Genomic DNA, 59,775 nt, shown 5'->3' on the forward strand with positions numbered 1-59,775 from the left:
GTATTAGTATATTGTAATAGTATACAAATCATCGTGAATTGGTTACTATGTATATTTATTTAAATGCAAAATAAATTTTATGTCACTGCATGTCGCATCTCACACAAACCAGTGTATGTTATATTTATGCCTTTTTAAAGACTAAGTAATTATTGTCAATTTATCATATAATATACAAAACAGTTATATAGAAAGTTAAATATACTTTTCATGAAATCGGGGGAAAAATCTTTGTCTCTGAACCCCACAATGACCTATTAGTCCGCTCAGTCGATGTACATTAGAATCAATCATGGGATTGCTTGTCCGAAGCTCAAATCTGATCCCAAGAATCACTAAAATACGAATGAAATACATTTATTTGCCTCCTGGTGATCTTGGTTATTTGGTTAATTAACTGCTGAAACGTAGGGGAGCTATTGTCTTAGTTAATGAGCTTTCATGACCATAAAGTATAGTTTTATGATGAAACCTCGGGAGCAATCATAGAAATTAAACTCAGAGTATCAGCGGGATGGTACTGTTGCCAAATGCCACGGACGGAGGATTGCAATGATGGGGACAAAACAATGAAATAAAGAAACGCGCGGCCTAAGATATTAAGTATCAGTGCAACAGCACAATGTTGTAGTTTTGCGCGGAGGGCGGTTGTATGGTTTTGCACATCAGTAAGCAATACTGATTAACGATGATAGTGAGAAGTTCCCATTGTGGGGTGTCAAATGGCGGACTGTATGGCATGTAAAGGTGGTTGCGATTAGATGTTTTGCCGATGGTAATGTTTGTGAGAAGTTGATGACAACGATGAAAAAAACGTCATCCGAACTGAAATAGTTCTTGAGGTATCTGTTCATCGGAATCTGATGAGAAAGAATCGAGGAGATTTAGTTTTGACAAAATAATTCGAGATAAGGTCAAATGAATATACTGACAGACATATGGTTGAGTATTGTTGTGTCAATGTAATAAAATGCAGTCTGATTTCTAAACAAGCACATATTCACCTAGGAAGAAAGTAAAGAAAAAACCCTTCTCTATTTTCATATATCCAATACTGTCATGTGTCTTTTGGGAAATATCTCAATATGACATTGTTCAATTTTTTATAGATGTCCAAGATACCACTTATACTTGCTGACACACTGTAAGATTTGCAGATGACAAGTACAAAGTCACATCCTATCACACTCAGCAGAGGGGGGCGTGGGGGGTGGGGGTGTGTGGGAGGTGCATAAAAGCAGAGCCAAAGAATTATTGGGAAAGAGCATTTATGGATGTCAACTTCTTTATTATGAGGAACACAACGTTTCGGAGTATATCATTACTCCATCGTCAGCATAAGAAAGAGAATTTATGGATGTCAACTTCTTTATCATGAGGAACACAACGTTTCGGAGTAAATACTTACTCCTTCATCAGCATAAGACAGAGAATGTATGGATGTCAACTTCTTTATTATGAGGAACACAACGTTTCAGAGTCTATCCTTACTCCTTCATTAGGTTCATGTGTATCACTTCTAAATGCCTTTCAAAGACCAAATAATTATTGTCATGAACAATGTAATAAGATACTTCGTTTTTTTATCTACATTTCAACACGAATGTATCACTATGTAAATAAAAACAAATGTATTTCGTGAGAAAATTAATGAAGTATTTTACAAAATGTTTTGTATATGAAAATATATAGGGTTTTTTCACGGTGTATATAAGTTCGTGTTAATAAGGGTTGCTGTATGACGACGATGCTGGATTTGGTAGGGATATATTTAGGATGATATTGAAACATGAACACACAGGAATTCCATCCCTGCACAGCCATTCATCATGGTTGATCATCCTTCCTGATACCAGACACATTACGCAAGTTGTAAACCCGTCACACACAAGTGGAGTCTGTCATACCATGTAGTTTCCTTCTGAATTAAGTATTATACATATCGCACACACTTGCCTAGTCAATCACACGGTCCGGGTCAGGGGCACCATGGTCATCCTTGTGCATAGCGTTGGCAGGAGAAGCATCGCTTGAAGTGACAGAACATATGTTGCCGACGTTCCATGACGGCTTTACGACATCGGAGTGTACGGACTTCTAACTATATGTTGCGATATGAAACCACCATTTAGGTTTCTCTGAAGTTTTTACGCTGTCTGTAAGTTAGGAGGTCAGATGTCTTTGCCGATTTGACCACGATGTATGAGTCATCGCTCATTAAGAAATGTCTACTTACTGGGTAGGAATATAAAAGTTTAGTATTTGAGTGTCCATTCGGCTCTTCAGAAGATGGTACTTCAGACTGCAAAACCCTCAAACGTAGATACCTAATTACCGGATCGCAGCATAAGTTTTCTTAAGGAAAGGTTAATATTTTCACAGTAGGTTGCAGTAATGGTCATTCCCACTTTGATGTTGCTGCAGACTTTCGCAAATGTGTCTGCTACCTAAAGAGGTATAGCCAACTTAGCATCTAAACTAAATCTATGACTAATGTACCAAGAAAGAAACGTGTAGCTTCATCCGATCTCTCTTCCTTACTGTCATCTCACGCCTTCAACTTTTCAGTTTTAAACGTCCTTAAGAGTGAGTGAGTATGGTTATGCGCCGCTTTTAGCAATATTCCAGCACTATCACGGCGAGGGACACCAGAAATTGTACCCATGTCGGGAATCGAACCCGGGTCTTCGGCGTGACGAGCGAAAGCTTTAACCACTAGGCTACCCGACCGCCCCCAAACGTCCTTAAGAAGTTTGAATTAATACAGATGAAGAAGTTGTATATGGGGAATATTTCAAGACGTTGATGGAATCAGCAGACACAAACATATTCGAGCATGATGTCATTGCACATATTGAACGTGAACGTTTCGCAACAGAAACCAACGTCCATATCTGTTACAATAAAATTGATGCAATCTTAAAAGGCGACGAACATAACATTGAATTGATACTATGGTAGCAATTATGAATACACATCGAATACATGAAGAGAATTAAAGAAATTCTTGTAATGGCCAACCTCACAAAAGCACAAAGGTCAGAGTAATTAATTGTTGAGTACTTACAAAATATTAACAATATGGTCATATAAGTAATAAAAAAATATAATGTATAAAACGAACTTATTGAATATAACACTATTTGAAAGAATCTGTGATAATTAGTAACGCATTATAACTATTATAGGTCATGATTTTTGGTATCATCAGGTACACTCAAAAGCTGATTACTTCAACTAAAATTCTACTGAAAGATATTTTAGTATATACTTGAAGCCATACTAAGAGCAAAGATTATTTCCGATAAAAGTCATTTATTGTTTCCATCCTGCGCCGAAACGTACCTAGCTTTACATACTTAGCTGGCCTTGGACAGTTTACAAACTGCACAAACATAAAAGTAAATAAGCAGTTGTTTCAAGTCTGCGGTGCATGTGTATATCAGACGAGGAAATGTGCCTCCTAGGTTTATGACATAAACATGGTCAAAGGGGCTCGGGGGTTTTGTAGCCCACTCGAATAACAGTAAAAGGATGGTTAACAGTACTGTACTTCTGTAAAGTCGACCCGCTCATAGAGCATTAAGTGTATCGAGAAGATACTACGTTCCACGACATGTTAACGGCACCTTTGACTGAGAATGACGTATCAAAGTTCATGGTACTTTGATAATGCGGGAATGTTGCAAAAGGTCTTCAAAAGCAATAAATAAAATATTTGTCATCTTACGTCAACAATGGAATATGATATCACTAGTAAATTCATTAAGGATATTTGAACCAAAGTGCCGGGCAAACGAAAGTACACACGCATGTTTGATGGTGGCTAAAATACAAAAAAACAAGAAATGTTTTTTCGATGGTTGTGTATTTGATACGGATAGTTAGGCGATATCGATGAGTATCTTGCAACAGGTGACGTGCTCATGATGCATCAAGGAAGATGGTAGTCGCAATTTCACAGTACATAGTAATGAGCAGAGTGAAGTGTGAAGTTTCAAGTGTAAACCTTCTTTTGGTCGGCAGTTTTTTATTTTACTAACCACGTTTTAATAATGATGTTCCTGTTGTTCATTTATGCACACCTTGATTACTGGGAAGACATATATAATTGTGCACGTGTGTGTGAGCGTGCGAGTGTGTGTGTGTGAGTGTATGTGTGTGTGCGTTCGTGTGTGTGTGTGCGTTCGCGTGTGTGTGTGTAAATATTATGAAATATATCCGTATCCCTATCAAGTATTTAGAAATATTTAACGGCGAAATTCTGAAATTGCTGATTTCATTTTTACGCCAGTACAATGAGTCATAGCGTTACTCTCCCAAATCATGGATTCCTTTAAAGAATATTTCAAGGTATTCAAGTTCGTCCACCTGTTGAGCAAAGTATGTTAATTCTTTTCTTTGACTTTAACCTTGGATACTTCAAAGACAGGACATTATCCATGTGACTCCCTGGTCACAGAGGTCCCCACTCTTATCTTTGTCTCCGGCCCTTCTTCCAGGGATCCCGTCCCTAAATAGCTTACTTCACAGCTAAGTTGTCGGGCAGTCGACAGGCGTATAACGATAATCGTTCTCGGGCAGTTTCACTCGCAGCGGGTTCAGAAGATGCTACGAAAAGAAGACCATTCGTAGAAACTAGCACATCAAACGCTTCTTATCACTCATAATTATCAAACAAAGGTTGAGACTTGGGCAATAAAGCTTGCAAAGTGTGTGGTGTTCGTTTTATGCTTCTCAACGCATCCTGTGTCAGCGGCGGACCCGTTCATAAAGTCGTCTGCTTCGACTGTCGTCTGCTCCCGCCAATTTAATCTAGCGTGTCGTCTGGCGCTCGCACCGTTTGGTATGGGTCTGTTTTTGTCCAGACCCGGTAATCCCGCTCTTTGCACATACTAAACGTTTCTGGATAGAAATCTCCAAAGGGATGGGATTTCTCTGAATCTGGTATTGCCGTCTTCAACTCGACATTTTATTGAGTAGAAGTTGGATACCGTATTACACCCTACGTCATGAATACCGACATATTCAAGCTATATGACTGTTACAATCGAGTATGGACCAGACACACCATGAGTCGTTAATATTATGAGCAAATTCTCACGCCGTCAGTTTGCGATGCCACGCCAATTTGCAAAGATAGTTGATAATTGCACTTAAATTATATTGCATATGCACATTAATCACGAATAATCCAAACGAAAATTGAACCATATCATTAATTATTGTTTTAGGCCGCTGAAAGCCAAATATTCGTCGAGAACTGAAAACGGACCTTGACGTCACGAGCAACTACATTATCCACTGGCCTATTTCAATGGATCTCAAAACGTGGACACGGCGCCCCTACAAAGGTTTCACTCCTTGTTTATGTGGATATATGTTAATTATTTCGAAGGGACGTTTAACGCAAACGTTCATTACAGATAATGCGGTAATCCTCGTGTCACCCTTTAATTCCAGTATATACAGTACCAAATGCTGAAGGATTATAATTTATTCTTTTCATACGAAATTGATGTGCCACGTTAATGAAATATTGTCTCTGAAGGTTTCCGAATAGACATACTGTAGATATTGTTTTTGCTGAAAATGTCGTCGCCTTCCCGACACAGATATGCCACTTTGTCGGGTTACGTCGGCTCTATCTAGAAGCTTCATCGGCTCCATCTAGTAGACTCAGATTATAAATACGATTCTGGAAAAATACTTGAGATGTCTTAATTAGAGCTAGTGTAACGCATATATGTGCACTGCACTTTACGAACATGACACACCTTTACAAATCGGCGTATGTACGTCCGTGACATGTCTTCCAAACAAAGAGTACGTCTATGTCATGTGTTACAACATACAATACGTTTATGACATGTTTTGCGACATAGAATACGCCTATAACATGTATCGACCATAGAATACGTTTATAAACTGAATAACACCACAGGGTACGTTTATGCAATGTATTACACTATAGAGTCCGTCTCAGACAAAAGGGTACGTGTGTGACACGTATTACACCAGTGTGTGTGTGTGTGTGTGTGTGTGTGTGTGTGTGTGTGCGTGCGTGCGTGCGTGCGTGCGTGCGTGCGTGCGTGCGTGCGTGCGTGCGTGCGTGCGTGCGTGCGTGCGTGCGTGCGTGCGTGCGTGCGTGTGTGTGTGTGTGTGTGTGTGTGTGTGTGTGTGACATTCCTACACACATTATATACCACAGTGTAGGGTACGAATAAGGCACTGCTGGCACTGTGTACATTTGAGATACACCGTACGCGACCATGTACCTCTACGACATGTCTACCGGTAGAGCAGGACATTCTTACCATTGTTGCCAACACGTGGTGTCATCAGTGCTATTCAGTGATTCATTCATATAATGTCCACCAGCATTTTGTCTTTTACGCCCAATGGAATCTGTTTCGGCCGATTGGCACCCTATGGACGGAAGCAAACCTTGAGTTGGACCTCTATGTCACACCTTATGTCTGGCGTCCAAGGAATGGACTATGTCACATTATGTTTCTGACGTATCTTGTAAGGTGGCATCACCTGGCAACCAACCCACGGAACCAAGTGTATGTATCTCATGTACGAGGTCACCTCATGTCACTGGTACCCTATGAACGGTGTCCCATCATCTGTATGGCACCCCAAGTTCAGTGTTACATCCATATACGTTGTCTTATTATGTGACAAAGTAAATTCTGCATCCACAAATACCATTTAGTCTTACCATCTCTTGCAAATAAGGTCTCAGAAAAGCTCCAACACAGCACAGCACAAACAACTGGACAGTGGCCACAAACTATGGCTACGGTCCCATCCATCACCTAGATACATAACCAGTAAATCACTTTCACTCAAACAAAACGTTTCTCCACACCAACAATCATATCAACGCTTGTAATAAACACCCGCCCCGGCTGAGTCCACCGCTTACACACATAACCACCCACAAGCTGTCGACCTTCAAACCAACAACACCAATCAACGCAACAACGCTGGTCAACAAATTCACAATACCCCACCCACCAGCTACCACCCATCTTCAAACCAACAACACCAATCAACACAACAACGCTGGTCAACAAATCCATAATTCCCACCCACCAGCTACCACCCATCTTCAAACCAACAACACCAATCAACACAACAACGCTGGTCAACAAATCCATAATCCCCACCAACCAACTACCCATCACCCTTCTAACCAACAACACCAACCAAAACAACAGCAATCACAAACCACAATCGAACCAACCATCCACTCGCTCAAATAAAAACAACCATATTCCACAACAAAAAACTGCCCGCTCTTAAACCACCTTTCCATCACCTACTACAAAGGAGCAACACGCACAGCACCACCCAGCAATGCGACGGTCAAAGGTCAACTGCATCACGCCAAGTGCGCCGTGAGCCACCCGAACACCAACACCACCCGGCGACTTCACCCACCACCCACCACCCACGCTATAATCTCCTCCTACTTGGACGGCAACAGGCGCCCTCCCCAGTGGTGCAGATAGCCAACTCTTCGCGATCAATCATGGCAATAATATGCCCAATAAAAACGCCCGCCCTAAAATCAGCGTTGCTGTTAAAACATTGGGACAGGTTTGTGAAAGACTGTGATTTCTCCCAGGCCCAGTGCTGCTTGTCAGATATGCAGTAAATCACAACAAATGCTTCACAGGGACTTCAAACACACGCGGTAGATAAGATACCAATATGCCTAAACTCTACTAGTGCACATTTGCCAAAGGATATAAAATGCTATAGCCCTTTCTGTTAATCCGTATTCTTCAGATATATATATGTATCCAAATAAATCATCATACGTCTACTTTGCACATTCACAGTCCACACACTGACAGCGACAATTTACTATCAATCGTTGAAGGTTAAAAACAAACGTCATATGAATTCACCAGTTCATAAACAGTGTTAAATAAACAGTGTTACCTCCATTGTGGAGGTACAAAAGTACCCAATGGAGCATATTACGGTAACAAATACATGTAAAGAGGTAAAATACATTTATGCAAACGAAATATAACTTGTAGTATGTTCGTTGAGGTTTGAAAATAAATGCGACAAAACACTTTCCATTGTCATAAGAAATCTTTGCTAAAAGCAGAGTCCATCGTACGGTTCTGACTTTATAATGAGCACGTGTGTACGAATCACTATCAAATTGTAATCATACCAGGTGTTCGCGAAAGGGTGTGCGTATTCTCTCCAATGTGTTGATACCCGGATGAGGAGTCAGACGTGTTCGGCTTTGAATGTTTACGCACCTGAATATAATGAATACTTCGCCATCACGATTAGCTCGTGTGAATGAACACGAATAACGCATGTATAGACCATCAAATAGTGTGCTTTTGAATAGAACATAAAACAGGGGTATGTTTCTTCTGATCAAATCATTCAATTTTTATTATTTTTATTTGTATTTTACAGTCGGGTAAAACCTTCTACTAATTTGCTCAAGGGCATGTGGCGTTTGAAACTGTACATTCTTTTTCTCTTCTCAAGCACACTTCGATTTGTATTGTTGTTGTGTAATTGTTCTACGTCATTCCTTTCATAAGGAAAGTTTATGTTTGATGTCAAATCTGATTTATGATATTTTCAAATAGACACGTGCTTAAAATTACAATATGATTGTGTAAATAGAAGCCACAAAACCCTGAATTACAATTAAACTACCAATTCATAAGGTATGCGTTCATATAAGTATATTCCTAGAGCATACACAGTAGTATTGTGTTATACGGTATTTGTATTTCACCAATTTACTTGCCTTTGTGTGTGTTTGTGACAGGGTCACTGTTGGTGCAGGGTAAGCTCGCCTTTTCGCGAACACCTGGTATCATCACTTTTTGATAGTGATCCATAAACACATGCTAATTATGCGGTCGGAATTGTACACATAGTCTATTTTAGTTATGATTTAGAGGATGCAGAGAAATCCTATCTCGAGTTGGGTTCATTGATCGTCTCACATCAGTAACAAGATACACTGCAGACATCATTGAAATTTAAACTTACTGTTATCAGCTGCCCCAAAATAAATCGAAAACTTGCGAAAATGAGATGTCTGAATGAGAATGCTGGTGTATGGTGTTCTGACAAAGGTATAGTTTATTTAGCAGGCTGTATCTTCGTATATCTCGGATGTGTGTTGGCTTTCGTCGTTGCATTAAAGGGTAAAGAAGAATCCATCATATATGCCATATTTATATCTATCTAAACATTGGTTTCTAAGCACAGTTCTGAAAGTTTCTTCAGCAATATTCTCATTTACTTTCTTTAAAGTTGTACATGAGTTCATCAGCCCCAACACCTGTTATGTGTGTTTCATGTGCTTTAGACATATCTGCACTTGAAGTATTGCTACAACGAGCTTATATGCACCTGGGCAGTAACATTATCAAAACATAATGGTACAAACTGTACTTCGTGAATTCCGAAGACAAACGTTTCCAACATTGAACGATGTTGATGATGTGCGTATTTATGAAAACATATAATAAAATAAATCACATTATACAAATGGTTCATAACTGCAAAATTATTGCAAGCCGATCAAATCGGCTAACATTTTCACGTTTTGTATGGATCTAATCAACAATAGAAACACTCACGCCATTATTATGAAATATGTAAGTATCCACTGTACTAATTATACAGATGACTGGGCATGGGAGTATTAAAGTTCTCTTCTGTTCTGAGAATCAGTCTCCCTCCATCAACTCAGTTGTAATTTTACCGATTCAAGTCAGACTCACAGTGGACTGACTTTGAAGAATACTCATCTGATAATTCTTGAAGAGGGTTTTCACAGGTTATATGCTAAATCGTATCCACCACGTTCACGTGTTTACAAATCATAAACAACATGTGTTAAATATCATATATGCATATTTTTAACCTGGTGAGTCATAACTACTAGGTTAACACGGGAAACGACTTCGTTAGTACTGATATACACAATTTAAGCTGGAAAATATAGAAACATTTCCACATTACCCATTTGAACCGGGTTTAGTTATTCTTGACCAAATATGAACTCCATTTATGTTCGTAACTCTAATCAGATTTGTCATTAACTGTATATTTGACAAAGCGGACGTACTTCAGCTATTTTCCAATTAATCTTAAAAAGCACTCCAAATTTTAATAGCGATTATTTCTTCCAGATTTATGCCAACTATGTGTCAATGGGGGCGCCTGATATGACACAGGGGATTAATTCTGACGGTGAACTGTCTCCAGGCCTTCTTAAGCTATCGATGTTCGTGGCGACGAAGGGATTATGGTTGCATGTACATAAATTTGTCTCTCTCAAAAACTTTGAACACTCTCTTTTTAGAAATAAAATATGATCATATTTTGCTATAAACTGCTGGGCAAAAGAAAGTATACACCAATGGTGGATGGTCGGTAAAAATGAAACAAAGAAGAAATGGTTTTTCGATGGCAATGCATCATATCAAATGAGTATCTCGCAAAAGGTGACGTGCACATGGCGTTTTAAGTAACATGGGGTCGCAATTTCATAGTACAAAGTAATGACCAGAGTGACGTGTGAATGTATATCATGGGTTTTTATGTTTATTTGATGTAAAAGCGACAAAACCACTTCTATAATTAAAACAAATTGAGAGTTCATTGTAGGATTCCGACTATATCATAAGCAGATGTTTCTAAATTACTTTCAACAAGCTCAACATCCTATACTTGTTTCTCTATTCATATGAATGTTTTTACCTCTTGCATAATGCATTTTTTCACTTATGTCACAAAGGCTGAAAGTATATGTGGATATATCAAAAGCATTTATTCTGTTTTTTACAAAATGAATTAAACATTAGTTTGATAATGTTTTAGTCACCGTTTTGTTCATATAAATGTTTTTTCTCCCTCTTTAATGCATTATGAATGTGTTCTCTTGTCTCACAAATGCTTAAGGCACGTTGTTTAAAGCTGACGAACAAGCATGGCCTTCGGGCATGGACCTAAGCTTAAGTGACCTCAAAGGTTGATCGCTGAAGTTACGATGTTGAAATGCATCATTCAGAAAGCTGTCACGTTATTTGATATCAGATCATGTTGTCTGGTGCTAGCGATTCTGTGCATGCAGCATGCATGTGCATAATGTGTGAAACATGATTAAATTGTTGACTTTTTTCTAATACAAACAGTAAATATGTGAAAAGAACGCTCCTCAATATTTGTGCATAGATATTTATGACATTGTTTTACTCTACAGCAGGAGTACTGAAATTCGGCGCCAGGCAACTGAAAACACTTACCTTCCTATGCAAATTGTGTCACTCTCGAGTGCTACCCCCGGTAGGGCATGAGATGCGTACCCTTTTCACGGACACCTGGTATCATTACTGATTTTCAGTAATCTATTCGACCGCCTCCGTGGTCTTGTGGTAGAGCGTCCGCCCGGAGAGCGGAAGGTCCGGGGTTCGATCCCGGGCCGCGTCATACAAAAAGACGTTAAAAGATTGTACTTGTTGTTACCCTGTCTGGCGCTCGGCATTAAGGGGCTAAAACAAGGACTGGTCGGCTCGGAGTCAGTATACTGTGTCTGAGTGGGGTATTCATGTTAAACTGCGGCATGGTATCTCAGTGAGCTAGCACTATAAATCGGCATCAGTCCGGACTAGTACAAGCAGCCACACACACACATACACGTGCATGCACGTCGCTATATAAGTGCAATAATCTTGGACGCGACGTTAAACCCAATTTCACCTCACCAGTAATCTATTCACATAATGTTCTTCGCTAGTTTGCATTTTGCCTGTCTCGTTGGTTAGTCGAGACTGGTTATTTTGTGGTGCTGACGTTTTATTCTTACAATGGATGTCAAACAATTTCTTATACTTGTATTTAAATAACAATTTTACTGGATAATATAATATTTTATAAGTCCTTATTCTTGTACAGCACTTATACGCTTATATGAGTCAAATAACAACTCAAATATTTTAGGAATTGACAAGTCTTTGAGACGATATTCCTTAAAAATCTAAACAAATCGTTGACTACTGGGACATTGATGAGGATATACATAATCGTGTTTTAGTACATGATGGTACTTAAAACATGATAATTACTGGTAATCCTTTTCATCGTGGCTATAACATTTACTACCGTATAAAAATAAATCGCATCGTGGAAATATGCTAAAAGGAATATTCAAGTGCTTCTTGTAGGTATGATATCTCAACAGTTTTGACCGCGGGGAAAACCCATTGATCAAAACATATTTAAGGAAATCCCCGGGCATCAGATTCGTGAGAAACAATAAACACGCAGAACCCGTGTCAACAAAAAGGTTTATGTCAAAACACATAACCTCAAATTGACTTTGATTGTTTTGTCACGTCGTAAATACACCACTGGCTTATTACTATGAACGCTGTATATTAATGACAACGTCTTCACAGGAGTTCATACTTCTGGATAGAGAGCTAGGCATTGCAGCGCAGAGGGCGTTGGTTGTACTAGTGACATTGAGTGTTTGAGTAAAACGGATTTTAGTCCGGTCAATGTACGTCTACGTCTAGGTAATGGCCTTGACCTTCACACGTGTCGTTCTCGTGCAAGAACACCTGGTGTCACAGCTGCCATTGAGTGATCTATCAGGGATAACCATTGTTGGGTTGTTTTACATTTTGGAAACATTAATTTGATCGTCAGTGCTTTAGGAGCATTGGTGTATGCTCCGTTTATGATAGATATACAATTTTGAATGGATTCTTGGATCGACCTCAGCCATCTGTATATGTCATTAGTGTTTCCCTGACAATGAAAATACTCTATTAAAAGGGGGGATCGGTGTATGCTAACTGACATACATCTCTTACAATTGTTTAAGGAATATAGGCATGTGCTTTACTCATACATTGAGTTTTAGCATTTAAGAATAAAATTCCATGGATGGTCAGTAGTTCTTATTCGTAAACAATGAAACCCCATTAAACCGGACACCGTTAATTTGGAAACCCGCCATATGGGTGATTATTGTCGCGACTTCTACATATTTACCAGGGTACACTACACCGTGCCCATGATTCGTTAATCCAGAAAGGTGACAATCTGGCGATTTCACTGGGAACGGTACCGTCTGGATAAACGGGGTTTCGTTTTGAGCTCTGAATAATGAAGCGGTATTCAATTCAGATTGACACTTCTCAAAATAGAGAATACCCCATAAGCGTTATGTGATTTCATTATTTCATTTGGGTGACGCCATGTGGGATTATGTTAAGAGATCGTACGTCATTATTGAGTATGAAGTATAATGTCATCAATCTCTCGGCGTGTCTGGTCTACAGCAAAGCAGACTATACATATAACACATGCGTGATGTAAATACATTAACCAAACAGACAGTATGTCTGTGAATCTTTACCATCACAAAACACCAGGTCATAACACCTTTGATGAAATCTCTTGGTAAGGGCCGATAGGCCTGGAAATCATGCCTCGACAATGCATTATGAATGAGTACAATTTGTAGGTGATAGTTATGTCCACTTAGTGTGTTTTTTAGGTCTCATGAACATAGGTACATAAAGTCTATTCATAGAGAAAATAAAGCGGTAAATGACTTATGGTTATTCGGTGACAGATCTGACGCGAGGAATAGATCATGGTGGAATTACTTATTTTGGAGTGAGTGATTGAGGGAAGATTTAAAATTAGCATTCAATGTGCATCATTTACACACAGAACATAGGTGGAAAATGTGTTATTTGATATTGCACACCAGCGTGTATGATTTTCCACATGACTGGTGTGTTTTTTTATGTATGTAGACAAATGAGTGTGTATCCGTCCACATGTGGACATTCAAATGGTTCGTTTGTTTAATTTATCCCGCTCTGTTGCATGAATACTTTAACACTTGCACAATCAGATAAGCTGACTTTTAGATCCTTGATGGACGAATACACAGCACCTAACGTGGGATGTGTCTCACGATTTAAAAAGACGTTGTTTTTTGCCTGGTGGCAATGCGATATCAATAAAATCCATTCTATCATTACATCGTTACATCTATGCATTCATACATTTTTAACGTTATTTTGACCGGGATAGGAGTGAGTGAGGACGGTTTTACGCCGCTTTTAGCAATATTCCAGCAATATCACGGCGAACCCGGGTCTTCTGCGTGACGAGCAGACGCTTAAACCACTAGGCTACCCGACCGCCCCGACAGTGGAATAGCATTTGCTTCCACATATACCTTAAGTGAATATGCGCAGAAGTGTGAGTGGTGATTCCTGGTCAAGAAAGAAGCGACTCAAACGGGTCGTATGAGTCAAACTCGGTGAATTTGCATTTATTGTGTGAGAGTTATCTACCAGAGAAAGACAGCACGCATTCTGGGTGTAGTGTTAGTACAACTATGCGAATGTGGTACAGATTTCCAATGCAAATGAACATCTACAAATAGGACCACGTTGTGAACATGCTGATCGTTGTGTGTTTTCTGTTGTACTTGCCATACCAATGCCCTGTGTTTCACAGCTAGGATCGCGGACAATAGGCCGGTATAATGTCTATCAACGCCTTCCCAAATAAAAGCGACAAAACCCTTTCCATAATCATAAGAAATCTTTGCCAAAAGCAGAGTCGATTTTACGGATCTGACTATATCATAAGCATGTGTGTATGAATCACTATCAAATAGTAATGAAACCAGGTGATGAGCGTATGAGGATGAGCGTATTCTGTCCCACAGGTGGCCCCGTCACAAACACATGCAAATGCAAGTCAATTAGTCACCTTAAAAAACACGGGAACATGTGGTTCAAGTCAAAATAGGGAATTGCGTCGGACATAAAGATGACCTTGTTCTTATTGATAGATGCAGTGAAATCATTTATATCATTGAATTTTATTGACAAGATTCAGGAAAACCATTGCAAATAGGTTTCGCGTTCGAAATGTCACGCTTGCATCCCAAGTACCAAGTTGTCATACTCCCCATTGTTCTCGGTGCCTTGGGTTTGGTACCTCCCAATCTTTTGACTGACAATGGGAGAGTACCCGGGTTTGCTGCCAGGAATACAACCTTTCTGACAATCTGTGTAATGCAAAAGGCTGCAGTGTTGGGGAGTCTTCACATTCTCCGAAAAGTTCTCGGTGCTTTCGAATAGGCAGCGCTTCCTGGGAGAAGTCCCATCCACTGTCTGGGCTGCGTGTAGAGGGGGCAAGGGCCCTGGGATGACGATGAGCCTAACCAGCCTTACTGTGCCAGGATCACCCAAATACTCTCTTTGCTGCATTTTTTTTAAATCTGTGAATAATAATAATACTTATAGTTGGTGTATGGTGTATTTTCCACGATTTTCTTGTGTAATGAATGTCCATTTGTCCTTGTTAGTACTATCATTATCGCCCCGTTCTTGGAAGCCCCAAGTGCATTTACCCCTAAGATGTAATTAAAGTACAACATTAAATACTCAAATTAAATATGTCTACTTAATACATACTATACACATACGATATATCAGTTATTTTGTTCATTTTATAGAAACAATATGCAGTTTTGACCTTTTTTTTTACACATTTGTGTTAAGGTCTCGTATTCTTGTTTACTTTTATGTTTCTTTGTATTTCAATATTAGTATTTTGAATCAATATCTACTTCTTAAATATGATGGGGGGTTTCTATCACAGAACGTACAAACTCAACCATACTTGAGCACATCGTTTTTCACATATCAATAGTGTTATTATTATTTTAGCAAATCATGTGATACTCTGATTTTGTTTGAAAGCGTTTGGGTCCTATAAAGTGCATAGCTTGGAGATATAATTCTGAGCAACGGTAAGTGTCCTTCGTTGGTGCTCTAATTAACCTTTCCCTTGATGTGTTTGACGAGGATTTGTAACAAGGGCGTTGAAAAAAAACCATCGTGAACTACAAAAAAAACAATGATTGAACAATAGTTTCAATAAATACTTTCAAAATATGATCCTTTTGAAATGCGGAAGCTGAAAAATCACATTTTCTCTTTACGTTAATAAAGAATTTTATTAAAATGTGAAATAGTTATTTTTGAAGTTTGCAGATTCGCTTCTATCACTTAAGGATTACGACAATCCTAAAACTGAGAGACATGGCTTAAATATCGATCAATATTCTATGAGATTTATCACCCATTAAAAACAAACCTCTGCAAATATGTTTTAAATAATGCCCATGCTATGATGCGACGTCTTCGCTGACAAACAACTCCATACAGACCTAGACGCCGTTGACGCCCTTATATAAATTATTATGAAATGATAGCTCATTCATATCCGTCAGACCGATACTACATAAATAATATGAAATGTAAAGTACGAGTGTAAAAACATATCGGTGGTGTCGTACTTATTCATAATTTTGTTGCTGGAGTTATTTTTTTAATTTACGACGAGTACATGTCTTCAAAGTGATTTTTATGATTTACTGGTATATCTTCGTCGTTAAAGATCACCTGATTAATTACCTGTGGGGTCGTAAGGTTCAAATACACGATTGTCCAAAAGCTCTGAAAATAACCAATACTGGCTTGAATAAATTGAGAAAATGAATCCATACATCAAATTTGATTATGTGACAGAAAAGAATACGGTAGCAATTCATGTGAGCACACCTTTTGCTCGAAATGAATAACGTATTTGTCACTTGTAACAAGATCTGATTTGATTTTTAGTGCTATTGTTAGTGTCGTAGAGTATTTGATTCTATGCTGGCACAATCGTTCTCACTCTAATATTTGCTTCAAGTGGTACTAGCATTTAACATTTCATAGCAATTTCATTTCCCTCATTTAATCCTTAATGTCCTTGGCGCTCTAAAAGACTTCTGTGTTATTCGTCTTCTTGGGCCTGTTATGAGTTAACACATATTCATATTATTTATTGTGGTTATGATGAAATCTTTCTCATCTCACCAAACTCGAGGAAAATGGCATGTACCTTTAAGGGACGGGAGGGCGTGTTTTAGGGCCTTGCATTGCCTCCATGTCCAGTTCATGTGCTATGGAGTTATAACTCTTTTATAACGCAATTGTATACAATAAAATAAGTTACAGTATATCAGTTTCAATGAACATTTATGTTTATATTGTCGATCGTTCGTCGACCATGCCAGCGTGCAATTGTGAAAACAAATCTTCATTGTTAAAAATTGAATTTCTCCCTCCAAGATGAAATGCCTACAGCAAAATACTTTTATTTCCAGTAGTTCAATGGAAATATGTTATTTACATTATCTAGCAAACTAGAAACGTGCGGATCAAAGATGATAACTGGTGCTTTCAAAGCATGTTATCTTGTGACAAAGGCAGGTATCACTAATTGGACCATAAAGATAATTATGACAATTGATGATGCATGGATTTCCTACAGGATACCTCAGATGCTTACGTACTGTATGAATACGAAATGAACACGAATGAGCACGTAGCCGATGTACAAACCATTCATAAATATTACAGTAAATCACACAAAAATGTCTTTTGATACCACATTCTTCCTTGCTAATTTATAAAGAGCATTCTACAATATACACACTATGAGAATATCATTACTCCATCCAACAACATAAATACGATGAGATCATTCATCATTCTACAACAAATACACGGTGAGTATATCATTACTCCATTCTACAACATAAATACGATGAGTATATCATCACCCCATTCTACAACATATACACGATGTGTATATCATTAATCATTCTACAACATATACACGGTGAGTATATCATTACTCCATTCTACAACATAAATACGATGAGTATATCATCACCCCATTCTACAACATATACACGATGAGTATATCATTAATCATTCTACAACATATACATGAAGAGTATATCATTAATCCATTCTACAACATATACACGATGAGTATATCATCACTCCATTCTACAACATATACACCGTGAGTATATCATCACTCCATTCTACAACATATACACGGTGAGTATATCATTACTCCATTCTACAACATATACACGATGAGTATATCATTAATCCATTCTACAACATATATACGATGAGTATATCATTTATCATTCTACAACATATACACGATGAGTATATCATTAATCATTCTGCAACATAATCACGGTGAGTATATCATTAATCAGTCTGCAACATATACACGATGAGTAGACCATTACTTCATTTGTACTCATTTGTTTTCTTACGATGATAGCAACATCTCTGTTTGTTATTTCACTGTTTCCATTCGCGAAATCGCTTCTACATATTTTTCGTACTCATGTAACAGGCACCTGTTCAAAAATGTGCCTTGTTATACATGTGCTTCGACTCTTTCTTGTCTTTGAATGTCCGCCGTGATATTGCTGGAATATTGCTAAAAGCGGCGTAAAACCAAACTCACTCACTCACTCTTTGAATGTCTGTGTATCATACTGTAGAGATTGGAGCGCTTGGAAATACATATGCTTGTTTTCTTTATTTTATTTTTTTAATTCTTCTCTTGTCTATTATGTATGATGTAAATATTCTAAACAAAAACAAATTGTTGTTTTTATGAGCATTTTGATTCAAAGTGTACAATTATGTAGAGTAGATGACGAAACAGAACAATAGATACAAAAAATCAAAAGGTTTTCCATTCTTTATGAATATGATAAGCTGCTATCACCTCTATTACGCGATGATACACCGTCATTTGTATAATGATATGAAAGACGTCATGACTAACTATCCATGCACTACATCTTTGTACTTCCTATATTGATAAACTGCCATCCTCGACCACACAACTAGGTGCAACACAAGCAATGTTTTTGAATGTTAGATGTGCTATAAAACCTCGATCATACGGAATAAATGTCAGGCCCTCTCTTGAGCGCCGTCGTTAGTGTATGATGTATTTTCCACGATTTTCTTGTGTAATAAATGTCCCCTTTGTGCAAATGTGAACGCATCATTTGTCCTTGTTAGTACTTATCATTATCGTCCTATTCTTGGACGCCTCCGAGTGCATTTACCCACACAACGTAATTAAGGTGCAACATAAAATATTCAAGTAAAATATGTCTACTTAAAGCATACTATACATATATGATATATATGGTACGCTGTGAGAAAAACGTTATTTTGTTCGTTTTATAGAAACAATATGCAGTTTTGACTTGTTTGACACATTTGTGTTTAGATATCATATTCTTGTTTGCTTTTGTGTTTCTTTGTATTTCAATATGCGTACTTTGAATAAATATCTGCTTCTTGAAATGTAAAAACTCAGCCATTGGAGAAACACTATATGCATACTTAAGCATATCGTTTTTTACGTATCTGCAGTAGATTGTCCGACCAGCATGCCGTGAACACATACTTTCGAATAGGTCAGGTAGAACGAACATTTTCAATTGGACAATAAGAAACCAACATTTGCAACAAAAACGCCCCGTTTTTTTAAACCTTTGTATTCATACTTTCGAAAAGATCAGTTAGAACGAACAATTTCAATAGGACAATAAGAAACTACCATTTGCAACAAGACGTCCCGTTCTTTTAAACTTTTGTGTTCATCTGTGTAATGCGATAACACATCTCTTTAGTTCATTCAGCGCGAGTACTTAAAGAACATAACTCTATGACACGCTGCATAAAAATATTATAAGCATACGAAAGCACAGTCATGTAAATAATTTTAGTAAATATACAATAGACACATAGTTTAAAGGCTCAATTAGAAAAGAAAGGTCTGTACAGAGAACATTCCTTTATATGTAGATTTATGTGAGATTTTGAAACAATATATTTATTCCAAAAATCACTTCAACTACCGGTATATAAAGATGATATGACATACACCTACCTAGAGGTATCCCAAAGAATGTGTTTCAAATACACTTCATTAATAGATACGTTTTCATCCCGTATTCATAACATTTTTAAGTCCTCAATACTTTTGGGAATAAATGTAGATAAGGACATCTTCGATATAACCATATTAATATTTCATAACTTGTGAATGTAATAGGAACACTTGTAAAAATATGTGTAAAGGTTTTAAAGTGTTTTCATTACTTAACCTAAAGTTCGCCATTAATGGAGGTTATGGTGCCTATCCATGCCTCAACTGTACGTGTTCGTTGTACAGGCTGACAACTATAGAATGACAAGCAACCTGTTGCAGTAATTAATTAATATCATATTGCTAGAATGATAATATAACCCTTTAAATTTTACACAACAATAAACCGCATCGAAGATGTCAGTCAGAAATGCTCGTAAGAGTTCGTTGATAAAACACATTATTCTAATCAATATTTTTTTAGGAAGGTTTGACACAAATTCACAATTTTTAATGAATTTTGTTAATTTGTAAAAAAAAGATGCCATTGTTACTAAATTCAGGTTTATAAAGTTTAATTTCATTATTGTTTTACTACTTAAACAATGTTTCAAAAGACTATATATATTCATCATGCATGTGACATTAAATCAGAATCAAATGCCGATAATTTCATACGCTAAGACTGAAGGCTGTATATCAGTATCCAAGGATTTTAAGATTAATTTACGTGCAACTGTATATGAGTAAAGAAATAAGAGGAGACAATAAGTACAGCTTATACCGTGTCATGTGTTGAAACTTTTAAGGGATTTTTGTGATTAATATTCTGAAAATAACACGGGGATGTTGTAAATGATAACTGAAGATGGGCTTTTAAATGGACATGAAATAAATTATAAGCGACCATCAGCTACGCCAGGTGCATATAGGCACGTTGTAATATACCATGTGAACATTCATGTCACAAAGTACAAAAATAAATGTAACGAGTGAACGCATACCATCTTCCATCTATTTTGAAAGAACACAACTCAACAAATATAAATGATTAACGAGCAAATAAATATAGACTGCATATTATAATTACAATTAAATGGAGAATATTTAAACCAAATATGAGAGAGATGTGCAATACTATTTCAGGAAATATAGAAGGATTCAATCGTGCAAGAATACTCTTATGCCACGAATGGGTTCTTCAACCACGCCAGTGTATATTAATTAAAACTGTAATTTATCACACTCGTTATGTAATAGTATTACTTATATTAAGGTTTACGTACCTTCATGGTGCCAGCGAGTAATGGGGGATTATCATGTTGTTCAGTAATTCAAACTCGCACTAGGAAAGCAATGGTGAAGGTGATAAAAGGTCTATGAACGATAATAGTGGGATTAATATGGCGACAATTGAATACTAGTGAAAACATAAAAATCAAATTTATTAAAGTTACTATATGTCTATTGCGATGATTTTTGTACAACACACCGCGATATTTATATTTATGCATCGCATCTAATTAGTACTGAATGTGATGTGATACAGCAAAGCAGCGTTGTAATGCAACTCAACTGGTAAACTTAAATATATGAATATGAAATAATCCGCGAATAAGTAAAAACAAAACTTTGGATACTGCACATGTGAAACTTTCAAGAGACGATTATAGAAATTGCGATATGTTACAGTATGGAAAAAACAAGAGCAACATGCAAGGACCAAGATCTTCATAAATGAACGAAAAAGCGCACATACTGTTAACAGAAAAGTTTATGTCTGAAAGGATTGTACAACGTTAGCATTAACTTTCTAATCATAATTTATCATAAGAAAAGTGAATGAAATCATTATGATTACAAGGACGTGAATGTATAACAATGTATACCAATACGTACAGCGTGGTTTGGTTTCGTCCTATGTATGTACCAGCTTTACGTGAATTTGAGTGACAACACCGCGTGGACTCGTATCTCCTTACGATATTTTGTGATAAGGAATACGTCACCATATCTACATTTTCCAATATTGTGTATGAATTTATACACAGGGAGCTTCTACATAATCAAGTTAAAACTTATGGTAATGAGCGGAGGAAAATATCCCACCTGCCCACTCGTTGATGAGTGAAGGTGCACCAACCAACCAATCACAGATCGGCCTGGTTCGTATAATTCAGAAGATTTCCACATTTCTCGCTCAAAATGATCTCAGCTACGAGGCACTGAGCTTTAGGGATGTTAGTGCGTGTTGCTCGTGGCTCTCAGTTATATGCGAGTTAAGTATCGGAGTTGGAGCCATAAGATTTAATTGTGCACAGTTAGGTCCATCTTAAGGGACTTGTTCTGCTCGCAAACTTCTCTCGGCGGGCCCCGTCCGATCACCCAGAATAGAGGTTTTACTGTTTGTTTTATTGAAGCTGCTTTCGAGAGATGGTTAAAAGGTTTGCATGCGTGTGTAAGATTTGGAGAGACAGTGCTGACGCCTAATTTTGAAGACGGAACGGATCGAGGGACTGAGTGTGTGACTCCGCTAGCGTGACCTTTGTCGGGGAGAGCGAGATATCACGCGCCATTGCCTCAGCTGTCAATCAAACAAAGCCTGGCGGTGGAGCTCGTATTATTTTAATGCAGGGTCGACAAACAGGGCAGTGAATCTCCACCCCTCCCCTTAGGAGTGACCGGTCGTAGGGCGGGACATTATTGGACGAAACTTCAACTGCTTCAAGTTGACAGTCAAGGGACCAACCAGTTAATGCCTACTGTGTACCCTCGCTACGCACACACGAAATGAACCCGTATGCGATAAGGGGCTGGCATCTACCTACAGCCTATTCCGAGAGCAACAACTGTGATCGAAACTACCCAGCAATGTACCCAGCTAGCTGGCCTTCGGGGTATTTCACCCCACCATCAGTCTACCCTTTCCAGACTGATACCACCAAACAACATAACGGTAACGATTGGAAGCTACAGACCATTTGTTCCACGAATTCTGAAGCTTCAACTCCAAGAGACTCCAACAACTTGGTTAAACCGGGGTATGAAAGTTTATTGTACAAACCAAATAACGCTCGTACTGACATTGAGGGCGGTCGGGAGGAGACACAGCGTAGTTGTTGTGCTATTTCTTGTTCCTGTAATGGTCAACAGAGACTCAATGTTATTGACAATTCCTGGAGAAACCCTGAAGTCTCTGCGACGCTCGATTTCAATAAAACACCCGGGATGTCACCGTATCAAAGCTTTTGCCAGAGAGGTAAGATCAATATGATTCATGAATGTTTCATCCACTTTATTTGCATGTTTCATACTCTACCCTGGATCAAATTACATTATTATGTAGCAATGATACATAAAACTACTACCAGAACTGATGCCATAACAGATAACTGCTACGGTTTCATTGCATGTCGTAATACCTATTCTGGCGTTTAATTCATATATTTAGGTATTTTCTCTTGGCGATTACCGCCTTGCAGTTCAAGACTTCGGGCTGTAGCAAGTTATAAAGTTATGTAACATACTGATTGTTTTCAAGTTTATTGCAAATATGTTATTAACCTTCTTTATTAAAAATGTTCCTGTTAATACATTTTGTTATTTCCAAAAAAGTCTTTTTAGATGCACTAACAGTCAAGCACCACCTGTCTCGTAAATATCAATCTTGTGATTCATATGTAAATATCAATCTTGTGATTCATATGTATATATGAAGAGGTCCAAATTGCGGATGGTGCTGTGTCATCCCTAAAAAGGAACAAGTGTTACATCATTTACCTATCTTTTCATGTTTAGTGCTAAATGACAATTGTGGAATATAATCTCAATGTGTTGGAGCAATTTGGACACGATAATACAAGTTTGTCCTCCTTACGTCTACCTCAATTTAAGTAAATATGTGTTCCTCGTGTGTTAAGTCACAAAAACATTTAGACAATTTACACGAAACAGATTTGTACTTTTAATGCTAATGTAACTAACACATCTAAGGTAAAATAATGCTCTACATCACAAATTATTGTTTTTATTATTATTATTACTTTGAAATCAACACTATTAACTTTATATGTAGGAATTAAAGAATCGAAATGTACATTTTAACTTTGCTCGCTTACCATGTGACACATTTCTTCTTGTGTTTCTTATTTGACGACGGTTACTCGGCAACGCCAAACAGGGCAACTTATGCACACTCTAGTTGGTTTCTTAAACAGGTAGAATGACATATGCAAGGTCGTAACTTTCATGTCTACAACGTTTTGGCGACGTTACACCTGTGGCTGCATCATTAATATACGACATGCAGTACATGCAAATTGCAGACCTACACCGCCTTATATCATTTGAAATACACTTATATGACATATGTTTATAACAGGGTCGACAAGCACTGTGAAATATACCAGTATTTCAGCTTAAAACTATCCAAGATTTGACATATGAAGTAAAATATTTACCCTTCTCCATATGACGAAAACCCGTTTCGGTGATTCACAAGGTGCACGACCCTGTCTTTGAGTATGACACGATATGCACTTAAAAAGCAATACATGTCGTTTAAAACCGTAGTTCTGTGTCTGTTCCTTGTAAGTGGTTAATTCTTCAATCTAATTATTAAAACTGTGACGTAATTTCCTTGTCGTTGAGTATAATTAGTAGTCAGTGCATGTCTTTCTCTTGAAGCAATTTGTCATAATTCCATGTATACACATTGCATACCAACCGTATAACTAACTTTCTGTAGATTCATTTTGTAATAATTCTCATGCATACACATAGCATTGTCAGCACCAATCTGTATTTCTGTAGAAGCAATTTGTCATAATTCACATATACTCTTATCATAGTTAGCGCATATCAATCCTTCTGTAGAAGCAATTTGTCTTGATTCACATTTATAGATACATATATATCTAAGTAAGCCTGCACATATCTACCTTTCTGTTGTAGCACAAGGTATCATAATTCATATGCATTCACATACCTTGGTTAACGTAATTCGCACATATACCGACACTATACATAAAGTTCGGGTAAATCCCAACTGTCTTAAGTTATTTCATAAAACGTTTATCAGTACGATGACGTTAACGTGTTCCAGATGTTCTCAATAAGAATATATCGCAAGCTTCCAAACATCCCATTTCAATGTAAACTCATTACGAATACCATTGCTGATATTTGCCATGAAACAGAAAAACTGCATGTCATCCCTCACATAATAGATCCAGCCTGAACACATACTACTCAAGAGAAGCTAAAGAACACCCGATTCTTTCATAGTACTATAGTACTGGCATGACAGAACTATAGGAATATCAAATAATCGGGTGTTCTTTTACTTATTTTGAGTTGTATATATACCTGAATTACATATAACGTCACAAGGGGAAACGGAATACACAACATCAAGACCTGTGGCATTAACTTAAAACAATTCATACAATGATACAAATTATATTAAATAAGCAGTCATATGTAATACAAGTTTTAATATACTAGTTATACTTCCAAGTTACATAAATGATACCGAAGGCAGCATGCAAGCAGGCAAGTATACATCAACAATGAAAGGAAATCCTCATTCCCGCTTTCAATGTTAGCCTCTCTTTTATTCTCACCTACATACATGTGCATCTTGCTTGTTTACGTGCAATATACAAAGAGGTCATTTTTAAAACTAAAGCATTTTATACGTCAAATATTATGGTTGGAAATTGATTTACCCAAAGAAACTGTATTATAAAGGCATAATTATTTTTTCATTTATGAATTAAAGTGATTGATTTGAAGTAATTTGTCATCTTTCTAGTCAAGGTATCCATATTGAACAGGTCTACGGCATATAGTTTGATATTCAAGTTAAACAATTAACCTGTTATAAAAATCTACCGGTTGAATCGTTCAATTCTTAGAATAAGTGTTTATATCAGCTAAAGAATGAAAATGCTGCACTGAAACGTATACTAACATTCATAAATAACTGTATAGTTTGTCATATTTTCCTCAAATGGTACATCTCCTCAATATCACAAGTTGCATGAAATACCATAACAGGGTACAAAGAGATGTCCCATTTTCTCTGATCTAGAAATGTGAAATCAGTCGTTTATCTTTTCAAGCTTTCAATATTCTATTCCTTTTCTAATAGGAACACCTATATGCGTGTGTGGTTATTGCTCGTTATAGCACACGTTATATTTTGAATTCGCATATATACAACCTTTTTTGTATATATTCATGTCTTGAATTCAACTTTAACACTGTCATTCAAAAGTACAATTTAAGATATTTCTACCTACACATCCACCGTCTTACACTACGTGTATCTTTCCAATAGGTAGAATTCAGATAAAGATTAACTTTTGAAACATGAAATTTACAGGTACAAGGACAGGATGTCAATAGAAGCGACAAAACCCTTTCCATAAACAATAGAAATCTATAATGTACGATTCCGATTATATCATGGGTTTATGAATTACCATTAAACCATTTTTTCTGTAACATGGCTTAGCTTTCTTGTACAAGGCATTTCTAGAAAATGCTGTCTCAGAATAGATTTTTAACAATGCGTTTTTTTCTGTCGTGTTTGAACAACCTCCGGCATTGAACCCATCAAATCATCATCATACACGTGCAAACTTATGTCCCACGCCTTGTCTTGGCAATCAGCCGTGATGTTGCTCCCAATAAACTGCCCTGCTTTTATTATTGTGTCATACGTAATTTACTTTCACAAACAGAGTAAATGGTATGCGCGTTTGACATGCGATCTGAGCATTACATTTTCAGAACAACTTAAATCCCATGTAAAAACTCAATAAAGGGAAGGACTCGTTTTCGGAATGTCCATATCTATATTCAATCATAATGTCTACCAGAGAGACTCTTTCATCTCATTGTAATCTGCCTTTTCCATTGCTTGCTAAAACCATTAGTGAGTACGTCATATTTTCTATAACACAATATCCAGCTTTGGGTAAAAATGTATGTATATTACCCTGTTATATTTCAAATGAATTTTTCATATTTTTCAAGAAAGTTTTCTTCTTTCAACATAAATGGCCTACACGACCGCCAATAATTGAAACACGAGTTATCTTATATAATCATTTTCGATGACACATCAGTAAGTATGTCAAACTATTTGCATTCATTAATTGCATATGATCTCAACAAAGACACCATGCCATTGCCAGAAGTTAGGAAAGTGAAAATCCAAACAATATATCGTTAAATAGAAATTAAAATGATGAAATTTCAAAAATCAAACGGATAACGGATAATTAAGCAAACGGTGTGATGTAGATTATGTCAGAGTATGTTTATTACCTGTGAATACCTGTGTAACAGTGTATGTACGTCATAGCCTCAGGGCAGATGGAACAATACGAATCTTTGGAACACATGTATCGTCGCCACGGTATCACTATTTAACACTGATCAATCAAGTCCCTTTCAATTATAAACGAATTAATGTTCGTTCATTGATAAATCAGTTTCTGTTTATCTATTCCATAAATCCAAATTAAAACGAGCATGGTTTCTTTTACATTTGAAACATCGAATGCGTTCAGTTCCAAATTAAAACGAGCATGGTTTCTTTTACATTTGAAACATCGAATGCGTTCAGTTCCAAATTAAAATAAGATACGTTATATCTACAGCCAGATTACCTCAAATTCAAAACACGTTAGGTTTGTCTTCTAAATATGTATTGATATTGTTTGACTTAATATCGGCTTGTTTCGTTTTTATAAATACATTTCGCTTAATATGAGCATCTGACAAATGCGTATCAATAGTGTTAGATTATTTAGTATCCTGGGAAATTTTGAATGAAAATGATTTGACATAATTTGTCACTACTCATTCAACCGGGCAAAACGATGAATATATAAGTAGCTAAAGGTTAATACTCATGTGCAACTAATATCAATATATCAGTGGTGATGTGTATGATCTCGTTCTATGTTTGTTGACGAGGCTGAAATAAGGTACTTGAGGTTGTTGTGTTTTACAAAGTTGGTAATTGTCGTATCATAATTACAGGTTTCGGAATATTTTATCGCCATTTCGGCCTCGAAAGGGTACATTTTCCACACATTTTGGCATTTAAAAGTGTGAAGGTTTAGGCGAAATTACCGTCACCACGCCATGCTGTTTAATCACCTACCATCTTTGATTCCCCGAACAATAGCCCCAGCATATCAGGAATACGGTACAAACACTCGCTTTTATTCAAAGAGATAAAAGTAGTTGAGAAAAACAATTGGAAGATTCTTCATTAAAAACTCGTTAAAAATGTCTAAATGCTCCAAAGCGAACTTTTACAGCTGAACAGAATCATTAGAGCGACCTTAAAATCCGGACAGAAAAGCGGTCTGGTCAGTGCGTTTAGACTATGCCATATGATCACTGTAATTACCCCGTTTGAAAGGCTCATAAACCGACACCAGAGATAAAACAGGGTGGGGGCCAGAGAATCCTGGGGAGGGGGCGATCACACTTGAATGGGGACGCTGTGTGTTGAGCGAGGGGGGTGGGGGCGGTATTTGATAGATCAGTTTCCGGTGGCAGTGTGTATCGCGCTATGAAGATCGATAACCGCACCGTGATGTTTTATATTGTAACATTTAAACAATACAATAGTGACTGTTATTGTATGAAAAGTAATCAAGTACCACAGAACACCTAAAAACACTCTGGCTCCAAACAATGAGTTAAAATTTTATAACAGTTATCAACTGAATAATATTGTCTATGATTAATATGGATTGTGTTGCTTTTAAACAAGGTAACGAGCTTACCCTAAACATTAATCCAAAACACGAAAACATTACTTTGGATACTTCGCGTCAATGAGTCCAAGCAAAATAGATTAATTCCAACCACACTAATATACTTGAAACATTTATCCAAATCCCCCAAACCCATTAGAAATCAATGTATAAATGTCCCCCATAAACAATTTCAAAACAAGAAAAATTGCGTATTGTCTTATGTTATGCAATACATCTAATAAAATGGTAACTTGCCTCGAACTCTCTTGTCGTACATGGCAACAACTACATTATGTCACACATAAAACAAGACTATAAAATGCAGTTAAGAATTTATACATATTTGTATATTTCCGATAGGTCACAGTCGAGTGGTATAAGGATGTAAACAAGATTGTCTTCAGGCAGTTTCATTCACGAGGACAGAAAATGTAATTCAGAGGGCGGCTTGACCTTACGGTCTCAAGCATGTGAAAACGGCCACATGAAAGAGATTAAAAAGTTGATCATAATATGTACCTCAAGGCTCTTGTTTTCTTCAGCGAGATAAACAGATGTAAAAGGAATTGGGTGTACAAATGTGATCTAGGGGAGATAACAAGTGTGGCCTGAGAAACAACAAAAGAATTATAAAGTGATATAACGTTTTGATCTTGAAGGTAGTTTAGAGTAAATCACGAAATAGGGAAACGCCCGCACGCTCTAAAACGAATCACATTGTTTTGTCAATTTTATAATTTTATGAGACGATTGTGTTCCATTTCAAAGAGAGGAACAAAATTAATCTATACATTTAGTGAGAAAGATCTGGTTTGATAAACATGTTTTGGTTAAAAAGCACTATTCGACATAATGAATCAATGTTTATGCAGATGCAAACAAACCTTCTATTTGGTGGTAATGAATTTTTTTTCCAGTGCACCATGGGATCGTTGAGGTATATAAGTATTGACAATAACACGTATATATCAGACTTGTAGTTTTTGTCAAGGGTTCTTCCAAGTTTTCTTTCAATTTAGGTTTGTTTTTCTTATATGGCTGATCTTTTTCAGACTATGAAATGGAACACAATGGAATGATTGGCAGATTATCAGGTAAATTGCAGTAGTTCTAGCCTATGTACAGTTTCAAAGAGTGATCTTCTACGGTTCTGAATACCCTGTCCTGTGGTCAACGATACCTTGTCGTTGACCCTCTTTGGTGAAACTGACGAACGGTCATGGTCGTACCTATCATTTCAAGAATAATCTCACCAAACTCTAACACATATTTCTCTTCTGTTTCCCTATTAACTAACCTATGCTAATTCTCATCATCTGTGCTGATATTACAAGACAAATGTAATTGTGTTTTCATTGCTTTTCATTTGAAACATCCTGCAACATCATCACATTATTGGATACAAGTAACATGTTATTAATTTTAAAGTGATGGGACGAAAATCTAATTATGCCACTTATACACTTTATTAGATTTCGATAATACGTTTCCAATGTATTTTTTTTTCCATTATTAGTTTGTGTATGATGTTACGAAAACTATTAAAGGAATCACACATATGTATAGTTTAATACAGTTGTCATTATTTGAAGGATTATGGTTTTCTCGTAAACCTTAATATATAATGAAGATGAAAAAGCGTATATAGTTTGGATTGCTGTTTCTCTGATTACTAGTCAGTTCAAAATACTAACAGAATATTATATACGTTGTGAAAATGGTCACAGGCGTTTTTCATGACTCCCTAATGTAATTGAACAGCTAATAGAAGATCATGTTAGTGTACATGTTAACCATTTATCTTTTGATAGCGGTGTTATGAGTGTCCACGTTGGGACTGATAACTGATGTGACTGATTATTCAGATATGTTTTGATATTATCATGGAACTGGCGTATTTTCAACTTCATTTGATGTCAAACCAAACAGCATTTCAATTTGTTTTACCTCAATGTCAACATTCGTATCCTGTCCTGGAGTGTTTGGCGAAACGGTTAGGAAGGAAACTGTGGCCATTAAATGAGGCATTCAGAAAGACTGAGTAATTTATATTTTCTAATTTTATGTTTGTATTTGGCTAAGAATACATACGCGTAAGGGTCAAAGACCGACAATGGCGATGTGTCTGCAAAGGTACATGACCGTTAGAATAAAAAACGATGTTACTAAAATGAAATCAAGATTCTGTAACATTAGTAAGGGTAACTGCCTTAGCCAAGGACAGAATGACCCAGTTAACCTATATGTATTTTGACATCGTGCCTAAGGTAATAGGGTCGTATATGCACGGTACATACGTGCGTGTGATACAGAAACACTGATGAATGTACGTCTTGCGTAAAATACGTATAATACAAACGTATGTATAATAGCAGCAATTCTTAAAGTATGCATTAAGAGGACGATGCAACCATAAGCATAGCATGTATGTGCATTACGTGTATTAAAAACAGGTAAAAGAAAGTATACACCCGTGTTTGATGTTAGCTACAAATAACACAACCAAAACGGTTATTCGATGGCGATGCATTAGATGGGTATCAGAGTTGTTGTTTGGCTCTTACGTTTGCTGCGTTTCGGTGACTGTTTTCAGCCTAGTAACGTTTTGATAGCATCTTTACTTCTGTGTCAAATCCAATTTTAAAGTGAACACTTTCGTTTCGTTTGCCAGCTGGTCTAAAGTCAATACATACTTTTGCAAAACTCTAAAATACATACATGATTCGCATCCTGCGTATCAAGATACGTTTCAGTAACTCAGAAATAGTTTGGAATGGTTGAAAAAAAAGAAACATGTATTGATTGTGAAATGAGCATTGGTTACAAGAATTAGCTTACAGGATTAATGTCACATGTCTACATAGGTACGGTTGTCATAAGATACCCTATCGGAGGCACAAGGACCAGCATGTGTGTTCACGACCTCGCTTACATTCTCGGCATAACGACTGTTGGCTCAAGCACATTATATTTTAGATAGGAACACGGTGGTGTAAATTATGCAATCTTGTTCAGGGTCTTGTTTTTATTGACGGAATGATTTGAATTTGTAAGGTATAAAATGTTTATATACCAAACTCAAGAGCTGAAATAGGATCCAGTAAATAAAAAATGTTTCTACCAAATGTAATATTGATGATGGCGCCTTACTAACGAAGATCTGATTGTATGTTTATTCATGGATAGAAGTTGTATATATAAATGACAGAAAAAAATATTACTTGTATATGAGGAATTATTTTTTTAACATAAAATTCTAGTTCCTCTGTTTCGACAAAAAAAATCAGACCAAGAAATGAATGTGTTGAAGCCTTGCTGATAAATGAGTAGAGCGATGTAGTCAGCACATGCCATCAATATTCTGCAACATTGTAGTTTTTAGCCATACAGCAATTCACTTGATTCATTAAGCCTAGACTAGCAATGAATATTGTCAAGGAGCATGCTCAACTGCAGTCGGCAACCTAACAACTGGGGTCCGTCACGACAAAAGGCGTTGTTCAAGTATTAACATGAGCTCATGTCGTTGATTTACTGTTACACTGCCAAACAGGTGCGGCAGATCATCTAGTTAAACGTATTTGCACTTGATCGACAGTGTCACACGGGAGGCTCAAAGCCCTAGTTCCATCACGATTGTGTTGGCGTCAGAGGTGCATGCTTGTTAGCATATACATAGTCTGGCTTGAGGATTCTTAAATGGTTACATGATGAAATTCTTTAAGTCCAGGTTACAAGTTGAATTTTTTTTAAAAATCAGAATTATGAGTTTCGAATATGATGCTGTAGTTCATAGGCAAAACGAAGCCGGATTATAAAATTTGTTTGTTTGTTGTTTATCGCAGCACTCAGCAATATTCCAGCCATATGACGGCGGGCTGGTATAATCCAGTGATTTACATCATGAACATCGATCCACGCAATTGGGATACGATGACATGCATCAACCAAGTCAGCGAGCCTGACCACCCGATCCCGTTAGTCGCCTCTTACGACAAGCATAGTCGCCTTTTAAGCCAAGCATCGGTTGCTGAAGACCTATTCTACCCCGGATCTTCACGGGTCTCGGATTATAAGAACTAGGATTTGCCAAAACAACGCTAAAACGGAAGGGCTTAATTATTCTTTTCCTCGTATGAAGATTTTTCTTTAAATTTTTTTGAATATATGCGCCTAACTCTTATTGTTTTCAAACGGACAGTAGGTTTTCAAATTTCAGCGTATTTGTGAATGTACAGGTTTCGTTTAAGGTTTTACGTGACAACATTCATATGTTAAACATGCCCCTGATATTATGTGTACCAGAATATATCACATAGTGCGACAGCTAACAGCGACAGGTTCAGAGCCAATCACCCGTGTGACTTGCCGTAGGCTACATTTACGCTTTGCATTTTAAGTACACTGACGTTTCTTGTCGTCGTATGTTTTGTGTCCAACACAAACAGATTAGATATGGCGCGTGACACTAAATTCCAATTTGCTCTTTAATCATACTTGTGATTACTACAACGAATGATGTCCTAAAATTATATTTTGATTAAAACGTTAAAAGTACATTTCACATTAACTACAAATTCTCCATCACTATTATACACATACGAACGTTATCATGTGATAACATCACGTATGGTATATAATGGGATAACAATAATAGCTAGCTCTGCTCTAACGGTGCAACTTTTGTACTTGTCGCAATAATAACACGAATAAAAACAAGTTACAAATCGTCAGTGTAACGCAGTGGTGGTCTGAAACTGATGATGATAGACAATGTTGATGATGACGATGATAATAACAATGAAAACCAACTTTGGTAACGATGACAACTTTGGATGAATGTTTGGTATGCCGTCCTGTCCTTATGGGTAATATATTTGAAATTAAGTTATGATGAAACAATATATCTATGTGTGTGGTTCATAATCAGTATACATAATTTTTCTTTTACAAAAACAGACAAGTAGCGTCTAAGGTCACATCCCTAATAATTAGGGCGGCAGGCTGACCATGTCCTCTAAGGCTTTGCAATTCACTGTGTGGCTCCGCTCAGGTGTACCAGGAGCCTATGTCAGTGGGTTCGTATCCAGGATTCGCCCTGTTTAGTATCAATGATGTATCAGCAGTACATTCGTCTCTTTATACACTACACAGCATCCCTGATTAATTATAAAAAAATCCCCACGCCTTCAAACTCCTATTCAAGTCGATCGTCATTATCATTGTTTTCTTAATAAAACCAACAAAACCCTTTACTTATCCATGAGAAACCTTTGCCTAAAGTAGAGTCGATTGTACGATTCCTATTATATCACGAGCATGTGTTTATGAATAAATATCAAATAGTGATAATACCAGGTGTAAGCGAACAGGTAAGGGTATCCTTGCCCACCGTTGGCACCCGTCACAAACACACGCAAAGGCAAGTCAATTGTTCACCTGAAAAAAACAAGGAAACATATGGTAAAAGTCAAATAGGGATTTGCATCGGACATCATTTTTGTCACGGATGTGTCAAATTTGGAAATGTGCTCCACACGTCTACCATAAAATACCTAAAAGCTTCACTGAGGCCATGAATGGTGTAACCTTGATCAGGCAACTTCTGGGCGAGAGTCGTAGAAAACAAACGCTGAATGATGTCTCCAAATCAGCCTTCACATTGACTTGTCAACTCAAGTGCCAGTCAAATCATACAATCAATCAGATCAAAGGGAAAAGGTTCAGATATGGAACAGAAATCCTGAGAGAAGATTACACCATGTCATCATAGATGTCTAATAATGTATTGGTGTGTTTGGTGGCGTTTTGGTTAGACACGACACCATCGCCCGAAGACTGAGTGTCAGTGCCCTATACTAAACATCACTCGCCGTCATTATGACAAGGAAATATAGCACAGTGTATTAATCTGGCATTAGTGGGTGAATGGAGTGCCTTGAGTGTTAGAGGTTTGTCATGATCAGTATGATATTAATGATTGTATTGAAAAATGCTTAATTTATACAGTAGCAGTAATTAGGATATCCTATAAAGGGAGTGTTGTCTATATGTAAAATTGCACTCACATCACCGTTGCCTATAATTTATTAATTTTAGTCGCCCGTTACAGCAAATAGGTATTAGTAGTATTAGTAGTATTAGTAGTATTAGTAGTAGTAGTAGTAGTAGTAGTAGTATTAGTAGTAGTAGTAGCATCAGTAGTAGCAGTTATAGTAGCAACAGTAGTAATAGTAGTAGTAGCAACAGCAGTGGCAATACTAGTAGTAGTGGATTTTAAAATTTGAATGATAAATAATATCCAAATTATGATGAGTATAAATTACATCCTTTGAGGTATGTCTAAATAAATTGGAATACATAAACTACTAAACTATATGTAGTCGATAATCCATGCAACAAATAACATTATAGCTAATGTAGCTAAAAGCCGCAATGCGTAAATAATTTACATCAAATTCTGTCTTCTTAATAAAGCTCTAGTTCAAATACACTGCTCATATAGCACATTAAATACCACCAGAAGGTGGTTCGCAAACCGAAATCCATGACATTTGAAACCTTTTTTGAAAGGTTCCATAGTATATATTGAAAAATACAGCAAACCTGTTTCAGGAAAATTTTTTGTGACAATATGTTGACTTTCAAGTTACACAATTAATTAATCATGTTTACTTAACATGATGCCGTTCTAACGTGTTCATGTATGCACTCATCATCTATAGAATTTTTTATTTTTTTAACTTAAATATATAATGAGATGTTGAAATGCATATTATAATATAGTTTGAATATCATAAACTGACAACATAAATACAAACGCAGTTAGGCATGTGAACCTCACAGATGTGCTTACGGGGGACAGTTATGATAACGGGATTAAAAAGGTATCTTGCATGCATTAGTTTGACGAATACAACTTTACACTCACACATATATCTATGTATTGAGTTGACAAAGCAGGTTTTCCACATGACAACTGAACTATCAGTACACACATAAAAGCAGGGGCAAATTGATATGTTTCATAATGCTGCAATTTCTATGGCATTACACAAAATCGGAGAAAGCTGTCAGAAAAGCAAATCGCAAAAGTCAGACACCGCTTTCTTTCAACGATAGAGAACGGTGCGGTTGAACGTGTCATGATTGATGGCTTATTCTGAAATATGACGGCTCCGAATAGACAAATGAAGTTCATCAAGGATATTTGCGCGAGCCAGTTTAACAGCCTTGAGGCTAGAATGTATAGGTTTTTAAACACAAGCTTTCAACACCTTTGCAAACAAGTCACATCATTACCTGAGGCAACATATTATGGCTGTTCGCAGAGGCATTGTTTCGTCTGGTCAGATGTAAGGTTAGAAGCCAGCATGGTGTTGGTGTACACTCATCTGAAGGCATACCATCATTTTATCAGTGTCCTCGAGGGCAAGATGCTTTGTTTTTGACTACAGATATTATTAATTGTGATCATAATATGAATATAGTTATGACATGTACATGACTGTACATTCTTTTTTATAATATTCTTTTTTCTTTTCTTTTTTTTTTTTTGGGGGGGGGGGGGGGGGGGCATCGTCAGAAATGAAACGGTGTTCGCTTCTAATGAATCGCATATATGAGTGTTCATGCATACAAGTTATGAAATCATACCACCATTTAAGAGATGTTGTCCATTTATGTAAATGGATGGGATATAAAATAACATGTACATATCATTTTCACCAATATTTTCGCCCAATGCAATCTGTTTCGTCGCATAGTCGAGACTGTTTAGTCTCAGGCGTTGAAGTTTAATACTATATCACAAATCATATGTAAGATGTATTGATTTTCATGGGTACCGGATATTTAAGAATGATTTGCACATAAAACAAGTCCGTCAAAACAGTAAATGGCCGGATGTACATGTAGATATAGATCCAAATCATCTTCGCACATGGGCTCTCTTAAAATCAAAAATATTGTCAAAAACTATGATTCACATATATAGCCCGGGGGAGATGATTGTCCGCTTGATTGTAGCGACAAATTGTTTGAAGTTTGGATGGTAGGAAATAGCCTGCCTTAGAAGATTAAGGGAACGGTGTTATCACTTTATGAGATCATAAACACGGTGAATATAGTGCTCCTGGCAACGGAGCTCGTACTTACTGGAGACGATAGTAACCAGTACATTGGGTATCCCAAAGACACGACGCTATGTTACAAAAAAACACCTATCTGGCAAGGTTCAGTGTCGGTCAATAGTTAATGCCCCCACTCCTTCGTTCGCATGCGAACAGGACGAGGTGTTACAATTGAGTGCAATGAAACAATTGTAAAAGCTATTATTGATCATTGATATTAGTATTTCATATAATAAACATCTTTTGAGTGACTAATTTGTCATTATCCTAGTATTTGCTCAAAATGGAATGATTAGGAAAACAAGAACAATACATTCAGGTGGTAATACGGGTACAATGGTTTATCACACAATATACTGACAATGACGTCCTTATAATGTACGATAGGGGTTATAATATACGATTGGGCTAATGATACAAATAATAAGCAGTATATTATTGAGGGAACGACCATTTGTAAAGCGGGGAAAGGCGGGGGAAAGAGGTGGGGTGCTAGTGTTTTATCAAAACAAAAAAACTGTCCCAGAAAATGCTTTGGAAAAAAAAGAAATTACGGTAGTCTGCCACAAAAATTACATTATTGCAAGGTGTTTTTGAGAGACAAATACAGTTATGTTACTAGTTTTATTTAAAAACATATCACATAGCTGGTTAAAAAATATCGTTTCTCCATAAATATATTCACCTCCTTCTCCATCAACATATGTTTTTGGTAACACCACAGTGTACAACTACATTTTTTGTAACATTATACTTACCCGGGAACCTTCATCTCGATGGCTGATAGATGAAGCTCCATTTTAATCTGCAAAAACACATAAGGCATAATGTTTTGACAATTGAAATCAACGATATGCTTGAATCTGCAAAATATGTGTCCACATCTAACCTTTTCTCTTAAACCAACAAACGTTTGTAACCCAATGCTAGGGGTAAACTTTTAAGTACCCGTAATATCGAAAGGTGTTGAAGACAAGTTTAACGTGGGATAGATGCTACCACTAGCGTCCAAGGATCATGGCGAGCTTATCAAGCCAAAGATGCGATTATATTGAAAATTTTCGTCTAGAATTACTGTCTTTAGTGCTCGTCTCGGGTGGGATATATTTACGCTGAGACTCTGAGGTGAGCTGTTGAGAGATAAAGTTTTAATGTCCGACCACCCTAGGAGCAAGGAAGGAAACCTCCGCTGCTTCTGCGTTGATGAGTTTATGTTGAGGTATATCTTAGAGGGCACTTAATATGGCTTAGGTGAGGGAACGATAAAACAGAAGAAAGAGCGGGGATGTTATAGTAAGATAATTCTTATTTTTTCATCTGGGTGTCTATTTTTTAAATCAAAATCAAATTATTATTTTTGTTGATGATGCGAATGTTATAATTTATTGCATTATGCTCATAAAAAATCAGTCCGAGAAATGGCGTCATAATTTGCGACACGTTTACGTTATTGTAACGTCAACAAACCAACGCCAAAGAATGTTCAGTCTTGATTTTCTGCCAAAACAAATTACATTGAGCATAAAAGGCAAAATAGTTTTGAAAATCATATGAAATCACGCGTTCAAATAACTATGTGAACTTCAGTAAAAAAAACCTCTGGCATCAAATAATAAGTAACTCAATTTATGCGTCATTGTCCGTTAAAGACTTACAATGTTAAACCAGAATGGATGGAACTTCGACGGGAAAACGGCGTTAATATAAGCGAATGACAATGAGCTTAAATCTATTTTGTCATAGGAAACACTATTGATTTATAGGTAATACAAAGGATAAATGGTTTTGTCTCTTTTCCTACGCTATTAAAGCATGAATTAAATATATACGAACCAGTTTAGCAACAATGTGTTGAACGCTGCAGAGACAAAACCATTAGCTTTGCGGCTTTACCAAAAAAAGCCCTGCGTGGTTTAAACAATTCTCCAAGGACGTGGAGTGGTATTAACAATGAAGAAATATACATTACTGGTCTTCATCAAATTATCAGTTATCATAATCTGGAAAACGATATCTTCTTCATTTAATCGTTGTTTGACGATCTGGACTTGGAGGGTGTTCGCGGAACACAATGAATAATAAACTCGATGGAGGAGAAGAGGAGGGTTACATTTTTTATTCTTTTAGAGGACACGACAGGGACGTTTATATCCCGTCTTTCATGTCGACTCGGGTCCGTCTTTATAGTTTTCATATAATTTATTTACTTTGGAAATGATTACTGACCGCCCACGGTTGCAATGTGTCTCTACGCAAGACAGAAGAGGGAGAATGGTTGGCGACGGGTGTTCGTTCCGAATTTTAACAATTTAACGGTTTTATTGTTATATTTGCAAGGTCCGACGTTGCTTTTCACAGCATTTATGACAGTGACAAGTCGCAAAATCGTCTTTGATGTTGGTCGGTTTATGGATGCTAGGTTATTAAAAAAATGGCATGAGTTTGCTTTGGGTTGGAGAGTAAATACTCTCTACCTCTCGAGCTGCAATCAACATGTTCTGTGTTTATTGCGTGCGTTTTACGCCTGGGCGGGGTGGAAGGGCGCGACCTTGCTCTTCAGTAACCCTCATTACTCAACGTTGCCTCAAAGGGTATTTCCATATATGGATTAAAAATAATATTTACGACAACATTTGGATTGACAATCGACGCTTCTCATTCATAACGCCAGACAATTTGTCACGTGGTGCTTCTTACATGACTGCCATTTAAAAATATGATTTTTTTTCTCAAGCCAATTCTATATATTTCAAAGTTGTTTTTAATCATATTAAGAATTAAATGACTGAGGTTTTCATTAGCTGACATACAAAATACATTTTCAGCTAAAGTGTTATATGGTCTAAGTACAGATCTATATATCATGGTGTCTCGTTTGACTGAGGCTAAATGTTTGTACCCATGTTTAATGTTTGACTTGTACCGTCATCACTACTTATCATGTCATGTTTTCCTCAGAACGGATTTCCGCAGTGCAAAATTCCCTTGTCCTAATTCCACCCTAGTCATAATGCCAATGTCAATGAGTTTGTTTTTAACACAAACGTTCGGATTCCTTGGTTATAATGACATTTTTTATATTGACAATACATTGGCGGTGTAGTTAATCTTTTGGAGATATTTCCCTCTTCTCAATCAACAAACTAATGCGAAACATTTTTAAACAAACTCCTGTATCAACAACACAATTTACATTCCGAACGTTGAGACCATTCCAAAATATAGCCTCGTCATCCAACTGTCAAATATTAACAGTAAACCCAAGGGTGAGATCAAAACGTTTAAGCAGAAATTATCCGAATTACGGAATGCATATAGTTACATTGTAACGACGTCTCGTGTCGCTTTGAAGTTCATTTTATAGGCACCCCATGGGGGGCACACTGGCGCTCGCAGGGCTGGTGCGTAAGCCGGCTCCCATTGTCACGGGGAGTTTATTACGCCGCAATGGCGGCGTGAAGTGATGAAACGGCATATATTCAGGTATCCCTCCGTCTCTTATATGACTTTTATTACTTCGGGTATCATTGTTAAATCAATTGTACTTTGCCAAGCTTCATCACGGGCTATTATTTCAGTTTTGTAAGTTATCCTGACAATGTGAACTGACTCACTTGGTCAAAGGTCTTGTGTCACCTAAGTTGATATGCTGGAGGGTGATAGAACGTTGTTTTACCTATATTTTTAGGCAGCTAGATTTATTCGCGCAGGCGGGTTATGGTGAATCATGGTCATATTCTAAGGGGAATGAGATCGGGAGTTCCTATAATGGATACTTGAATTTGATTAATCTGTGTGAAGATCTGTCACAGACGAACTCGGATTTTTTTAAATTTACGAAAATAAATCCTGTGTTTCACATCAAAACAATTCTGTTACAAATTTAATTATAACGAAGATTATTTGATTCTTATTTTAGTTTTGTGGCACATTTTAAACCCATTTTCAATGCTAAATACGTAAAATATACATGTACTATTGATTGTTAAACTACCCGTGTTTCATATCAAAACAATTCCGTCACATACTTAAGTTTAACTGAGAATATCTGATTCTTATTTTAGTTAAGTGGCTCATTATCAAAAGCATCTTTTCAATGCTAAATACGTAAATAGCCCTGTGGGGCTTCCATGTAAGAATAAGGCCCAGTAATGATCCTTGTACTGGCCGACCAAAGGTAATCGTTGCTCCAGCTATCGCTCACTGGTTTATGTGGAATCTATGTTGTAACCTTAAGAGGCAAACTTGTACAGGACACACTTTTCATAACAGCCGTACGTGTTTCATATATGTCTCACAAATTGTCCCAGTTATTCTGAACACCACCGGGAGGTATTGTACTGTCTGTGTATCTGAGGGCACAGCACTTTACAACTAATCGGCTCTTAGCATTATAACTGACACCTGACGTCCTGTTTAATGTGTTTCACATCTAATTATACTTCATCCCCGACCTATGTTACATTAATCTCCTGAGTATTATATTGTTTGAATAATTCATATTTATTTTCTCATGAGAAAAGAGTGAGTGAGTATGGTTTTCGCCGCTTTTAGCACTATTTCAATAATATCTCGGGGGGCTCCAGAAATTGGCTTCACACATGGTACCCATGTGGGGCATCGGACTCGAACCGTCGGCGTGACGAGCGAACGCTTTAACCTCAAGGCTATCACACTACTCTTTATGAGAAATGGCTTGCATTTTGAATCGTTTCTATGAACAATATACTGGTGCTATATTGACCAATATTATTTAATGTTCTTTATCTCATGTTTTAAAATCTACATCATAATATTTATTTACTTGGAAGCTAGTAAATATTTCATTAGTATTGATTGTGATTATTGCAATCGTAGTTTAAGTACCAACACGTATGGTCTCAAAGTAATGAGTGCAAACGCTGTCATACAAAAACGTGACTCTCTGAATCTAGGATGGAATAATTGTACTGATTCTTTAATTTTTGTTTCAGAGATGCAGCAGTCGATTCATCTTCCCTCCACGTCCATTGCACCAACGACCGTGACGCTTCGGAAGCGACGTCGTCCTTACTCCAAATTCCAGATAGCGGAGTTGGAGAGAGAGTACTCGGGATCCACCTACATATCGAAATCACGACGATGGGAGTTGTCACAGCTTATCAATCTGTCAGAACGCCAAATCAAAATCTGGTTCCAAAACCGACGGATTAAAGCCAAAAAGTTACAGAAACGGGAGGAACTTACCGGCTCAGTAGGACAAGTTGCGCATGACGTGTTAGATGACGGTACTATGACGTCATGAATAAAGTGACTCTTAGAACAAACAAAAAACATTGATCGGGAACCCTCTAAAAGTTCGAAGCCATGAGTGAAAGGACTCGACGTCGTCTCTGGGACGTTGATGGTGGTGTTGACGCCAGGAGACGTTTATCACAGGAAGTTGAATTTGATCTCATTCGGCAAAGTTTGATCACTTCCTGTTGTGGCATTGACGGTTTTCTAGGATGCATAGCTTTAACATAGTGTCTCCTCTGTGTAGGGGACTTCTGGGGACTTCTGTTCTTGAAGGCATCAAATCCACCGCTAGTCCGAATCGTGGGGCGCTATGCCCCGGTGGAGAACTGAAACCGAATAACGCCAAACATACATATTCTTGTATTAACATCTCCAATAGAAGAAGAGTTTAACCATGAACTAAAATATGTGTCATCATAGTATTGTGTGTGTATGGGTCTACCCTCTTATAGAAATACACGAGCCATATTTCGGGGTGAGAAACAGCATTGGCTTCACAGATTCTACACAAAACCGTGTCTTCGGAGTGACGACCGAACGCTTTAACTCCTACACTACTTCACACCCATACGTAGATTATTAAGTACACACAGATAGTTCATTCTTCTCGGAGGGTCGTTTGTTCTTTTTCAGCATTTAGTAAATGATATCAGATTTACCAAGCCAAGAATAACGTTGGATTATATCCACAATAATCCAAACAGAACAATTCGTATAAGCATACTATCAAACGTACCTTACAGAGCCTGAAGTTGTGATGTTCAAGAATCGACTGTTGGCATTCCGGTACATACCATCATAAGTATCTCTGATACATCCTTTGCAATACTTTCTATTTCTTACGAAAATGGTTACCATATCAACTGTTGGTGCCACTGATAAATTCTTATGGATAATTCTTGATGTATTTCATGAAAAATAGTTCAATAGTTTCATATTAGTATACAATTGAAACTATCTGATTGATACGAATTTCATTGTCCTGTATGAGCATCGTGATAATGATAATGCCAAATTCAGACAATTCTCAAAATTGAAACACTGGAGATGACAGTTTCTGATTTTGTGACAGTTCAATTATATATGTTACGTAAAAACATTTTTAATATTTAGTGATCTTCATTTCCCAAACAACATATGGTCCTTAAAATGAAACTTTGAAACAACTCGTTTCAATGAAATAACATTATTCTATTGACGAATTATGTTTTTCATCCTGCCAACATGTGCATATACAATGAAAACAAACCAAAGAACTCATGGACCTTCGTATAGTACCACACGGGTGAATGTCACTAACTCTGTATACAACAGCCCCTTATTAACCCGGAAATTTAACCTGATGGGAGGATAGTGTGAGTAGGTTTCAAATAGTCGATTATACAAGAAGCCCGCTGTTCGGTTTATTGTTCTTCCACTGTTTTAACTGAAGTGTCATATTCGTACATTTGTTTTTATCAACCTCAACACACCATGTTTGGTTTATATTTATCCTACGTCTTCTTTGCAGCTATTTGTCCATACTCAGATAGTACCATCTCGTCGCCGGATACTTTAAGGAGTGATATGACGATGTCCATATGATAAAAGTGGACAGTGGTCACTTGAACCTTGACCTGGAATGTCACGTCTCAGAGTCTCGTTTCAAATCGTGGGATTGCATATGTTACATATACGACTTACCTGTCTTCATTTTCAAGTCAATACATTGTGTGTTCATTTCATTCACTGTTATAACTTATAAATTTAATACATTGGTGTACATGTAGTTATTATTGTCATAGTAATATTGAATCGATACGAATTGAGAACAGTTTACATACATGTAATTGATGTGATCATTCTGTTGTGTTCGTTTGGATGGACTAAACTATGGCTCAATATAATCTTGCGAAATGCCGCCTGTTTTTATGAATATTTATTGTCCTGAATATTCCATATTCTAGTGCGTGTAATTTCCAAAATCATAAATCCAGTCCTTCGTAAGAGTTTTTTAAATGTTTTTTCACCAAACGAACTCAGCATGACAAGTGAATTACATAAGATACGATAACTTGTTGGTTCCTTCGAATAAAGTGATTCTTTTTTTGAATAAATAGAAATGTATATTACTCATTTGTTTCAAGTTGTCACCATAAAGTTTCACTAGTCTTGTCGCCAGAACAAAATATGTCTACATTTCGGTCATAAAGTACAAAGAACATAGCAACTGTCAGTGCCAGACATAAAACTTTGGTGAGAGTAGGTTAAACAACAGACAACAAAATCGGTTATATCGAATATATCTTGTCTCGAACATCATATAACAATTTCATCTTTAGGCCTATTGTCTCCTTGTTTATCTACATTGATGCACGTAGCATACTATTCTTTCTACCACGACAGACAAGTACCCCATCTACCCCATCTACCTCGACACACATATCACTATCTCTACCTCGCCACACATATCAATATCTCTAGCTGGACACACATATCACTACCTTTACCTCGAAACACAAAGTAAACATATAGTGTCCCTTCTCTCTAGACACACATATACTGAACAACAAAAGTTCCTGTGACATTGAATAAGATTAAATGCAAAGTTATGTTTTTTACCAAATCTGAAACAATTTCGGTTTGCAACAGATAAAAGAACCCTGTAAGTGTTCAAATGGTTTAATTTGCCATACTGACTTCAGAAAATGCGTGATTTCATTAAAAAAAAAAACATGAACATTCCAAAATGTCAATTTACAAACCAATAGCGTGTGTGTCCAACTGTGGTTGCGATGCAAGCAACATATCTTCGTCTCATGGAATGGACCAGGCGTCGCGCAAAGTCCTGTGGGATATCTGTCCATATCTGCTGGAGCATGTTTCGAAGTTCCTGGAGTGTATGTGGAGCACGTGGTTTACGTCGAAGGCGCCGATCCATCTCATCCCACATGTGCTCAATTGGTAAGAGATCAGGGGAGCGAGCCGGCCAGGGGATGACATTCACGTTGTTTTGTTGAAGAGAATCCTGAACAAGTCGAGCAAAATGGGGCCGGGCGTTGTCATGGTGAAAGGTAATGCCTGGGCCATGACGACGCAAAAACGGTAGAACAACAGGGCCGATGATCTCGTAATTTTGTTGTTTTTCTGAGTGGTTGTTGTCAGCACGATGCTAAACAATGCATATGGAATCCCGTTAACGCACATGTTTTTATACCCATTCATCGGTAGTGAACTGCATTGGGCTTGTTTAAAAGTCAACTTTTGCATGAAATGCATACTCTTCTGTAGCAGTTGCGTTTTTGTGACTTGATTCCATACATGTACTACAATATTGAAAACCAAACTTTACTTGTTTTAAAAATACACTAAAATATTGGTGTCACGGGAACTGTTGTTGTTGAGTGTAGTAAACACCCTCTAGCTCGACACACATAGCAAACCCTCCCCCTCGACACACATAGTATCCCCTCTATCTGGACACCACCTCTACCTCGAAACACGTAGTAAACCGTCAACCACGACACAGATAGCACCATGCCTCAACACACATAACACCCCCTCAACTAGACACACACAATACCCTCTCTACTTCGACACACACAATACACCATACGTCGACACATATAGTACTCCCTTTACTTCGAGACACACAGTACCCTCTCTACTTCGAAAAACATAGTAAATCCTCATCCACGACACCTTCTTCCTCTACACACATGATAGCTCATCTACCTCGACATGCAGAGTACCCATACCTCCACAGACATATTGCTCCCCTCCTCCCCTACTCCGACACACATAGTACTCCCTCTACCTCGACACAGGTAGTAAACCTTCTCCCTCGACAAACATAGTAACGCCCACTCCTTACTTCGACACACGTAGTACCCCATATGTCGACGTACATAGTACCTTCTCTACCTCGACATACATAGTCCCTCCTCTACCTCGGCAATTCATCGTACTCCCTCCACCTCGACACACGTAGTAAACCTCTACATCGACACGCATAGTATCCCCTCTAAATGGACACACATATCACCACTTCTACCTTTACACATAGAAAACCTTCAACCACGACATACACAGCACCATACCCCAACACGTATAGCACCCCTTCTACCTCGACACACATAGTACTCCCTCTACCTCGACAAACACACAGCGACCCCTCTACCTCGACACACATAGTCCCTCCTCTACCTCGACACACATAGTACTCCCTCTACCGCAACACACACACAGCAAACCCCCTACCTAGACAAACATAGTACACACACACACACACTTCGACACACGTAGTACCCAAATTTTCGACATATATAGCTCACCGCCTTCTACATCGACACACATAGTACTCCCTCTACCTCGACACACTTAGTACCCCCTCTACCTCGACACACATATTCCCTCCTCTACCTCGACACACATAGTACTCCAATTTTCGACATATACAGCTCACCCCCTTCTACATCGACACAAATAGTACTCCCTCTACCTCGACATACATAGTACACACACACACACACACACACTTCGACACACGGAGTACACCAATTTTCGACATATAAAGCTCACCCCCTTCTACATTGACACACATAGTACTCCCTCTACCTCGACACACATAGTCCCTTCTCTACCTCGACACAGATAGTACTCCCTCTACCTCGACACACATAGTCCCTCCTCTACCTCGACACACATAGTACCCCAATTTTCGACATATCCAGCTCACTCTCTTCTACATCGACACACATAGTACTCCCTCTACCTCGACACACATAGTACTCCCTCTGCCTCGACACACATAGTACTCCCTCTACCTCGACACACATAGTCCCTCCTCTCACATAGCCCCTCCTCTACTTCGACACACATAGTCCCTCCTCTACTTCGACACACAAAGTACACTCTCTAGCTCGACACACATAGTCCCTCCTGTACCTCGACACACAAAGTACTCCCTCTACCTCGACACACAAAGCCCCTCCTCTACCTCGACACACACAGTATTCCCTCTACCGCAACACACATAGTCCCTCCTCTACCACGACACACAAAGTACTCCCTCTGCCTCGACACACATAGTCCATCCCCTACTTCGACAAACAAAGTACTCCCTTTACCTCCACACACATAGTACACCCTCTACCTCGACACACATAGTCAATCCTCTACTTCGACACACATACTCCCTCCTCTACCACGACACACAAAGTACTCCCTCTACCTCGACACACATAGTACTCCCTCTACTTCGACACACACAAAGCAACCCCTCTACCGAACCACACATGGTCCCTCCTCTACCTTGACCCTCATAGTCCCTCCTCTACCACGACACACACACAGCAAACCCCCTACCTAGAAAAACATAGTGCAAACACACACACACTTCGACACACGTAGTACCCCAATTTTCGACATATATAGCTCACCCCCTTCTACATCGACACACATAGTACTCCCTCTACCTCGACACACTTAGTACCCCCTCTACCTCGACACACATATTCCCTCCTCTACCTCGACACACATAGTACTCCCTCTACCGCAACACACATAGTCCCTCCTCTACCGCAACACACATAGTCCCACCTCTACCACAACACACATATTCCCACCTCTACCTCGACACACATAGTACTCCCTCTACCGCAACACACATAGTCCCTCCTCTTCCACGACACACATAGTCCCTCCTCTAACACGACACACAAAGTACTCCCTCTACCTCGACACATATAGTACTCCCTCTACCACGACACACATAGTCCCTCCTCTACTTCGACACACATAGTACACCCTCTACCTCGACACACATAGTACTCCCTCTACCACGACACACATAGTCCCTCCTCTACCACGACACACAAAGTACTCCCTCTACCGCAACACACATAGTCCCTCCTCCACCACGACACACATAGCACTCCCTCTACCGCAACACACATAGTCCATCCTCTACCGCAACACACATAGTCCCTCCTCTACCACGATACACAAAGTACTCCCTCTACCTTGACACACATAGTACACCCTCTGCCTCGAGGCACATAGTACTCCCTCTACCACGACACACATAGTCCCTCCTCTACCTCGACACACATAGTACTCCCTCTACCTCGACACATATAGTCCCTCCTCTACCTCGACACACAAAGAGCTCCCTCTACCGCAACTCACATAGTACTCCCTCTACCTCGACACACAAAGTGCTCCCTCTACCTCAACACACAAAGTCCCTCCTCTACCGCAACACACAAAGTACACCCTCTACCGTAACGCATATAGTCCCTCCTCTACCTCGACACACAAAGTGGTCCCTCTAACTCGACACACAAAGTGCTCCCTCTACCGCAACACACAAAGTACACCCTCTACCGCAACTCACATAGTCCCTCCTCTACCACGACACACAAAGTGCTCCCTCTACCTCGACACACAAAATCCCTCCTCTACCGCAACACACAAAGTACACCCTCTACCGCAACGCACATAGTCCCTCCTCTACCTCGACACACAAAGTGCTCCCTCTACCTCGACACACAAAGTACTCCCTCTACCTCGACACACAAAGTGCTCCCTCTACCTCGACACACAAAATCCCTCCTCTACCGCAACGCACAAAGTACACCCTCTACCGCAACGCAAATAGTCCCTCCTCTACCTCGACACACAAAGTGCTCCCTCTACCTCGACACACAAAGTACTTCCTCTACCTCGACACACAAAGTATACCCTCTACCGCAACGCACATAGTCCCTCCTCTACCTCGACACACAAAGTGCTCCTTCTACTGCAACACACATAGTCCATCCTCTACCACGACACATATAGTACTCCCTCTACCACGACACACATAGTCCCTCCTCTACCTCGACACACATAGTGCTCCCTCTACCGCAACACACATAGCCCTCCTTTACCTCGACACACAAAGTGCTCCCTCTACCTCGACACACGAAGTACTCCCTCTACAGCAACACACAAAGTACACCCTCTACCGCAACGCACATAGTCCCTCCTCTACCTCGACACACAAAGTGCTCCCTCTACCGCAACACACAAAGTACTCCCTCTACCGCAACACACAAAGTACTCCCTCTACCACGAGACACATAGTACTGCCTCTACCGCAACACACATAGTCCATCCTCCACCACGACACACATAGTACACCCTCTACCTCGACACACATAGTCCCTCCTCAACCTCGACACACATAGTCCCTCCTCCACCTCGACACACATAGTCCCTCCTCTACCTCGACACACATAGTCCCACCTCTACCTCGACACACATAGTCCCTCCTCTACCACGACACACACAGTCCATCCTCTACCTCGACACACATAGTCCCTCCTCTACCACGACACACACAGTCCCTCCTCTACCTCGACACACATAGTCCCTCCTCTACCTCGACACACATAGTCCATCTTCCACCACGACACACATAGTACTCCCTCTACCTCGACACACATAGTCCATCCTCCACCACGACACACATAGTAGTCCCTCTACCTCGACACACATAGTCCATCCTCCACCACGACACACATAGTACTCCCTCTACCTCGACACACATAGTCCATCCTCTACCTCGACACACATAGTACTCCCTCTACCTCGACACACATAGTCCCTCCTCTACCACGACACACATAGTCCCTCCTCTACCTCGACACACATAGTCCATCCTCCACCACGACACACATAGTACTCCCTCTACCTCGACACACATAGTCCATCCTCCACCACGACACACATAGTACTCCCTCTACCTCGACACACATAGTCCATCCTCCACCACGACACACATAGTACTCCCTCTACCTCGACACACATAGTCCATCCTCCACCACGACACACATAGTACTCCCTCTACCTCGACACACATAGTCCCTCCTCTACCACGACACACATAGTCCGTCCTCTACCTCGACACACATAGTCCATCCTCCACCACGACACACATAGTACTCCCTCTACCTCGACACACATAGTCCATCCTCCACCACGACAGACATAGTACTCCCTCTACCTCGACACACATAGTCCATACTCTACCACGACACACATAGTACTCCCTCTACCTCGACACACAAAGTCCCTCCTCTACCTCGACACACATAGTCCCTCCTCTACCTCGACACACATAGTCCCACCTCTACCTCGACACACATAGTCCCTCCTCTACCACGACACACACAGTCCATCCACTACCTCGACACACATAGTCCCTCCTCTACCACGACACACACAGTCCCTCCTCTACCTCGACACACATAGTCCCTCCTCTACCTCGACACACATAGTCCATCCTCCACCACGACACACATAGTACTCCCTCTACCTCGACACACATAGTCCATCCTCCACCACGACACACATAGTACTCCCTCTACCTCGACACACATAGTCCATCCTCCACCACGACACACATAGTACTCCTTCTACCTCAACACACATAGTCCATCCTCTACCACGACACACATAGTTCCTCCTCTACCTCGACACACATAGTTCATCCTCCACCACGACACACATAGTACACCCTCTACCTCGACACACATAGTTCATCCTCCACCACGACACACATAGTACTCCCTCTACCTCGACACACATAGTCCATCCTCCACCACGACACACATAGTACTCCCTCTACCTCGACACACATAGTCCATCCTCCACCACGACACACATAGTACTCCCTCTACCTCGACACACATAGTCCATCCTCCACCACGACACACATAGTACTCCCTCTACCTCGACACACATAGTCCATCCTCCACCACGACACACATAGTACTCCCTCTACCTCGACACACATAGTCCCTCCTCTACCACGACACACATAGTTCCTCCTCTACCTCGACACACATAGTTCCTCCTCTACCTCGAGACACATAGTCCCTCCTCTACCACGACACACATAGTTCCTCCTCTACCTCGACACACATAGTTCCTCCTCTACCTCGACACACATAGTTCCTCCTCTACCTCGACACACATAGTCCATCCTCCACCACGACACACATAGTACTCCCTCTACCTCGACACACATAGTCCATCCTCTACCACGACACACATAGTCCCTCCTCTACCACGACACACATAGTTCCTCCTCTACCTCGAGACACATAGTCCCTCCTCTACCACGACACACATAGTTCCTCCTCTACCTCGACACACATAGTTCCTCCTCTACCTCGACACACATAGTTCCTCCTCTACCTCGACACACATAGTCCATCCTCCACCACGACACACATAGTACTCCCTCTACCTCGACACACATAGTCCATCCTCCACCACGACACACATAGTACTCCCTCTACCTCGACACACATAGTCCATCCTCTACCACGACACACATAGTACTCCCTCTACCTCGACACACATAGTCCCTCCTCTACCACGACACACATAGTTCCTCCTCTACCTCGACACACATAGTCCATCCTCCACCACGACACACATAGTACTCCCTCTACCTCGACACACATAGTCCCTCCTCTACCACGACACACATAGTTCCTCCTCTACCTCGACACACATAGTTCATCCTCCACCACGACACACATAGTACTCCCTCTACCTCGACACACATAGTCCATCCTCCACCACGACACACATAGTACTCCCTCTACCTCGACACACATAGTCCATCCTCCACCACGACACACATAGTACTCCCTCTACCTCGACACACATAGTCCCTCCTCTACCACGACACACATAGTTCCACCTCTACCTCGACACACATAGTTCATCCTCCACCACGACACACATAGTACTCCCTCTACCTCGACACACATAGTCCATCCTCCACCACGACACACATAGTACTCCCTCTACCTCGACACACATAGTCCCTCCTCTACCTCGACACACATAGTCCATCCTCCACCACGACACACATAGTACTCCCTCTACCTCGACACACATAGTCCATCCTCCACCACGACACACATAGTACTCCCTCTACCTCGACACACATAGTCCATCCTCCACCACGACACACATAGTACTCCCTCTACCTCGACACACATAGTCCATACTCTACCACGACACACATAGTACTCCCTCTACCTCGACACACAAAGTCCCTCCTCTACCTCGACACACATAGTCCCTCCTCTACCTCGACACACAAAGTACTCCCTCTACCGCAACACATATAGAGCCTCTCTACTTCGACACACAAAGTACACCCTATACCACGACACATATAGCACCCCAATACCTCGATAGAGAACGCATACCCTCAAGGCGTGCCAGAAACTGTGAAATCGTGTGTTCTAATCCCAGATTCGTCAGCATTATACCCGTTCTCATGTTTTTCACCAAAGATCTTCGTCACATCAAGTTGATATGCCGTGGTACAAATGAATACTGTTCATCGTGGCGTTAATCCCAACTCATTCCTTCACTTTATCTCTATGATACAAATCAACCTCTTATATAATTCTTTAATAAGTCTGTAAGGTAGAATTCATAGTTTTCCCGCTTGAGCTCCAAGTCAATCATGTCATATATGTATGAACAACTCTCTAACCTTCTCCATAGTGCAATATCTTCAAGTCTTAAGTTGGAACCTACTCTAGAACAGCAGTACATTGTCTCGAATATCAGGCGTTCCTACAGCTGCATTTGTTGTGTCTCTCACTTTATGAAAGACCATTATTTGTAAAAATGTAAAACAAACATTTGTTCAAGATCCTGCTTCTCCGTTCTATTATCAGGTGATAGTATCGTGGTCATCTTGTGTTTCTGTGCAACACACGCACAGGTCATAATTCAGATGAATTGTAGGCGGCTTGGTGTAGTCGATGGATAACCGCTATCTGACCCGAGAGTGCTTGGTCTTCGGTTGAGACCCACACTCGAAACATACTATTCACCATGTGGTGTCTCTTTGGCCAACTGACCACTCAGTTGCGAATGGGTACCCGGTAGGATGAGATAATAATGCTAAACCATCTGATACCAAAGAGGAGGTTTGGATTGCATACTCCCCAGGGACCTCAAAATATAATTTAAGTGCACACTGATCTATCGAATACCATCTCTTGTCATGGGCTTGTTGAAATATACTTTGCGACAACAAAAAGAAACGCAAATGTGATTTTAGATGGATATTTAATATATCACATAAATAATCAACAGATGGTAATCGTCTGTTCAAAAATGCCACACATCATTGTCACTGACCCAGGTTCCATGTGGCACACATGGAACAATAGATTCTCAAGACAAAGGTCATCTGTTCTCAACATCTTACATGGCCACCATTAGAGTCCAAAAATGACTGTCATCGTCGTCCCATGGAAGCAATCAGATCCCGAATTGTGACCCACTCTGCTTGCAGAGCTTGTACCAACTGTCGGACGTTCTGGGTCTGTGGCTGACGTGCTCGCAGTCGTTGATCCAGTGCATCCCACGAATGTTCGAGTGGGCTAAGTTTGGAGATCTGGAGGGCCGTGGCAGGACCTGGATGTTGTGATTCCCGAAAAAGACAGTTGTCAGTCTCACCATGTAAGGTCAGGCGTTGTCTTGTTGGAAAATGACGTTCGCTTGTTGCATAATGGGAAGGACCTCTGGCCGAAGAATCCTATCTCATCCATGTAACGCCGTGCCGTTAAATTCCCTAGAATTTGTACCAAGTCTGTTCTACCAGTGTAGGAGATGGCTGTCCACTCCCAGTATGCAGTTTTGTGCATAACGTTCCCCGCAACGCATGAAAACATGACGTCCACCATTCGCTCGGGGAAACATAAAACGCGACTCGTCACTATACCAATCTTGTCTCCATCGCAGTTGTGGCCATACTCTGTGACCTTGACACTTTTGACGCCGCAGCCGACGATGGAGGTTCGTCAAAATGACACCTCGAACGGGTCGTCTAGCTTGAATACCTTCAGCGCGTAAACGGTTCCACACTGTCTGGGCTGATACGCTACGCATTCCTGGTGTTGCCGCAGTTGTAGAGGTGGGCTTGGAGGTTCTTTCACGTTGCGTAGTGACGTCGCTGACGTAGCTGTATGAATCCGTCATACAGGCAATTATTTCAACCAAAAAATATCGCAGTTTATATATTTATATTTATGTATTATATAACCAATTTATGCGACAACATGGAAGACAGTACAAGCGATTTGACAACTATCTTATGATTGTTCATACAAAAATGTTCACTGCATTTGATTTCATACGATTGGGATTAGACACATCGGAATGAACATGTTTCAACCTCATCTCGAGTTGTTGAACGCGCCACCCTGGTTGACTAGCATAACAGCTTTATTTTCACACCTCGATCGATTGGTCTGATGTCTGTGTGTTTTGTTTGATTGATTGGCGGCTGTCTCGCATGGTTTCTTTTATTAAGACATTCGCCGCAAGAAATTCACTGATTGATCGGTTTTTACTTGATGTATTTCTCTAACGACATGCGTTGGCTGTTTGAAGCGACGTACACGTGTTGATTCATATACAATCATGGCAAGCATAAACTCTTGGGTGGCATCTAAAATATTTTTGAACTTTATTCGAAAACTGTATTTATTACTTTGAGTCGTTTACGATGTGTTTTGAAGACAGGACATTGGGCGATAATTTGTATAATGTAAAGAGAAATCACCAGGGTCAGTGTCGACGATTTCAGGCCCGACGACCGAACTCTTCGCATTTCCATGATACGGTATCAGGGTTTAATACAGAGGTTAAGGCTCAACAAAATGGATTTCCGTATTCCACTCATAAGGGCATTGAACCCCGGTCACTGTCACGACGAACTGACACCCTTACCATCGCCCTGCTACACCGTTCCTAAAATAGACCGTGAAGGAAAAGGGCGAGGTAAAGTAGCCTAGTTGTTAAAGCGTTGGCTCGTCATATCGGAAACCCGGGTGCGATGCTCCTCATTGGTACAGTGGGGGGAACCAATTTGATACGGCTGGAATAATGGTGAAAGCGGCGTAAAACTCAACTCACTCACTGTCAAGGCTTAAGGTATCACTCAAATACTAAATACCGAATTACCTACAATTCTGCGTGTAGTACCAACCTCTAAATACTAATCAAAAGTGGGTGAGTGAGCGAGTGAATTAGTGGGTGGGTGGGTTAGGGTGAGTGAGTGAGTGAGTGAGTGAGTTGGGTGGATGTGTGGATGGTTGATTGGATGGGTGGTCGGGCGGTGTTAGTGTCATTGTTATAACCTTGCTACACCCTTCCTAGTGATGTATGCCGCACATCACAGATCTTAGTGCCATTGTTGTGACCTTGCTACACCCTTCCTTATGATGTATGCAGCACATCACAGATCTTAGTGCCATTGTTATAACCTTGCTACACCCTTCCTTATGATGTATGCAGCACATCATAGATCTTAGTGCCAGTGTTGTAACCTTGCTATACCCTTGCTTATGATGTATGCAGCACATCACAGATCTTAGTGCCATTGTTATAACCTTGCTACACCCTTCCTTATGATGTATGCGGCACATTACAGATCTTAGTGCCATTGTTGTAACCTTGCTACACCCTTCCTTATTATGTATGCAGCACATCACAGACCTAGTGCCAGTGTTGTAACCTTGCTATACCCTTGCTTATGATGTATGCAGCACATCACAGATCTTAGTGCCATTGTTGTAACCTTGCTACACCCTTCCTTATGATGTATGCAGCACATCACAGATCTTAGTGCCATTGTTGTAACCTTGCTACACCCTTCCTTATTATGTATGCAGCACATCACAGATCTTAGTGCCATTGTTATAACCTTGCTACATCCTTCCTTATGATGTATGCAGCACATCACAGATCTTAGTGCCATTGTTATAACCTTGCTACACCCTTCCTTATGATGTATGCAGCACATCACAGATCTTAGTGCCAGTGTTGTAACCTTGCTATACCCTTGCTTATGATGTATGCAGCACATCACAGATCTTAGTGCCATTGTTATAACCTTGCTACACCCTTCCTTATGATGTATGCAGCACATCACAGATCTTAGTGCCAGTGTTGTAACCTTGCTATACCCTTGCTTATGATGTATGCAGCACATCACAGATCTTAGTGCCAGTGTTGTAACCTTGCTACACCCTTCCTTATGATGTATGCAGCACATCACAGATCTTAGTGCCATTGTTATAACCTTGCTACACCCTTCCTTATGATGTATGCAGCACATCACAGATCTTAGTGCCATTGTTGTAGCCTTGCTACACCCTTCCTTATTATGTATGCAGCACATCACAGATCTTAGTGCCATTGTTGTAACCTTGCTACACCCTTCCTTATGATGTATGCAGCACATCACAGATCTTAGTGCCATTGTTATAACCTTGCTACACCCTTCCTTATGATGTATGCAGCACATCACAGATCTTAGTGCCATTGTTGTAGCCTTGCTACACCCTTCCTTATGATGTATGCAGCACATCACAGATCTTAGTGCCATTGTTGTAGCCTTGCTACACCCTTCCTTATGATGTATGCAGCACATCACAGATCTTAGTGCCATTGTTGTAACCTTGCTACACCCTTCCTTATGATGTATGCAGCACATCACAGATCTTAGTGCCATTGTTGTAACCTTGCTACACCCTTCCTTATTATGTATGCAGCACATCACAGATCTTAGTGCCGGCGTTGTGACCTTGCTACACCCTTCCTTATGATGTATGCAGCACATCACAGATCTTAGTGCCGGTGTTGTAACCTTGCTACACCCTTCCTTATGATGTATGCAGCACATCACAGATCTTAGTGCCGGCGTTGTGACCTTGCTACATCCTTCCTTATGATGTATGCAGCACATCACAGATCTTAGTGCCATTGTTATAACCTTGCTACATCCTTCCTTATGATGTATGCAGCACATCACAGATCTTAGTGCCAGTGTTGTAACCTTGCTATACCCTTGCTTATGATGTATGCAGCACATCACAGATCTTAGTGCCATTGTTATAACCTTGCTACACCCTTCCTTATGATGTATGCAGCACATCACAGATCTTAGTGCCAGTGTTGTAACCTTGCTATACCCTTGCTTATAATGTATGCAGCACATCACAGATCTTTGTGCCAGTGTTGTAACCTTGCTATACCCTTCCTTATGATGTATGCAGCACATCACAGATCTTAGTGCCATTGTTATAACCTTGCTACACCCTTCCTTATGATGTATGCAGCACATCACAGATCTTAGTGCCATTGTTGTAGCCTTGCTACACCCTTCCTTATGATGTATGCAGCACATCACAGATCTTAGTGCCATTGTTGTAGCCTTGCTACACCCTTCCTTATGATGTATGTGGCACATCACAGATCTTAGTGCCATTGTAGTAACCTTGCTACACCCTTCCTTATGATGTATGCAGCACATCACAGATCTTAGTGCCATTGTTGTTACCTTGCTACACCCTTCCTTATGATGTATGTGGCACATCACAGATCTTAATGCCATTGTTGTAACCCTTGCTACTCTTTTGTATCAAATATTTGTAGTTACAATTTCTTAACTTGGGGCGGTCGTGTAGCCTGGTGGTTAAAGGGTTCGCTCGTCACGCCGAAGACACGGGTTCGATTCCCGACATGGGTACAATGTGTGAATGCCTATTTCTGGTGTCCCCCGCCGTGATATTGCTGGAACATTGTTAAAAGCGGCGTAAAACCATACTCACTCATCCAATCTTAACTGAATATGTGCTGTAAAATTGGAATGATACCGTAAATATATTGATGTACACTGCAATTTGACAATGCATGAAGCGAACGTAAAGGATCCGTGCATACCGATGCAAATGAAATTATGGCACATCACAAAGTGGTGTGAGGTGAAATGGGGTTTAACGTCGCATCCAAGATTATTGCACTTATGTAGCGACATGCATGCACGTGTTTGTGGCTTCTTGTACTAGTCCGGACTGATGCAGATTTATACCCCACTCAGACACAGTTTACTGACTCCGAACCGACAAGTCCTTGTTTTAGCCCCTTAATGCCGAGCGCCAGACAGGGTAACAACAAGTACAATCTTTTAACGTCTTTTGGTATGACGCGGCCAGGGATCGAACCCCGGACCTTCCGCTCTCCGGGCGGACGCTCTACCACTAAACCACTGAGGCGGTCACATCACAAAGTGAGTGTTTGGGTCTGGATTAACGCAGCTTTTAAGAATATTTCAGTTGCTTTTACGGATTGCGTATTGTGGGAGAAAAGCCGGAAGTGATGTGGGTCTTAGACGTTTGTTTACCACTTTGGTGAAACCCATGAGCATCCAAATAGGTCGACAAAACTAGACACATAATCAGGGAGCACCGGGATTCGAAACATTGATCATAAGTACACCTGTGGCACGCGCCTTTGCGTTGACTTACCAATCCTATCATTAAATGAACGAACACGATGAACGAAATACACGTAATGATGATGGATAATATACCTTCAACCGCGATGATTTAAGAAATCATTATCGTTGCATTTGATAGAGGCAGTGATAGTGATATCGACTTTACATCGAAGCCTTAAAAACATATTTCAGATCATGTCGGATTATGTTGCCCACTGTGACGTCACTTGGATTAAACCAATAAGAAGCGTATGGCGCTATCAAATCAAGAACTGTAACCGGAGTGAATCTAGAATCCGAACCCATAAAAGTGACTCCTGACAGCCAAGCGATCACAATCGTTTTCACTTACTTATGTTGGTTGTTCCGGGTTTTTGTGACGAGCTAGCATTTTAGCTACAAATGTGAGTGTGAGTGAGTTGGATTTAACGCCGCTTTTAACAGTATTCCAGTTACATCACGGCGTGTCAGCTTAATGTGGGAGGAAAGCCCGAAGTGATGCAGGTCTCAGACGTTTACCACTTCGGTGAAACACACGAGCACGGGTATGGTGCTGACAAACCTAGAAACATAATCGGGGCGAACCGGGATTCAAACCCACAATCATAGGTTTCTGGCGTGCCCAAGGGACGCAACTCTACAAAGACCCGGGTTCGATTCCCCACATAGGTACAATGTGTGAAGACAATTTCTGGTAGCCCCCGGGCTGTTTTGCTGGAATATTCCTAAAAGCGGTGAAAAAAACACACACGCACTCATTCAATCACCCGAATTAACGTCGTGTACTTACAGTGTTGGCTCGTCGCGCCGAGGGTCGGGGTTCGATTCCTCCTTGCGGAGACCATGAAGCCAGTTCTGGTGACATGTGGCACTAACAAGTCTGAAAAAAAGATAAAACCGACAGAGAACTGTAAAAACCTTCCTAATGTCAAATACAATTCAACAAGTAATCCCTAAGTCTCAGTTAACCATTTTATAAATCATCTTAGCATTAACCTTAGCGCTTACTAAACTCATACAGTCAAAGACCCGAGGGTCTTTAGAGTTAAAAAAACGTCATCAGTGACGTTAAGACTCAAAAGAAGAACACGAAAAATGAGAGGTTCCGGCATGACTTTAGAAGTCTTACAAGCTGCCATTAACGTCGGGAAGGTCTCCTCGTCATGCTTTAGCTGACAAACGTGTATTATGTCATCATACGTCTAATCATATTTGTCCATACCTACCAACATCCGCAGTCGTTTACCTGTTCTTGGGGGCAGGTAAGTGTCGTTTACATACCAAATAAATGTAATATCCAACAATTAATGTCAAAAAAAGTCGGAAAGGAAATGCGTCACTTACAGCACGGTCG

General features: G+C 39.5%; 1 protein-coding gene and 1 long non-coding RNA gene across 3 annotated transcripts; one reads left to right on the top strand and one right to left on the bottom strand.

Moving 5' to 3' along the window:
- Nucleotides 1-16,532: 16,532 nt before the first annotated feature.
- On the bottom strand, nucleotides 16,533-21,894 carry LOC124152854. The gene is made up of 3 exons (XR_006863565.2): nucleotides 21,769-21,894; nucleotides 21,156-21,214; nucleotides 16,533-16,574 (listed from the first exon to the last, which is right to left on the bottom strand). It is a non-coding gene; the product is annotated as an uncharacterized LOC124152854 (long non-coding RNA).
- A 193-nt stretch (nucleotides 21,895-22,087) lies between these two features.
- LOC124151877 (homeobox protein Hox-A9a-like) lies at nucleotides 22,088-44,172 on the top strand. 2 transcript variants are annotated; one of them, XM_046524558.2, is made up of 3 exons: nucleotides 22,088-23,128; nucleotides 29,711-29,752; nucleotides 41,764-44,172. In XM_046524558.2, the coding sequence occupies exons 1-3, from the start codon at nucleotides 22,660-22,662 to the stop codon at nucleotides 42,072-42,074; spliced, it is 822 nt and encodes a 273-aa protein (XP_046380514.1). In that variant the 5' UTR covers nucleotides 22,088-22,659; the 3' UTR covers nucleotides 42,075-44,172. The 2 variants fall into 2 exon arrangements, with proteins under 2 accessions (XP_046380514.1, XP_046380530.1); XM_046524574.2 differs by lacking the exon at nucleotides 29,711-29,752.
- The last annotated feature ends 15,603 nt before the right edge of the window (nucleotides 44,173-59,775 follow it).

The sequence above is a fragment of the Haliotis rufescens genome, unplaced genomic scaffold (assembly GCF_023055435.1).
Source record: "Haliotis rufescens isolate VD_foot unplaced genomic scaffold, xgHalRufe1.0.p SCAF_4, whole genome shotgun sequence".
Taxonomy (NCBI): domain Eukaryota; kingdom Metazoa; phylum Mollusca; class Gastropoda; order Lepetellida; family Haliotidae; genus Haliotis; species Haliotis rufescens.

What these genes read in the sequence shown, in the direction of transcription:
- LOC124151877 (XM_046524558.2), top strand. Translation starts at nt 22,660, where the DNA reads ATGAACCCGTATGCGATAAGGGGCTGGCATCTACCTACAGCCTATTCC. An exon ending in TCAAAGCTTTTGCCAGAGAG is followed by an intron (nt 23,129 to 29,710) that starts GTAAGATCAATA and finishes GATCTTTTTCAG; the next exon opens with ACTATGAAATGGAACACAAT. An exon ending in AATGATTGGCAGATTATCAG is followed by an intron (nt 29,753 to 41,763) that starts GTAAATTGCAGT and finishes TTTTTGTTTCAG; the next exon opens with AGATGCAGCAGTCGATTCAT.